This window comes from Sprattus sprattus (assembly GCF_963457725.1).
Source record: "Sprattus sprattus genome assembly, chromosome: 1".
In the NCBI taxonomy this organism is placed as follows: domain Eukaryota; kingdom Metazoa; phylum Chordata; class Actinopteri; order Clupeiformes; family Clupeidae; genus Sprattus; species Sprattus sprattus.
The window spans coordinates 54,609,628-54,681,381 of NC_137920.1; the positions used below are offsets into that span (position 1 = coordinate 54,609,628).

Consider the following 71,754-nt stretch of genomic DNA (forward strand, 5'->3'; position numbering starts at 1 on the left):
ATCTTCATAATTTGTAGAAATGTTTTGATATAATTTAAAAAGACCTTCTTACAAACATTTAACTGTATGAAAATATCAGTCCATACATGTATATGTAGGTGTGCATTTTTGTGTGGGTCAGTAACAAAGATTTCACATTTGTGTGAAGTTGTGTGTGACAGAGCGGTAGGTATTAGTGTATAAGTGCATCAAGGAGTAAGTAAGGGCATTTGTCGTAACATCCAAACACCTGAGAAGGGATTTTCTTTTTTTCAATACATTTTTTTTTTCTTTTATATTTGTTTAAAAAAAAAAAAAAAAACATTTTGATTTCTATCAATAAAAGCCCATCTGACTAAATCCGGCTTTTTCTCTGAGAAAAAGCAACAGATTTTAAGGTGCACTTCATCAGGCAACCATCACAAGTCCGTCATTAGCATTAGGCATGGTTGTGACTACTCTGATTACAGACATTTTCAAACCACCAAAATGACCTGCTTTATCATTTATAAAATCATATACCCTGTACATAGACATAAGGAATAAAAACCACAGGAAAATAAAAAAAATGAGTTCCATGCTCGTGCAGACTGACTGATAAACAAGGTCACTGGTCACACGACCTGTACTAACACAACAACCCTGAGCGGAGAGCTGACCATCCGAGAGCAGGTTTCGCCTGGAACTTGGCTCCCGTCTCCTTTGCACGAGGCCTGGCGTCTGGGGGCTCACTTGCTGTGGTGGTAGAACCTCTGACCTGTCTGGCTGTGGGAGATGTATGCGCTTCGAGGGCCAGGCTGAGGAGAGCTCTGAAAGGAAGCCTATTGGAGTGAATAAAAGCTAGGTCATCAAAAGGGCAACAAAGACAGGAAGGCCATTTTTTGGCCCTCTCATCACCATTGTCTACAAAGGATGTAATGACCTGTGCTGCTAAACTGAGCCATTCATTTCACTGGTTGGCGCATGTTAGTAAGATCAGAATCATTCCAGACCCCCCCCCCCCCCCCCCTTTCTACAGCTTCATCTTGGGCTATAATTTGAAGACACTGCAAAGACAGATCACATCAAGTGCATGATAAGTATTCATCCCACTGACTACCAACAGTCATGAACTTTTCAGAAGTGAAAACTTGTCAAAGGCAGCATGCTAGCACCCAGACTTATTTAACTTAAGGGAATTTCTCTTCATGATGCAGACATTCCTAAGTTTAAGAGCCAGTGTGTTGTAGATGGCAGGACTCACAGCATGGGTGGGCTGTGGGGGTGTCCCATGAGAGAAGGCTCCTGGGGAGGCTGGCCTCGGTGGATGGGCATACGGCAGTCCAGTCTGTCCAGACACGAAACCCACAACCCTCATTGACATGTTACAATGACGTCACAGCCCTCATTGAAATGTTACAATGACGTCACATCCCTCATTGATATGTTACAATGACGTCACATCCCTAATTGATATGTTACAATGACGTCACATCCTTCATTGACATGTTACAATGACGTCACATCCCTCATTGACATGTTACAATGACGTTGAATGAACACTGACACTGATCACATAGAAATATTGACGCAATGCTGCTGTTGTTGTTGTGATACACTATATGACCCTGGTGTCCACCAAACCCACATTTGTCCACCAGACTGCCAGACAGTGAACCGCATGATTGATCACTTCAGAGAGTGTGTTTCCACAGCTCCACAGGCCAGTTCTGTGCACCACTCCAGCCATCGCTTGGCATTGCACATGAGTGAAGTTGGGCTTGTGTGCAGCTTCATGAAGCTCCCGACACACAGTTCTTGAGCTGATGTTTTAGCCAGAGGCAGTTTGGAACTGTTGAGTGGAGCATAAGTGGCTTGTAAATGCTACGCGTTTCAGCACTCTGCAGCCGCCCTCTGCAAGTGTGTGTAGACTAACACTTCCTGGCAGGAAACCCACAACTCATTGACATGGTACAATGACACTGCATGAATCCTTACACTGATCACACACATAAAAAAATACTGACACTACGCTGATGTTGTTGTGATGCACTACACTATATATGCATACAGTATATGACCAAATGTATGTGGACACCTGACCATTACACCTACATGAGCTTATCAATCAACCAATTTTTATATGGCGCATTTCATACCAGGAGGTAACACAATGCTAGCCTGGTGACACCAGCCTACGTATTTCCGCCTGAATTGATTTCAAGCTCATACTCAGTCTGGCCCAACCCCATTGACAATCGTCTCCAGAACTCAAAATTTTGCAGGACCAATCAGCGAACAGTTCAGAGCTGTGACGCAAAACTTGCCTTGGAGGAAAAGACACGAAAAGCTATCGGAAAAGTTGTCTTAACTCTCGAGAACATCAGAAAATTAAAAGGAGAACAAGAGTTTTTTCTTGTAAGTTTTATGATTGGAAAGGACGCCGTAGCTCTTCTCCCAACTGGCTTTGGGAAGAGTTTAATCTACCGAATGCTTACTAAACGTTGCTGATTGGTTAAGGGAACTCCAATGATTTTAAACCTCAAGATAAGCACCCGCCCATCTCGGAAACCAAAATGCATTGGGTTGGCCCAGACTGAAAGACGGAATGAAATGGAGTCACAGGCTGGTAACGGCCAGGCTAACACAATGCCCCTATTGGACATCCCATTCCAAATTCATGGGCATTATTAAGCATTAACGTTTACATTAGGCATCCAGCACTGTGCATTCCGGTAGCTAGTGCTCCCCTGGCAACCACCAAACCCACATCATTGGTGGCATCCATGTTTTAAGTCACTAAGCTCTCCTGTACGACCCATTCAACTTCCAAGGTCTGTCTATGAAGATTGCATGGCTATGATTTAAGCTTGATTTTATGCACCTGTTAACAATAGGTGTGGCTGAAACACCTGAACTCAATAATTAGGAGGGGTGTCCACATACTTTTGGCCATAAATTGTATCTACACTAAGGTGCGGCAATGCAAACCTTGGCAGGGGGGATCTGGACTGCAATGGAAGGGGTAGGCAGCAAACCAGCAGCACTAGCGTGGAGAGCCTGAGGTGGCATTGTCCTCAGAGTGGTCTACAACACAAGTGCCCCCACGCGCGCGCGCACACACACACACACACACACACGCGCGCGCGCACACACATACACACGTGCACACACACGTGCACGCACACACACGTGCACGCACACACACAAACACACAGGCACACGTACAGGCACAGGCACACACACACATGCACACACTACAACATTATCATCATTAAAATATATATAACGGGGTAGAAAAGGCACAGTGTTCAAGATGTTTACTTACACTAAGAAGCAGACTAACATATTTAGTGAGTTGAATGACCATATTTGCTGCTGTAATGTCAACTCACAGAGTCAGTGAAACCAGACTGCTGGTTTGCGTGCTCCAGCTGTTTCTGTAAGGGGATAGCAGCGCTGGGGATGTAGCCTTTGGGGAAACAAGAGGAGACCGCATCACATTCCTGATCATTTAACCATTACCTTCCAGTCCTGTAAACAAAAATGTGACAGACCACAGACCAGGAGGAAGGAAGGGCAGACGGAAAGGGATGTGAAGTTGAATGCGTTAAGGTTATTTACCTGGTTGAGAAACAAAGTGGCTGTGTACTGCATAGCCTTGTTGCTGGTGAGGCAAGTAGGGCATGGCCGGAAATGCTGAAGCTCCTAAAAATACAGAGGAACATTGTTGCAACTCGCACTTAGGAGTATGAAAGGGTGCATGGGGGGGGGGGGGGGGAAGACACACGCAACATGTAATTTACATTCAAAGGGTAACATCATGCCATTCAAAGTATCATGTCAGCCTTGTTTTAACCTCATTACACCTACTTTTATAATTTCTTCTGAAATATACAGCCAAGAAACACAGAAATACACCATTAAACCAGCGGAATGTACCCCTGAGTTGGGAATTGCTGGCATAGCTGACAGGCACTGGTTGACTGGAGGTGAAGGGGGAAGTGTGCTGGGTCTGGGGGACACCGTAGGGTCCGTGGGCCGCCGGGCCTCCAGAGTACTGGCCATGCTCTGAGGTCCCTGCGCTGAAACCCTGTTGGGACTGGTAGTGACGACCCTGTGGAAGCGAGAACAGGGGATGAACTCTTCACATACACAGCACGGCCACACATAACGGGATAAATTCTTCACAAACACAGAACAACCACACAGAAACGGGCCACATCACCCATCAACCACATTGTGTTTTTTTTGTTCTCTCCACGTCATGAGGCGCATTAAACCGCAACTTCCTTTTTAATTCTGAATGGGTGCTGTTTCACTAATCATTTTTTAGTTTCTATGGGAACAGGTGATTTTAACGTCTTGCCCAGGACTCGAGCTTACAACACGGCCCATTCCATGCCCATTCCCTCCCCTTCCCCAGGCCGTCGAACTAGCAAGTCCCTACAAGCGACCAATGGTTGAGCACAGCTGAGGAAAGCTGAGCAGGGCTAAGCCAATCATTGAGCAATGTTGAGCAAGGCAAGGCCAATCAGGCTCAGGTTTTGTCCATGACGTCAAACTGAGCCGTCTGTATTTCAAACAAAGATGGCGGCTGCCGGTAAACGGTGAATCCAGCGATGTACATTTAATGCTCTAATTTCTATCAGGTAAGTTCAAATTTCGTAATTCTTGGCTCATTTTGTAGGTACTTCGGTAGTGCATGTAACTAGCTAGGTGAGAGTTTTGCTGCCTAGAAGAAAAAAAAAACGATCTTTTGTCTACATATGTATACCCGCGAATCCAGCGACAAATAATGCTCTTGTTTCTCTCAGGTAAGTTCAAATTTCTTAAATCTGGGCTCTTTTTAAAGGTAATTCAATGGTGCATTTAGCCAGCTAGGTGTCAGTTTTGAATTTCACCCTGAAAACTGGCAAAAACGCTATAGTCTACATATGCACGGCAAATTTAAATAAAAATGGCCGCCGTCAATTTGAATCCAGCGATATACATTTAATGCTCTGGTTTCTCTCATGTAAGTTCAAATTTCTTAAGTCTGGGCTCTTTTTAAAGGTAATTCGATGGTGTATGGAGCCAGCTAGGTGTCAGTTTTGCTGTGTTGAATGATTATCTGAAAACCGGCTCAAACGCCATTGTTTACACATGCAGATTTGACATGTTCCTCTGAATGGATCCTCTTGCCATTTAAATGTGATTTTGGATAGGGAGAAGTTAAACTGAAAACGTTCTATCTCTGTTTTCATGCTGTATAGGGTTTTTTGAAACATGGAGACCCCACATGGCTGAATCCTGAAACGGCAGAGGCAGAGGCAGAGGCAGAGGCAGAGGCAGAGGCAGAGGCAGAGGCAGAGGCAGAGGCAAAGAAAGAAGGGGAGATATGGACAGCCCAGTTTGTCTGAACATTTGGATAAACACACACTGTTACACACTGTCACACACGGTCTCACACACTGTCGCACACTGTCACACACTGACACACTCACTGACAAACACTGACACACACACACACAGACACAGACACACACACACAGACACTCTCGCTCTCAGACAGACACAGACACTCTCGCTCTCAGACAGACACACACACATACACACACACAGAAACTCACACTCGCTCTCAGACACCGACACAGACACTCTCGCTCTCAGACAGACAGACACACACACACACACACACACACACACACACTCTCAGACATGGACACAGACACTCTCGCTGTCAGACACAGACACTCTTGCTCTCAGACAGACACACACACACACACACACACACACACGCACGCGCACTCGCTCTCAGACACGGACACAGACACTCTCGCTCTCAGACACAGACACTCTCGCTCTCAGACAGACACACACACACACACACACACACACACACACACACACAAACTCGCTCTCAGACACGGACACACACACACTCGCTCTCAGACACGGACACACACACTCGCTCTCAGACACCTTAAATCCTTATTCCTTCAACTATCACTTACTAAATTAAAAAGAACCTGGACAAAGATAGTCAGAGGTTCCAAGTTCTGACCAAGGGGGGCTGCCTGAAAGGTAGCTGGCATTTCCACGTGCCTCAGGACCCGAACACTCTGCATCTTGTTCAAATTTACATTTACATTTACATTTAGTCATTTAGCGGACGCTAGAAGAGCGGAAATAAATAAGTATGTGTATGACTGTTATACAGTAAGGGTGAAATAAATCAGAACAATTATATTATATAATGTATACACATTTTTATATTTACACTAATGGCACACTGCAAATCAAGAGCAATTAAGGTTTCAGTGTCTTGCTCAAGGATGCTTCGACAGGGAATCGAACTGACGACCTACTGATTACTAACCGATTCCTCTAACTCCGGTACTACTGTCAACTATCGCGAGATCTCCAGGGAGATTAGATCATGATACCAGGATCAGCGATAGGGACTTGGGGGGGAGATGGCCCCTTCCCCAGGCCGTCGAACTAGCAAGTCCCTACAAGCGACCAATGGTTGAGCACAGCTGAGGAAAGCTGAGCAGGGCTAAGCCAATCATTGAGCAATGTTGAGCAAGGCAAGGCCAATCAGGCTCAGGTTTTGTCCATGACGTCAAACTGAGCCGTCTGTATTTCAAACAAAGATGGCGGCTGCCGGTAAACGGTGAATCCAGCGATGTACATTTAATGCTCTAATTTCTATCAGGTAAGTTCAAATTTCGTAATTCTTGGCTCATTTTGTAGGTACTTCGGTAGTGCATGTAACTAGCTAGGTGAGAGTTTTGCTGCCTAGAAGAAAAAAAAAACGATCTTTTGTCTACATATGTATACCCGCGAATCCAGCGACAAATAATGCTCTTGTTTCTCTCAGGTAAGTTCAAATTTCTTAAATCTGGGCTCTTTTTAAAGGTAATTCAATGGTGCATTTAGCCAGCTAGGTGTCAGTTTTGAATTTCACCCTGAAAACTGGCAAAAACGCTATAGTCTACATATGCACGGCAAATTTAAATAAAAATGGCCGCCGTCAATTTGAATCCAGCGATATACATTTAATGCTCTGGTTTCTCTCATGTAAGTTCAAATTTCTTAAGTCTGGGCTCTTTTTAAAGGTAATTCGATGGTGTATGGAGCCAGCTAGGTGTCAGTTTTGCTGTGTTGAATGATTATCTGAAAACCGGCTCAAACGCCATTGTTTACACATGCAGATTTGACATGTTCCTCTGAATGGATCCTCTTGCCATTTAAATGTGATTTTGGATAGGGAGAAGTTAAACTGAAAACGTTCTATCTCTGTTTTCATGCTGTATAGGGTTTTTTGAAACATGGAGACCCCACATGGCTGAATCCTGAAACGGCAGAGGCAGAGGCAGAGGCAGAGGCAGAGGCAGAGGCAGAGGCAGAGGCAGAGGCAGAGGCAGAGGCAGAGGCAGAGGCAGAGGCAAAGAAAGAAGGGGAGATATGGACAGCCCAGTTTGTCTGAACATTTGGATAAACACACACTGTTACACACTGTCACACACGGTCTCACACACTGTCGCACACTGTCACACACTGACACACTCACTGACAAACACTGACACACACACACACAGACACAGACACACACACACAGACACTCTCGCTCTCAGACAGACACAGACACTCTCGCTCTCAGACAGACACACACACATACACACACACAGAAACTCACACTCGCTCTCAGACACCGACACAGACACTCTCGCTCTCAGACAGACAGACACACACACACACACACACACACACACACTCTCAGACATGGACACAGACACTCTCGCTGTCAGACACAGACACTCTTGCTCTCAGACAGACACACACACACACACACGCACGCGCACTCGCTCTCAGACACGGACACAGACACTCTCGCTCTCAGACACAGACACTCTCGCTCTCAGACAGACACACACACACACACACACACACACACACACACAAACTCGCTCTCAGACACGGACACACACACACTCGCTCTCAGACACGGACACACACACTCGCTCTCAGACACCTTAAATCCTTATTCCTTCAACTATCACTTACTAAATTAAAAAGAACCTGGACAAAGATAGTCAGAGGTTCCAAGTTCTGACCAAGGGGGGCTGCCTGAAAGGTAGCTGGCATTTCCACGTGCCTCAGGACCCGAACACTCTGCATCTTGTTCAAATTTACATTTACATTTACATTTAGTCATTTAGCGGACGCTAGAAGAGCGGAAATAAATAAGTATGTGTATGACTGTTATACAGTAAGGGTGAAATAAATCAGAACAATTATATTATATAATGTATACACATTTTTATATTTACACTAATGGCACACTGCAAATCAAGAGCAATTAAGGTTTCAGTGTCTTGCTCAAGGATGCTTCGACAGGGAATCGAACTGACGACCTACTGATTACTAACCGATTCCTCTAACTCCGGTACTACTGTCAACTATCGCGAGATCTCCAGGGAGATTAGATCATGATACCAGGATCAGCGATAGGGACTTGGGGGGGAGATGGCCCTTCCCCAGGCCGTCGAACTAGCAAGTCCCTACAAGCGACCAATGGTTGAGCACAGCTGAGGAAAGCTGAGCAGGGCTAAGCCAATCATTGAGCAATGTTGAGCAAGGCAAGGCCAATCAGGCTCAGGTTTTGTCCATGACGTCAAACTGAGCCGTCTGTATTTCAAACAAAGATGGCGGCTGCCGGTAAACGGTGAATCCAGCGATGTACATTTAATGCTCTAATTTCTATCAGGTAAGTTCAAATTTCGTAATTCTTGGCTCATTTTGTAGGTACTTCGGTAGTGCATGTAACTAGCTAGGTGAGAGTTTTGCTGCCTAGAAGAAAAAAAAAACGATCTTTTGTCTACATATGTATACCCGCGAATCCAGCGACAAATAATGCTCTTGTTTCTCTCAGGTAAGTTCAAATTTCTTAAATCTGGGCTCTTTTTAAAGGTAATTCAATGGTGCATTTAGCCAGCTAGGTGTCAGTTTTGAATTTCACCCTGAAAACTGGCAAAAACGCTATAGTCTACATATGCACGGCAAATTTAAATAAAAATGGCCGCCGTCAATTTGAATCCAGCGATATACATTTAATGCTCTGGTTTCTCTCATGTAAGTTCAAATTTCTTAAGTCTGGGCTCTTTTTAAAGGTAATTCGATGGTGTATGGAGCCAGCTAGGTGTCAGTTTTGCTGTGTTGAATGATTATCTGAAAACCGGCTCAAACGCCATTGTTTACACATGCAGATTTGACATGTTCCTCTGAATGGATCCTCTTGCCATTTAAATGTGATTTTGGATAGGGAGAAGTTAAACTGAAAACGTTCTATCTCTGTTTTCATGCTGTATAGGGTTTTTTGAAACATGGAGACCCCACATGGCTGAATCCTGAAACGGCAGAGGCAGAGGCAGAGGCAGAGGCAGAGGCAGAGGCAGAGGCAGAGGCAGAGGCAGAGGCAAAGAAAGAAGGGGAGATATGGACAGCCCAGTTTGTCTGAACATTTGGATAAACACACACTGTTACACACTGTCACACACGGTCTCACACACTGTCGCACACTGTCACACACTGACACACTCACTGACAAACACTGACACACACACACACAGACACAGACACACACACACAGACACTCTCGCTCTCAGACAGACACAGACACTCTCGCTCTCAGACAGACACACACACATACACACACACAGAAACTCACACTCGCTCTCAGACACCGACACAGACACTCTCGCTCTCAGACAGACAGACACACACACACACACACACACACACACACACTCTCAGACATGGACACAGACACTCTCGCTGTCAGACACAGACACTCTTGCTCTCAGACAGACACACACACACACACACACACACACACGCACGCGCACTCGCTCTCAGACACGGACACAGACACTCTCGCTCTCAGACACAGACACTCTCGCTCTCAGACAGACACACACACACACACACACACACACACACACACACACAAACTCGCTCTCAGACACGGACACACACACACTCGCTCTCAGACACGGACACACACACTCGCTCTCAGACACCTTAAATCCTTATTCCTTCAACTATCACTTACTAAATTAAAAAGAACCTGGACAAAGATAGTCAGAGGTTCCAAGTTCTGACCAAGGGGGGCTGCCTGAAAGGTAGCTGGCATTTCCACGTGCCTCAGGACCCGAACACTCTGCATCTTGTTCAAATTTACATTTACATTTACATTTAGTCATTTAGCGGACGCTAGAAGAGCGGAAATAAATAAGTATGTGTATGACTGTTATACAGTAAGGGTGAAATAAATCAGAACAATTATATTATATAATGTATACACATTTTTATATTTACACTAATGGCACACTGCAAATCAAGAGCAATTAAGGTTTCAGTGTCTTGCTCAAGGATGCTTCGACAGGGAATCGAACTGACGACCTACTGATTACTAACCGATTCCTCTAACTCCGGTACTACTGTCAACTATCGCGAGATCTCCAGGGAGATTAGATCATGATACCAGGATCAGCGATAGGGACTTGGGGGGGAGATGGCCCCTTCCCCAGGCCGTCGAACTAGCAAGTCCCTACAAGCGACCAATGGTTGAGCACAGCTGAGGAAAGCTGAGCAGGGCTAAGCCAATCATTGAGCAATGTTGAGCAAGGCAAGGCCAATCAGGCTCAGGTTTTGTCCATGACGTCAAACTGAGCCGTCTGTATTTCAAACAAAGATGGCGGCTGCCGGTAAACGGTGAATCCAGCGATGTACATTTAATGCTCTAATTTCTATCAGGTAAGTTCAAATTTCGTAATTCTTGGCTCATTTTGTAGGTACTTCGGTAGTGCATGTAACTAGCTAGGTGAGAGTTTTGCTGCCTAGAAGAAAAAAAAAACGATCTTTTGTCTACATATGTATACCCGCGAATCCAGCGACAAATAATGCTCTTGTTTCTCTCAGGTAAGTTCAAATTTCTTAAATCTGGGCTCTTTTTAAAGGTAATTCAATGGTGCATTTAGCCAGCTAGGTGTCAGTTTTGAATTTCACCCTGAAAACTGGCAAAAACGCTATAGTCTACATATGCACGGCAAATTTAAATAAAAATGGCCGCCGTCAATTTGAATCCAGCGATATACATTTAATGCTCTGGTTTCTCTCATGTAAGTTCAAATTTCTTAAGTCTGGGCTCTTTTTAAAGGTAATTCGATGGTGTATGGAGCCAGCTAGGTGTCAGTTTTGCTGTGTTGAATGATTATCTGAAAACCGGCTCAAACGCCATTGTTTACACATGCAGATTTGACATGTTCCTCTGAATGGATCCTCTTGCCATTTAAATGTGATTTTGGATAGGGAGAAGTTAAACTGAAAACGTTCTATCTCTGTTTTCATGCTGTATAGGGTTTTTTGAAACATGGAGACCCCACATGGCTGAATCCTGAAACGGCAGAGGCAGAGGCAGAGGCAGAGGCAGAGGCAGAGGCAGAGGCAGAGGCAGAGGCAGAGGCAGAGGCAGAGGCAGAGGCAGAGGCAAAGAAAGAAGGGGAGATATGGACAGCCCAGTTTGTCTGAACATTTGGATAAACACACACTGTTACACACTGTCACACACGGTCTCACACACTGTCGCACACTGTCACACACTGACACACTCACTGACAAACACTGACACACACACACACAGACACAGACACACACACACAGACACTCTCGCTCTCAGACAGACACAGACACTCTCGCTCTCAGACAGACACACACACATACACACACACAGAAACTCACACTCGCTCTCAGACACCGACACAGACACTCTCGCTCTCAGACAGACAGACACACACACACACACACACACACACACACTCTCAGACATGGACACAGACACTCTCGCTGTCAGACACAGACACTCTTGCTCTCAGACAGACACACACACACACACACGCACGCGCACTCGCTCTCAGACACGGACACAGACACTCTCGCTCTCAGACACAGACACTCTCGCTCTCAGACAGACACACACACACACACACACACACACACACACACAAACTCGCTCTCAGACACGGACACACACACACTCGCTCTCAGACACGGACACACACACTCGCTCTCAGACACCTTAAATCCTTATTCCTTCAACTATCACTTACTAAATTAAAAAGAACCTGGACAAAGATAGTCAGAGGTTCCAAGTTCTGACCAAGGGGGGCTGCCTGAAAGGTAGCTGGCATTTCCACGTGCCTCAGGACCCGAACACTCTGCATCTTGTTCAAATTTACATTTACATTTACATTTAGTCATTTAGCGGACGCTAGAAGAGCGGAAATAAATAAGTATGTGTATGACTGTTATACAGTAAGGGTGAAATAAATCAGAACAATTATATTATATAATGTATACACATTTTTATATTTACACTAATGGCACACTGCAAATCAAGAGCAATTAAGGTTTCAGTGTCTTGCTCAAGGATGCTTCGACAGGGAATCGAACTGACGACCTACTGATTACTAACCGATTCCTCTAACTCCGGTACTACTGTCAACTATCGCGAGATCTCCAGGGAGATTAGATCATGATACCAGGATCAGCGATAGGGACTTGGGGGGGAGATGGCCCTTCCCCAGGCGGTCTCCCATCCAAGTACTAACCAGGTACGACACTGCTTAGCTTCAGAGATCGGGCGTGTGCAGTGTGGAATGGCTGTAAGCTCCATTGCTTAATTACAGAGAGACTACTCTTAGCTACCACGTTGGTTGCTCAACAATGCTTTTATTTTTAGTGAATGACCTGAGGTCTATGGGCTAAATGCTTTGCAATGCTTATGCTGGCAACCTTAACAATTGAATAGCCATCTAAAAAATAAAAATGCTCTGAGAACTTTCCTGGGCTCAATAATACGATTTCAACATACTCTGGCTATATTAACTAGCTGAGTCACCTCAAAAGCATTTGTTATGTTTCTTGGCACATTGAGGAGAGATGTGGTTGCCTATGTAGTTAGGTATACTCACAGGAATGACAGGAGTCTGGAAGAGCTGCTTACTCCTCTCTCCCATGAGTGCTCCAGGTCGACCATGACTCACTGAACTGGCTGAGTGTTTACACCACAGACAGAGTGATTACAAAGATATAAAAAGAATGAAATAAAAATCGTCATAGTATCCAAGAATGTTGTTGTTGACAGTAAACACACAAGATTCCAATCCAGATCTCAAGAGTTCGCCTACCTTGCATGCTCAACAGGTGCTGCCCAGAGTGGAGGGTCATGTTGGGCTGATAGGTGGCTGAAGTCAATGTCGTCATGTCACTATATAGAGGAAAATACACACATACACTTACAATATATGACTTCACTCTGAATTACAGGGAGAGTTAGGTCCAACAACATATACTCCAACAACATATAAATGTCAAGTTTGGTACCAAGTTACACAAGCTGGAATTTGAAAACCCAATGATTTCTCCATGCTCACTAATAGTTTATTTCTCTCTAATTCTATGTGTGTAATATTGTTCCATGCTCTGTTTATAGTTTTGTTTTGTACACTTCCAGAAAACATTGAAATGTATGATAACATTAAAACGACAACATTATAGCTAGTCAAATGGACCTACAGACTGACAGCCTAAAATAAAATAATATTGGACATTTTCTATGCCTAAAGATATGAAAAGATGTGGACAGAACCACCCTCTGACTGGCATTGCACATCAGAGCCTTTTCACCTCTCTCTTGCTACCGCTTCACTTTTCTGGGGTTGTAAGTACAAACAACAGCTAAACCCGCTGTCAACAATGTTCACACAGAATGTATTCCATTGTCACCTCTGCTCTTTTCTCCGTCTCTTTTCCTCTTCATGCAGGACCTTCTTGAGCTGTAGGAAGAGCTGGTGCTTCTCCTCCTGAAGACCCTGGAGTTTATCCCCCATCTTCATGATCTAAAACAACAGCAGACAATTTACAGAAAACGAGGGAAATACATTACACAGGGCCATTTGGAGGGCCAGGGTCATTTTGATTTGTCATTCAGTTGTGTTTTGATAGCCACCTGTTCTTTGGTCTCATCTAAGGACATTCGCTCTTCCATCTCTTTCTTACGCTTTCTCTCTTCCTCCTCTTTAAGTTTTTGTTCCATCATTTTGTCAACTTCTTCTTCCTCTGTGGATATTTAAAAAAAATAAACATCACAATCATTTCCAATTCCCATCACGTTCCCATTGTCCAGTTGACATAATTAGACGTGGGTAAAAACCTTTTTTGCTTCTTTGTTCTTGGATCCAGACATATCCTTGAATAGATTTGGAAACATGCATAGTGCAGTGTTTTTGATCATCTTATTACTCAATACGTTTATGTTTTACCCACACAAGCACAGACAAAATGAAACAATTTGTACACAATTTCTTTCTGATATTAAAACAGAACATACGGATGACTCCACTATTCAAACTGTAATGCACTCATAAAAAAAGGAAGATGCTGACCTTGACGTTTCCTGTCTCTCTCTCTCATGATGTGCTTGTGCAATGCCCGTGCCATTGCATTGGACAATTTGGGCCTCTCTAGAAGAGCTGGCATAATGGTTGGTATTGGAGGGGCCAGCTGGTGAGGGAATAGGAGGAGAAAATTACAACCGACGAGGCAAACTGGCTAAAACAAACCATGTCACGTTATCTTTAGTTAGCCAGTACATTGCATATATTGACCCACTTCGTTAAAAAAAAAAGCATGACTACACAATAGGGCGTCCGAAATACTAATAGAGACATTAAGATAACGTTAGCAAATTAAGTCCTTGCTCATTAGTTTGTCACAGCAACGGTCACCTAAATTCTAGACATTGCTATATCAGCCACATCCTTGACTTACCATGTCAAACTCTAACAACGACAGACTACCACTAAGACAAAAATATCAACTAATGTTACTGTCAAGAGACCTAGCATAGAATAGGTACGGCCAGCTAAAAGCCGTCGATAGTAGCCAATTCCCTGCTCTACGTACAGAACGAGCTAGCTGGCCAGGCTATTGCCCTGCTTAAGGAACCAGGCAATATTGCAGATTACTTGTTATTTAGAACAGTCCAAAAATAAAATACCAAATAGCTGTGATTGACTTGCCAATATAGCTAACGGTAAGTTAGCGTAGCCAACTAGCTCCATGAAATAACATATCTAACGTTAACAAGCCAACAACATAGTTCTGAAGCGAAATTCACAAAATCCTCTTCAACGCACTTTTATCGGTGTCTGAGAAAAAAAAACACTGTGTTTAGCTTGTCGGGTGTTATTTGTCACATTAACTGACAAAAATATAGTGGCCCTAACTCTCAGGCAGTCAGCTTACTGTAAAATAAATACACATTTGGCTGTCGCATTTCCGGTGATATGGCCCAGACGTCGCAAAAATAACACGTTTTTGCCTGCCAGCAAGGCAAACCTCAAATACGCAGCGAACAGCGACCTCTAGGGGGTATTGCAAGTACTACCCAACTCAGAGTAAGCAGTAAACCTAGTTCTCCTCATAGAAGAGCCCAATGGCCTAATTCTCCTAGCAGAATTCTCCTTTCTTTTACGAGGTTTACCAATTACTCCAAGTTTACATAGCCCCCCCCCCCCGTTCTTTCTCCTGCTTTAGACATGACCGATGCCTATTTTTAACTCAAATAATGTTAAATAAGATATTGTATTTTTTCTTCCCCTTTTGATTGTCTTGACCTTTAAAATGTAACTTACATTGTATGTTTGCCTTGTTATATGCCTTGTGTGTTTCGTGTAAACTCCTTTTGGTTGTTGTTTGTTTGTTGTTTTTATGTTGGTATGCATCCGTAAAAATATTAATCAAGGGTGTGTAAGCAACACTACTACTAAATCAGATCCACCCAAAAGATAGCAAAAGGCCTGATAATGTCAGTGTATTTTGTCTGAAATCATTCCTTCCATTCCACATATTCCCATGGCAGTGTGTGTAAAAACAATATGTCAGAACATGACAAAGATGTCAGAAATAAAACACTCATTTTTTTGGTCAGGTTTGTATTGGATAGTGATACAAGGGAACATTTAGCCTATGTTTGTCAACACTTATACGTATGACATCTAAACAAAATGTTAATTACCTCTATCCGAATTAAAATAGGCAACAGATAACGTGGGTGTAAAAAACAAACTAAGAGAAAATACTATAGTTATCACTGGTATTGGAGAACTCTCATCATACAACTTTTCCCTTCAAAATAAAATTCCACTTAGTATGACAGCCGAGTTTAAATAGATTCCTTATTAGTGTATGCGGATATAATCCTTCCAAAGCTAGCAAGGTCTGGGATGAACAATTGCGAGATTAATGTGTAACAGAAGACAGCAGACTGGAACACTCTAAAATGTGCAGGTGCCAAAGGCTGCAATTAAAATACCCAGCTATAGAACAAATATAAAGTAGATAGAGGCATTGGGAGATAATATTATGCATATACCCTACATATATGTATATGACTCATTGTGCATCTTTTTGATGTCCTTGTTTTTATTGGTTTGGTAGTTGATGATGCTGGCTTAGTTACATGTCTCTTGTATGGTCTCCTCCATAGACACTTTCATCACTGTATGCAATATAGAGGAAAAAGTCCTCTTCGTGATGCTCCTGAAACACAGAGAAGAGAGAATCACAGAAAGAAAAAAAGTAATGCTGCTATGTTGACAACAATACTCACTCATACATTCACACACAGTATAAAGCGAGCGCGAGGGAGGGAGAGAGAGAGAGAGAGAGAGAGGGGGAAAGAGAGAACGAAAGAAAGAAAGAAAATGTGTACCTGATAAAGTTGCCCCATGGTTGCGGATGTTGGAGGAATGACATTGTTGACGAAGAAGAAAAGGGCATCCTCAGCCCTAAGGTGAATTCTTTTCCTGATTAGGAAGTAGAACTGTCCCACTTCAAAGATGATTTAAAAAGATCATTATTAGACCATATTATACCAATCAGATTATTGAGAACAAAATTCATGGTGTTACATTTATATAATTGTATTTATCAATATAATTGTAATATTTATAAGTATATATATATTATTATAATAAAATGAGTGGTTCTTATGAGGTTCACATAGCTATTCTAAGAGATGGCATAAAGATAAGAGTATTGTAAGCTTATACAGCAGGTTATTAGGGCCTATACGATAAGGTATGAAACAAAAACATAATAACCTGTTAGGTCTGACGGTACAAGATACTTCTTTTTGTCAAGATCCCCGATCCTGGCCTTAGGAGCTTTCTCCACAATCACCTGGAAATAGACACAGGTTTAGTAGAACGAAGGAATTAGTTATGATATAGAAGTAATTTGAAACAGAATTGACCTACTCTTTACACTAATGACTGCACTTCTAACTATGACTCTGGTTCAGTTCTACACTGCCATAAAAGTGTCCATCATCACATCCTCCACCTCTGCTTGGCTCAGCTCTGCATCTTTGCACACAAAGCGTAGACTTCCCTCTCTTGAAGATGTTTACTCATGTAAGATGAGGAAGAGGGTAGGGATAATCGTGGCTCCTCACACACTGGACATTCTCTCTTCAAGCGCTTTCCATCTCAGCGGAGACCAAAAGTGAGAGCCGTAATGACTCGAACCAACTGCCATCTCCACTATTCTTTCTTCAGGCTTGTGTATTATCTATTTATTTTATCTTTTGATATAGGAGCCCATACCTCTTTTAATCTCTATTTTAATATTTCTCCTTTTTCTCACTTGACCTGATTGTATGTTATAATGACACCTACACCAAGAGAAATTCCTTGTACTCCCAGTACTTGGCTAATAAATATTAGCCTAACTTTGCAGAGATACATCTAATAGCAGCCTAATCATTACATGAGTACATTTGATGCTAACCTGTCAGCACTTTAAATGAGTTATAATATTATAGCTACAGCTTGTGACATAAATTAGCAAGCTTGCGAGATTTGATCAGTGCTTTAGTCGTTGTGTCTGACGTTACACAAGTTTGTTAGCTTGCTAGTTTTGGTTAAAATCTACGAGATGCGTTAATCAGGGGAAAAAAAAGTGTGTTCCCCATTAAATAGAGTTCATTGCAGTATCTGTCGTTTGCCATTAAAATGTGGTGAACAATACACGGCTAAGGCTTGTTTACTTGTCAATTCGCGTTAAATGGTAAGTCTGACCGATTTTTAAAATGGTTCTCACGGAAAATTGATATATTCTGTGTATTTATCACAAAGCATGTCGTTAATTTGATTCATTTTTATCGCTTGACACACCTACTTCCAAAATGTAAATAACGTTAGCTAGTTGGGCATAACCAAATAGGAAATGAAAGTAGCCTACTTACTGGCACTCTGTCTGGATACTTCTTCCTTATTTTTTCACCCTCCGATCGTCTCTTCTCAAAAGAGTGTTCTTCTTTATACATAAACTTCATTGTCAGCGACGGAAATACCTTAATCTCGATCTTGAAATTTAAATTCTTCTCCGTTAAAGGTTCACGACCAGCTAACTAGGCTTATGTTTACAGTCGTGAGCTGGATTTTGACTATGACGAATGCGGAAGAGTTCCAAATAACACGGAAGGTCAGCCAGATAAAAAAAAATGACTACTTGAGGATGACGTTAGGAAACAGAACCGTACCAATCGGTTATTGCACTAAACTCACAGACCATCGGTCTAGTAGGTTGTATGATAATTCAATTAGATAGACTATGATACAACCAGAGACCCTAACCTATTTTACTGTAGCCTAACCCCGCCCCGTTGTTTTCGCTAATCCAATGAGAACGCGTTCTGTAGGCACAGCTGTACCCTACAAATAAATGCACCCCCGTCCCGTGACCTGACCGTGGGGGTATAGGAAAATATATACTTCAAGAGTTTGTTTTACATTGCACAAATCCTATACATTAAATTCATGTTTCATTTAATTTCAGCGAAAACTTTAATCATGAGGCAGTAAACCTTTATTATAAATGACAGGTTTGCAGGCTTGGGGACTAACGGAATACATGGAACTACGTTAGGATACTAGCCTGGATACCAGCCTGAACTCCGCCCACAAAACTACTAGAATTATGAGTATGACATCGTCAGGCTATTAGGATACAGAAAAAGGTAACTGTATTCCAGTAGATACAGAAAAAAAATACGTATTTAGATTACAGATACTAAATAGATTTTAAAATGCAGAACATTATATGATGATCGTGTGTGGATAAAACACAAGCCCCTTACCGAAATATGTTGAAGTTTCAACGTAAAGTGTGAGTATTAACAAAGCAAGTTTGGCTACATGTAAGTTAAATTAAACAGTTACCGCGGCTATCACCTTTACATTACAACATTCAAACAGCATAGTTCAACTATACTACTATACTTTATTACTCTGTAGATCCGCCCTATATTTTAATTTCGAACCATCTTATTGATGTCTCATTTCTATTGTCTCTATTGCACATTTGGCATTGAGGTATTCCAAGTCACGAAAACTGATGAAGTAACATTACTTTAATATTGTGATACTTGGATTAGGTTACTGAATAACATTTTTAACAGGTAATCATTCATTGATTGGATTACATTTTTAAAGTAATCCTCCCAACCTTGAAGTTTTGTAATTTTGATCTCATCACTTAGTTTTGTATGAAGCAAACTAGATAACCAGTCTGACTCTGCAGTGTTTTTAATCAGTGAGGAAGCATCTCTACTCCATGATCTAGAGGCACCTCTATTCCAAACCTATTCAATGGTGTTGTACTGATCAAGGCAGCAATCCAATCAGGTAGACACCAAAATGTTTTCAGTCAATAAAGGTACAGTCTGCGATTCTAATCCCATACAATGTCAAAATCAGGTCCTCTAGCTGTGTGTGTGCTCAAGAAAATATCTGCACTACCCGCCAATCAACAGGTTGCCTCAAGAACAAGGCAGAGATGGATGTAATTTGATTGGCTGTTGAGCTCAAACATCAACAAGCTTTTTGCCAGAATTGAGGACCTTTAGGTCAAAATGTTGCCTACAGACATTTCACTCCCTTTTCCACCCACCACAGAAAACTGTGCCATCAAAAAAGAAAGGATAAATGTTGTATGGCAAACGCACAAAAGCGGGCCTGCAGTGACGTGCATTAGGGCTCAGATACACATACGCGTCTTTTTTCAGGCAGAAACGCTTCAGTAACGCCTTGGCAAAGTGCGGCGGCCAAAACAGAAGCGGTGCGCTTCCCTGCCTTGCGCTGGAAAGTTGAGAATAGTTCAACTTTTAAGCGCACCTAAAAAACGCTTCAAAGACGCAACGCGTGGTGGAGAAGGGGCGCACGCTTTAAACGCGCCGTACCATAGGAATCAATGCATTTGCTCGCGTCCCGTTTTTACAAAAACGCGTATGTGTATCTGAGCCCTTAAGTGGCTAGCTGACCCACATTGTAAATAGGTCAGCTGAAGGACAGACAGGTAAAAACAAGGCAGTCAAAATACTGGGTAGGGTGCAAGGCTGTGAATGACACTGATGAAAAAAAATCCTGCTTGCATTTTGGGTATGTTTACCTCAATTTAAGCATTTTCTTGGGTTTTCTTCAAGACAAACCCACGGATATGCATTTGACTGTTACTGCCTACTTGTCACAGTGCATAGATTTATTAAATACCTAATACCTAAATTTATTGTATTCTTTTATTTATTCATTTTTTGGTTGATTTCTGGGGAGAGAACAGAAATCCTTTACAACAGTAAAAATAGTCTTTATGGTTTCCCACTTACAAATTATTACAATTCTTCTTAGATTCTGCCCAAGCGAGTTCTCAATAAAAATCAATATCATAAGATAAATAGTTGATATTGCTCATAACACATCCATTGAGATTTGAACCACAGCTCATTGCTATGGACAAAAAGAAAATCAAAATTTAAAAATACTTAATGGTTCATCACTTTCCAGTGATGGGGACCAATGACATGACTTTACCTGAGCATGGCGGTCAGCGAGAGGCTGAGGACAGGAAAGGATCAGCACTGGGAAAGGTGTAAAACTTTGACTTATAAAGATCAGGGGTGAAATAAGTGCTGAACAGGTAAACCCGGATAGTGACAGGGGACCGACTAGCCACGGTTGTTTCTTCTGTATTAAAAAAAGAAACTAAAAAAATGCTGAAACACAAGCACTCTCGCACAAATACTCAACATGCACACTTAGAATCCCATGACTGTAAGGCAAAGTTTCCATTTTGGACAATAGAAAAAAAACTAAACATAAATGCAGGCCTCTATGCCTCAGTGGTAAGAGTCCATAAGTGTCTCTAAAAGTCGTTATCCTCCATCTTCCTCAAACTCTTTACAATCCACTACCTCAGCAGAAGTGGTACCGAGATGAAGGGCTGATGGCTTCAGTAGTGGATGGAGGGCTTAAGGGGCTAACGAATGGCAGCAAGAGGCATTTCACAAAACCGTTGGGGCTCGGAGAGAAGGCTGGCCCCAGTAGACGAAATCACCACTGTCGATGCTGGTGTAGGTTTCGACTGAGGACGGATCGGACATCCGATGTAAACCTGAAGAGAACAATATGTGGGAAATATGGTCAAATATTCGGAATGTATATTCTTTCCTCAAGAGGAATTTGGATATGCTTTCATGTCTCCCCGAGAAGAAAAATGACAGAAGTGTGCAAACATGTAAAGGATGAGATGATACTTACCGTAGCGCATCCAACATCGGCAACAAATTTAAAAGTGCGGTGTCACTAGGGTCACTGAACCATGATTTGATTGGTATTGCATTGTCTGCAAAGAGAAAGGTGATGCATTCAATATGGTGTTCAAAGAATCACATTCAAATCATTATGCTGCTCCACAGGGCGGTTATATAGTGTGTGTCAGTTTGGACGATATCGTATACTTAGACTTCACAAAACCACATGAAACTTGCCATGATTGTAGCCCCACATGGCCGATACAGAAGATAAGGTTTGTGTCCCTAGCTGGTGTGCCCCTTCTTTGTAGCGCCCCCTAGAGTAGGCTCAAAGCACTTTTTGGGCAATAGCTCAACAACTGTTTCACCAAAAATGACCAAAAATGTTGGCCTCTAGGAGGTGCATCACCCTAGCTCATTATGATTAATTGTGGAGTAGGGCACCCTAGTGAAAAATGTTCAATTGCAAAAATCTAGCGCTTCACTAGCTATGTTTTGAACTTTTGGGGATTTCCGTCCATAGGGGGCACTGCAAAGAACACATTTCAATATCTCAAGAACAGCTTAAGCTGTAGTTTTAAAAATGTGGTATCTTGGCAACGCCTCAGGGCATATATTTAGGGCTAACAAAATCAGGCTCCTACCTTAATTAATGGGGAGATAACTATAACTCCACATAGGATGGCCAACTGCTCAAACAAGGCTAAAAAAGACTTTTCCTATTGACTTGCTCACTGTGCAAACACCAAATTTATCAGCATGGCTATTGAAAAATATTATTCAATAAGGGTAGTTTACACATTGCTCTTGGAGCCTGACGATTGCTGCTTGTGGTATTTTTTTCATTTATGATAATATATAGCTCTGTCCTATGTGGTAATATAGTGTTTTATAGGATCAATTTAGTGACAAAAAGATTAACAAATATCCCATGATTTGCAAACAAACAAATACAAAGCACACCTCTAAAACACACACAACGTGCTTTGCAAATACAAGACATGTCTTATAAAAAGATTTGTGTTTTGCAAATACAAATGCTACTTCAGGTTCCACAAATATAAACATAACTTTTGCGTGTCTTTATAATCGTTTTTTACGAGCGGAAGAAGTGTCATTTGTGGATCAGATTATTTTGATCAGATGATTTAGTTTTTCTGCTTGTTTTAAGTGGACACACGTAGCTAACTATATTGCTAGCTACTTTGCCCTGGTTTGTACAGCACATCCAAATGCAGCACTTTTCTCTTCATTGTTCTATTTTTAATATCTGGATGCACAATTAAGTTTCAATTAGCAGAGCTCAGTCTCCGTATGCATTATTCATGTCTTTGCACAACAGTCTTAATTCTAGGACATCCCAAGGTTGACATCTCTGTCTTTCAAAATTGACATCTCTCAAGTCTTTCCACCCTTGAAAGGTGGCTGTGGTCCAAAATCTTAGATCAGCTGTTTATGATGATCAAACCACCCCTGTGTGGCATCAAAAATGTCACTGTCAAAGCCACTTATATCAATATCTTTCCTCATCTTGATGTTTACATTTTGTGAAACAACTTAACTTTGTGATTGTTGATGTTTTCCAATTTTTTCATTGAGTCTACCACTAACAACATACTAACACAATTGCGCTGCTATGTGTTGATCCAATGGATGACGGTGGAGGAGTCTGGCGCATGAGGTTATGTTGATAATGGAGACGTTTATAGTGAGATTGACAGATCAACAAACCAATCACGCTGTCCCCGTGCTGTTTACCTTGTGGGTAGTAGCATGCTAACATTAGTTAGCTGGCTCAGACACCTCGCAAATCCCCTCAGATGTACAGTACTGTGCAAAAGTTTTAGGCAGGTGTGAAAAAATGCTGTAAACTAAGAATGCTTTCAAAAATGGAAGTGTTAACAGTTTATTTTCATCAATTCTTCATAAATTAACAAAATGCAGTGAAGGAACAGAAGAAAATTCTAAATTAAATCAATAGTTGGTGTGACCACCCTTTGCCTTCAAAATAGCATCAATTCTTCCAGATACACTTGCGCAGTTTTTGAAGGAACACAGCTGGTAAATTGTTCCAAACATCTTAGAGAACTAACCACAGATCTTCTGTGGATGTAGGCTTCCTAAAATTCTTCTGTCTCTTCATGTAAACCCAGACAGACTCGATGATGTAGAGATTAGGGCTCTGTGGGGGTCATACCATCACTTGCAGGACTTTCTGTTCTTCTTTAAGCTGAAGATAGTTGTTAATGACATTGGCTGTATGTTTGGGGTTATGTTCCTGCTGCAGAATACATTTGGTGCCAATCATACGCCTCCCTGATGGTATTGCATGATGGATTAGTATCTGCCTGTATTTCTCAGCATTGAGGACACCATTCATCCTGACCAAATCTCCAACTCCACTTGCAGAAATGCAGCCCCAAACTGGAAAGGAACCTCTACCATGCTTCACTGTTGCCTGCAGACTCTCATTATTGTACCTCTCTCCAGCCTCCAGCAAACAAACTGCCTTCTTCTACAGCCAAATATTTCTAATTTTGACTCATCAGTCCAGAGCACCTTCTGCCATGTTTCTGCACCCTAGTTTCTATGTTTACGTGCTTAGTTCAGTCACTTGGCCTTGTTTCCTTGTCGGGGTAGAGCTTTTTGGCTGCAACTCTTCCATGAAGACCACTTCTGGCCAGACTTCCCCGGACAGTAAATGTCTGTACCTGGGTACCACTGGTTTCTGCCAGTTCTGAGCTGATGCCACTGCTTGAAATCTTCCGATTTCGAAGGTAAATAAGCTTGATGTGTTTTTCATCAGCTGCATTAAGTTTCCTTGGCTGAACACTGCGTCTACGATCCTCAACGTCTTCTTCAAAAGAGCTGGAACTGCACATTTTGAAACCCCTGTCTGCTTTGAAATCTTTGTCTGGGAGAGACCCTGCTGATGCAGTATAACTACGTTGTGTCTTGTTGCTGTGCTCAGTCTTACCATGTAAATGGATAAAAAATAAACATTTATTGTTTACATTTTTCAAAGCATTCTTAGTTCGTAGCATTTTTTCACACCTGCCTAAAACTTTTGCACAGTACTGTATTTCTCAGTTACAATAACAGGGTTTTTACATTATACAGTGTCTATCTCTCTGTAACTTTTTAAAAATCTAAGCAAAAAAAAGTCAAACAAACAACTTTTAGGTACAAATACGACCATCTACAGAGTTTGGTCAGTTTGACAACGGATTACGTCACCCCATTCAAAGTGAATGGGGATCCGTCAACGATAAAGGAACAACGCAACAATGTGAGCCAAGCATTGATAAGTTGACAAGAAGATAGACTATTTTGCCCTAACAGGTCGTTCAAACTGAACTGAAACTTTATTGTGTGAGTAGCATTTATTTGGCAAGACATATAGTATTTTTTGATAAACGTGTCTTGCATTTTCAAAACACATTGTGTTTATTTGAGAAGTCTTTTGTATTTGTAAAACCTGGTGTTCATATTTGCAAATCGTCGGACATTTATAAATCACATTCTGTTTGTTTGCCAAGCGTGGGTATCTGTAACTCTTTTTGTCACTAAATTGATCCCATAGGGATACTGCTTCACACCCTTTTAGTGTACAGTTGTCACAATCACAGCTGAACAATATAGCTCCTTAGACTTTTTGGAAACATGAGTATCTTTCCTGTCTAGTGCCGTTCAGTGAATAACCTTTATTGATTCAAAAGATTGGTTCTGTCTGAAATATATGGGGGTCAAAATTTGAGAAAGGTAAGTTACTGCACATAACTTTAAAACTTCACAGAATGATGAAATATGGCTTGACAAATACATCTTAAAGGTACAGTGTGTAAAATACGGGGGGATTTTTTTTTTTTTACAGAAATAAAATGTTTATTCATAATTATGTTTTCATTAGTGCATAATCACCTGTAATTACGAATTATTGTGTTTTCGTTAGCTTAGACTGAGCCCTTCATATCTATGCAGGGAGTGGTCCCTCTTCCACCAAGTCCACAATGTTGCACGGACATGTTTCTACAGGAGCAGACAAACCGTAACACTGGCTCTAAAGAGGGCCTTTCACAATTTTATAGCAACTGATGGCCAACGTAGGTTAACCTAAATGTTTGGAATGGGAGGGGTGATGGAGCAGTATTCAGTTGGTTATACAACCAAATATAAAACCTCTCTGCTAGATAGCACTAAATCCTACACAGTGCACCTTTCGGGTTGAAGTATTTTTCTAGCAAGTTCTAGGGACTAAAGGCTGGGTGGCCTTTTGACACGAAGCTATCCATATTGGCATCAGCCTCCTCATATTGGTTTTACCAATACTAGAGTTAATGTTTACCCAACACTTAACCCTATCACGCCTGTACAATATTTGCTTTATGTGTTTTTGAGACGTCTACCTCAATGCGATCAATACTTTCCTGAAAAATCTCTTGTATGCAATCTGACATTGTCTTCATGTCTTCTGCCCTCTGGTGGATTATCCATGCCCTGTAGCCTTTGCATGCTATATTCAAAATGGCTGCAGTCATGTAGTAACTCACAAGTATTTGGTAGGGAAATGTTGGCAATTTTGAAGAAGTTACTGTAAGAATAACATTTATTTATATTGTTACTAATAATTAAATAAAAAATAAGTTATTGAAGCAACTAATAATTACTTTCTCATTTTATATTTTATGATTTTTTTTTATGTATGTATCAAAGGTATTTAAGGTAAATATATCAAGTATGAAATATGATGCAACAAGTATTTAAGGTAATTTATCTGTAAATCCCTCCATTGTCTTTTTATTGCAATTCATGATGCTAACAGAAAGATCAACTCTAATGACATGAAACTTGGTATACAGACTCAGGATCCCTTACTGAGGTGGTGCAAAAAATGTTGCATCATTTGACCACTGGAGGCGCTGTAATAAGCAAAAACATTTTGTTTGTTTGTTTATGCCTACAGGGCAAATTTGGAATAAAAAGAACCAACCCACATTAAATATTCTAAATGCAATGGACAATATTTTTTTTTGTTTCTAAAACATATTTTGTTGTGATCAATACATTGCCTTAAAGGCCTGATGTATCATATATGATACAAAACAAAGGTCCACTTCAACTTATTTTTTTTTAAATTTTCTGGCCCACGTTCAGTGTGACAGTCTTTACAGGGGTTAATTACACACACACACACACACACATATATATAAATATAGGCCTGTATTATTCTGTCTCAAAATATTTTTCAATACGGTTTTTATTTCATAGTTTCACTTAATTCTTTCACATTCTCTCACTTTATGTGGCAGTCATCATACGCACCCCTATGCGGTGCGTCTAGTTTAACTTTTTTTTTTCATTCAACAGAGACACTCACCTGGGTGGCTGCGATATGCTCCAGGAGAGTTATCCAGTATCACTATACTGGATAGGTCATTATGCACCACTGACAGGTCCTTAATATAGCCAACTAGATCCAAAGTGCAGTGCTAAAAAGGTAGAAGACAAAGTAAGGTCAACAAGAGTTAAAACATTGAACAAGTGTACACAATAGAATGAGATATACTAGATAAAATGATTGATGTCTTTTTAATTGTTCTTACTTATTATAAAATTCTAGACCTTGCAATAATGCAATAATGGTGAGTATACCTGTCTGTAGTATCTTCGCCTCAGAATGCCCTTATTATTATCCAATTTATCAGATACTGCTGATCCGTAGATTTCCATACTAGCTGTGAACACGACCAACTCATACCATTGGCTGACCTAAGGACAGAGAATCAAGTACTTGAAGTTAACCCTCAATAAGGAGCTGGCTTGAAAGGAGTGGTGGTGCATTTTATTTAGTTTGGTTAGGAATGGTGAAATCCAAGACATTATCCTACGAGAGAACAACCTACATAACAACATACATAAGGAACTACTGATTCCTAAAAATAAGTTGATTATAACTCAAAAGACATTATGGCTAAGACATTAGTGCCTAAATACCACAAACATCCATCCATATAAACCCCCCACAACCAAATTTGCACATAAGCCAGGACATAAATACATTGAAAAGATACTTACCACTTCTAAAAAGAAGTCCACATGTGGTCTTTTATGCACAAAAAACCTCACTGGATGTTTGTCTATTACCACCTGAGAGCAAGAAATAAGAGGTGAAAAGCAGATTTAGAGACTATTCAGAACATTTGTGTGAGCACTTGTGTTCTTATGTGCCAGCTTCTGTTATGTTATGCATGAACTTTTGGCATAATGCAAAGAAGATTACTCTATTACAAGAGGTCGTAACATCAGCTGGGCTGTTTGGGAACTGATGATGTATTTATCAAATCTTCCCAAATGAAATCTAAAACTTGCTTAAACCAAGGATGTACTGGTTCTTGGACTTACACACTGCATATACAAAGGCACAATGTGTGAACCGTATATATCCTGTCAAAACAAAAACATGAGATGAAGAATGAATCCTACTGTGGTATACATATCTCCCAGCACATAAAACAAATGGTCAGCACACACACACATAGCTATATTCCTACAATCTGTTAATAAATGTGAATAGATAGAAAATCAAGAATAAACGTAAATGTTTATCAAATTCAGTGCATTGCTCCTCACAGTCCTGTAGCTGCCTCTTCAGTGTTTGCAGTTAACAAAACAAAAAAACTCTGGTGTTTGTAAACAGACCTGTCCCTGTAAATAAATAAGCCATAAACAATCCTAGCCAGTCAACACAAGTGCTTCAGGAGCACAGAAGGTTGGGGTGCAATATGATTGGCTGTTAAGCTCAAATATCAACAACCTTTTCAGAAAACTAAATTGTGGACTGCAACATTACAGAGCTTCTTTCAGTTATTATACCGTTAGACTATGCCACCTTGCATGCTGCCTGTGCCATGTGATATGGAAGTGGGATCAGGAAGATAAGGTCTTGACGTTTATTGGTCCCTTAAATAGGATTTTGTCAATGTACTAAAATACTCCAACCTTGCAAATATAGCTATGAAAGAACTACTAATGGGCAGTGTGTACTAGTGGATTTGGTGAGTCTATATTACAAGTGGCACAGTGCAGAACAGCATGCCCTACCTTGAGAATAAAGTCTGGAGGCGTGCCAGGTCGGACCGTGGGTCTCAAAACCCCATCGTGATGGGAGTGGATCAGCGTCTCATCTAGGTCCAGCACCAGAATCTTACGTTTCACAGCATCTGAAGAAACAGCACCAGGCACCAATGGTTGTACACGCAAGGCCAGTATTACAGTATTATGTAGTGATATGCATGTCTAATGATTCTTAAGCATTTAGTGACACTAAAAGCTTTTACTCACTCAGTCTGTTTCTAGACACAGGTGATAGAGGTAATATGTCATAGCGCACTGTTTGATACTGAATTATCTGTGTGAAATAAATAACAAAGAGAACATAACGTGAATAGATGAATCACAAATTGTATGAGCTCACAATTACAGATGTTAGTTATTTACTTAAAAAAAAAAATATATCAGGTCCACCCAACAACAAGCCCTCCTAAGCTCTCCTGACCCGCATTTCCATGTGTGTGCATCTCAAATGGCTATGCCATGTTCACAATTTGCCTGTCTGTATTTTAGCTCCTGTTGACCTCAGGAAGTGTGAACATTTGGCCATATTACTGTTCATTTCAGGACTTTTCATCCTTTTATTCTCTATCTTTATCAGTGTTAGGTATCAGTGCCAAGTAAAGAATGAAGTACTGTGTGCAAAGGACATCTTTATCCCGCCCCCCAACCACCATCCCTAACTGACACTATTTATAGCCCCTCCCACAGCTGTCAGCTGTCATAAGATATCAAATATGGAGCTGTAGATCAGGGTGACTTCAGTTTAGTCATGAGTATCCTGTGGGGCCTCTTCACACTTGCTGACATACACAAATAATCATAAAACACACCTTCACATGGCCATAGGTATGCTCTCCTTAAAACATGCCTACAACAAATAACCCAACCACATTTGTTATGAGCTGTAAACTAAATCAGCTCCACAGTTCCTATAGGAAATGTGACACTTCTGCACACAAGCCTCCAATTACAACATTTTCCGGTCAATGTTATGTTTCAGCCTCTTGGACAGCCCACACAACAAATCAATTAGTAGGGATTAGAGTGTTTACACTTGGCAGAACTACAAGATATCCCCACAGTTCATGTCATTACATAAAAAGAACAACATTTGAAGGTCATAATGGACTGTTTGTCCCACCAGACCTATAAAAATAAATCATGCACAGCATGAGGTCTATGTCAGCTAACTATGCTGATAAATGAACATGGCCCAAAATATATTTCATGCATAAACCCTAACTGGGGTACTTTAACTAATAACTATCTGGAGGTTTAGCACACAAAATTAGCTGAAGCTCTAAAACCAATAACTGTAAAAACAAGAGTAAACTTTAACACTTCCAAGGCTTTCATATGTTTTCATTTACCTCTAATGGCCATACAAAACAACTGCACATACTCTTTTTCAATCTGAACTTGGCATTATCAGGTCAAAAGTCTAGGGTTCAACGAAGTGAGACACTGTATAAGCATCATAAACATTTGCATTGCTTAACTGTTTCTCTTAACCATGTGACTAACAAATTACATCTACTCCAATGACTGCAAACTGTGGCTCTGGCTAAGTTTGTACAAAGTAATTAAGAACACTTTTAGGAGCTAGACAGAAGTCTATGGAGTAATGCTTACTTTGTAGGTAAGTACTGATGTATAGGGTTCTATTAAAATGGCATAAAATCACTCTCATGTCTTCTGCAATTCTTTCTATTAGATTCAGAAACACAATTCAGAAAGTTCATAAGTATACTAGAACACATAAGGTAGAGTATAGGCTAAACACCATAATGTTACTTGTGCAAATACAGGCAATTTGTTACTGTAACAAAGTAACGGATACTAACCGTTCTTAAGTGCTTCCTGAGTATGTACAAAATGAATCCCCATATTCTGGACGCCACTCCAAGAAAAGTCCTTATCCCAAGTAAACACTGACGTGTTTTCAGCATGTTGATACGTAAAGATCGACGCAGTACGTCTCCAAACGTATATTACAATAATGTGAAATTGGTCCACAAACTTGGAAGTCCAGATGCAAACGACTTTGATAAAACTGAGTGCAGCTTCAGCTAGCTACAATAGTAGCCAGCTAAAAGCTAGCAACTTCCCTCCAGAACCCTACTCGTAAGTCGGCTCTTTATATCGCTATATATAACAGTTATAACCCAGTTATTGGGTCAACCTGTATTCACCTTGGAGTCCTCTTACTACAACAATTAACGTTACACCTAAGACAAAATAAAAGCCCCGACTAAACGGGCAAAAGCTCTAAGCTGGTTTTGTCAAGAAGACATTTCTTAGCGTTCACGAATAACCTGTAGCAAAACTATCTTCTAGAGTCTGACGTGAAAGGTTTCGGATAATAACTAGCTAAGTTGCTATTTCAATTCAAACCTGTAGTAAGCATTGCCAAGTCCACTTATTATTGTACCCTTGAATATCAGAATATGTGAGACCATTTACAAAACACGCAGAAAGTCACTGTGGACGCCATCAAAATAGCTCCCGAGCAAATCCGGAACCGTAATGAGGGCCGCCATCAGTATACTAAGTCGTCACTTCCGTGAAAGTCCCGATGAGACCGATCCCTGTCCTCACCGCAGTGGATTTGAAAAATAGAATAGATGTACAGTGGTAAGTACAGAGGCATTATAGCAAGATACAAAGACGGTTTTAGAAAGTAAAGTTTGCAACATATATTGTCTAAAAAGGTATTCAAAAAATGTGACAAAACAAGACCCATCTGTCAAAGTTCCCATTAAGGCTATGAATGAGGAAATACACCAGAAATTCCCTATTCTAGACATTTTGTCACATCATGTTTGTCTGCAGCATGAGGCTTTTCGTTTTGTTGTTGGTAGATATATGTATATAATTAGTTGGATACTGGTATAACAAAACCTACCATATTAAACATATTTGCCGCTTAAACAAGATTGTAATAGTGACAACACGTGGTCGCTGGCGACTACACACAGTGTGACGTCAGCAGGATTTCCACGCCTCTAACTTCTCATAGTCGCGCGCTGTCCAAAGTGTAGCTAGATGATTAGCCAGGTTAGGAAGTTTGGTGAAACGTGAAGAGATTGATGACTAGTTTCTTCTTTTCAAAATTGCATGTACTTCAGCTATTTCCGCTGTTTTTGCTCGCAAATAGCTCTTCGAATGTTGAGTTAACGTTAAAGTAGCTAGTGACAACTTGGATAGTTGGCTAACGTTACTCTTTATCGTTTTCTACTTCACACATGCTAGTTTTGAAGGAATCGCGTTCAGTTGGCTTTCCAAGAACAGTCGAAGATAATTGAGACCCAGGCATTGGACAGGTTTTCAGAGAATTTCACTTAATTTGGTTGGGATGAAGATTTATTGACCGTAGCGGGACTTTTTGTGGACATTTGTGACAGTCAACAGATCTTTGAACATGCATGGGATAATGGCTGGTCATCAAGGTAACAAAACGTCGAATATACAAATAATGATGAAGTATTATTCTTTGCTAATGTTTCTATAACGTTACCTTTTGACTATTCGTCGAGCCATTGCCCGACTGTTGCCTCGGTAGCCAATTTTACGAAGGCAAAACAGGGTTCAAATGTGCATCTTCCCTCGGCTAATGTTGCTATCGATAGCTAGCTAGATTGTATCCAAAATAAAAGTAACGTTAACTAAAACGTAACGTTACGTCAAAGTCTGACATGCTGTGTTCCGGATCTTTTGGTAAAGATGTTCTATAACTGGCCATATTACAATAATGTAATGTTGTGGCAATAGCTCCGTATGCTCTGCTGGCTGTGGCTAGTTTGTTATCGATAGCTAACTGTAACCGTTAATCAGCGAACATGTATAACGTTAACGTTGTTGGTCTAGAAAAATTGACTGACTTAGGTGGCAAAATGGCTTGTAAATTGTCTTGCAACAGCCTCCTTATAATCAAGATATAGCATTAAGAGCTTAAAAACCTTTTAAAATAACATTAGCTTGTTTTGTTCTGTAAGTTCACTTTATTTGATTTTGAAGAGGTAAGTTACCCAGGTAACGTTGACAATAATTACTCGAGAAATTGTAGTTTTCCCGTATTCGTTGAAGAATTGTTTCAGCGACCACCACTGTGATGACATAGGCGTGTCTGACAGGTGAAAAGCTGTATTGTTAAACGTATGTTTAAGTTGTATTGTTTTCTCACCGTTAGGTGCAGCCCAGAACTGCAAATCCGAGTCCATCGTGGTGAGTTGATGGCCAAGCAACAAATATTCTGTAAACTGGATGTCTGGCTAACCCATTATGTCATTGTTGACACCTTCTAAACTATTGAGGTGTGCTGTTGATGGCATACCAACATTAAAAAAATCTCAATATTTGACTAATTGTATGATCAAGCTGACAGGAATAAAATATAAATTAATTGGAAACTGTATTTCCCCATCAGACTCCAGAGAGAAGAAAAAGGACTGTTGAAGACTTCAACAAATTCTGCAGTTTCGTTCTTGCCTATGCTGGATATATGCCCTCACCTACAGAAGTGCGTTTCACACATGTTAGCTTTGACTTTGCACATTCACTACATGAATTCACTCGACATACTGTGGCCAGTATGTTCTAACATGTTAAGCAAAGGTTCACAGGCATACAATAACATTGAGAAAAGGTTTACAGGTTTCTGTTGTAGCAATTGATTATTGAGTCTTGAATGCGTATATTTTGCACTAAACATGTTTAAAGTTATGCTTGGTTTTGTTTCAGGAAAGGCCTTGGTTTTCTAACTCAAAATCTTCCAGCTCAAATCTTCCAGGAGAGAAGGACCATACAGACATGCACACAATCCATACTTTCATCCAGAAGTCTCAAAGCAAAAGGGCTAAGAACAGCTTTTATCAGCACTCTGATGGCGTTTCAGCGAAAAAGATGCACCTGGATGACCGCAAAGAAAATACTGAACAGAAGAGGGACCGAAAACAGATTTCATCGGATACTTGCAAAAATGCAGACAATGATTCTGGTGTTGTGTTTGAAAAAAGGGCACGCATCAAGCACAGCAAGAAATATAAAGAGGCCAAAGCGAGCCTGAAGATCAACGGATCAGTTAAAGTTGAAGGAGACTCCTTTCAGATGGACAATGCCACTGTGTCAGGTGGCCTGCAAGAGCAAGACTGTGGTGGTTCCAATGGAATGGAACTCAAGGACGAGCAGCAGAGGGAGGCAGATATGAGTTCAAGTGAGGGCGAAACGTGGGTTGCAGATGAGGACATCATGGTGGAGACGGGTAAGTGTCTGTCATGTAAAATTGTCGAAGTAATTAAACCTTCGAAAAAAACAATGGCATCGGTGCTAGATGTATTTTTATCTTTAATCTACCTTTACAAATCACTGTTGACGTTCCCTACAAAATACAGAAAATGGTATATTTTTGGGTGGGATTCATTGCAGTTAACTAATTGTTTTTCAAATTGCAGGTGATGACTCGTGGGCCTTGATCACCTGCTACTGTGGGAAGCCCTTTGCGGGCAGGCCGATGATCGAGTGCAACCAGTGTGGTGTGTGGGTGCACCTGTCATGTGCCAAGATAAAGAAATCCAATGTACCGGACATATTCTACTGCCACAAGTGCAGGAACTACCCACATGATAGAAAATCCATACCCAAGATGGATCAGTGAAGACAGCATTGACTAAGTAGCATTGACTGATCTTTTGTTTGATTTTACTGCACAGTCCCTCAGCAGGAGAGAAGGACTGTAACATGAGTTCCTGGGTTTAATTTTTTTAAGGATTGGCCACAATTTTGTGTTACTAAATTCCACTGTGTACCAGTGCATCAAGAATGATTTGGAATATTACCAACGGTGGCAGAACTCTCACTCTTAGCAACATTGAGGACATTTTCTTCCTCAGTAAATCCTGCCATGTACAGTGTGATCTCAGCACTGCATGTTTCTCAGTCAAACAGTCGATTGCTCTGGAGTGTACTTTATTCTTTTTTTTTCTGAGTGAATTGTGTGTTTTTAGTTTTGCATTTCAGTATACTGCTTTAGAGAATGTACTTCAGGTATATCTGTTCTGTGGCCCTATGGAGCTATCGGTCTTATTGAGACAGACATTATATTGTTTTCCCATCCAAGGGATGCATATGTCACAAGAGACAAGTATAGTGATACATTGATGTTTTGAATATTTGACCTGGTATGGCAAATCAATGGACAGGGAAGAAACTTTTAAGAAGTGGCAGAAAGGCCAACTTCTTGGTTGGTTCCTCATTAGAATGTTGACATGCAAATGTCCATTAGATGATACATTCTTTTAAATGGATAGATTGCCTTTGTCATTTCTAGTTTCAGTCTGTAAATAAAACTTAGTGGATGTTAAAATCATTTTGTTTGACAGTATAGCCAGACCAAAGTGAATAAAAATACCTTGTGAATAGCTTTACAGTTGTAAAAGTCCCCTTCCCCACTGAAAATGTCTTTTAAATTCAATATTGCAGTAATAAAGCAAAGGAAAAAACAAATGAATTGGCGCAATGGATGGTTTACAGAAAGATTAGGCCCTACCTGGAAAGGTCCATCGCTCCTTGTCCAGGAACAGGTCCTCTTGGCAGCTCCACAGGGCTGTGTGCTCCATCTGCACCTGAACACCCTGCTGACTCACGCCTGCAGAGCATCGTCCAGCTCCAACCTAATCAGGTTTGCTGATGACACTACAGTGGTAGGCTTCGATGATGTATCGCGGGGGTGGACCAACAGGCTAAAAGTAGGGAAAACTAAGAGGGTCATCATCGGCTTCAGAAAGATCAGCACCAAACACGCCTCACTGACTCAATGCTGCAGACGCGGGGAGAGTCAACAGTGCTTAGTTCCCGGGAATGACATCACAGAGGACCTGGCATGTCGCTGCGCTCTCCAGAAAGGTCCAGCCGTGTCTCCACTAACTGCGGTGCCTGAAGAAGGTGAGTCCCCCCGCACCCATCCTCACTACATCCTACAGATGCGCCATAGAGAGTATGCTGACCAACTATATCACTGTCTGGCATGGGAACTGCAAGGCATCTGACCACAAGTCCCTTTAGCGTGTACTGAACACAGCATGGAAAGATCACAGGAACTGTTCTGCCACCCGTCCAGACCATCAACGTCCCACGCTGGACCCGGGAGGCCCACTTCACCCTTCCCACATCCACCTTACCCTCTGGCAGAAATTACTAGAGCATTCGTGCTGCCACCACTAGACTGCCACCCTTTGGTTGTGAGGTTCCTCAACAGCCTAAACACAAAGACCATCCACACACGCACTACGTTGGACCTTCCTCCTTTAACTTGATAAGCGTCAATTTAAACAAAACATCACATTGAATAAATTGCAAACATTCAAACATAATTATTCAACAGCACAATAAAATCATGGTTAAAAGAAGAATAGTCCTGCAAAGGGACAGCTCTACCAATGTCTCCACAACTGGGATAGGTAGTGTGTAATAAACCTTCTGTTTCATAATCCCCAAATTATTTCATTTCCAGATTCATTAAGCCGGCAAATTAATTTATTCATAAAACAGTGTGTACAGTGTTGACTAGTATCGGACTGTAATGCAGGAAATGTCACTGAAGTGGGCTACAGGCTGGCCAACCGGTGTCCTGTGGGCGACCTCTGGTGGTGATTCTGAGTGTTGCGTGCAGATTTTCAGTTTGCCAGAGGGCAAGTGAACATAAAATATTTGATGGTCAGTGTAGTCAGACTCTTGAAAGCTTGTCACTTTAGTGCCAGAGTTAATGGTTTGTTTTCAGAATTTCAATTTACAGATGCATCCGCTGAGAAGAGGTTTGACTCGCCATGGTAACCTCACAAGAACTAAAACTCATAATTGACAAACTTACCCTCAAAGCATTTTCAAAGTATACCTAAATATTTACACAACACATATACATCAGCATGTTACGGAGTTATATCATAGAAACTACTGATAATTTAGAACATCAGGAGAGATCAGAGAAACCTCTGATAAACTACTACTCTAAGGGCAGCAAGCATACATTAAGCACTACTTTGTGACGTACATGCCTACATCACTCATCCTACCTGTTGTAATTTGCAGGTGGCCACATGATTTGGTCCGGTCTACATTTTTATGAAGTTTCAAACTGTACAAACCTACTTTACTAAACTGTTTAGTTTTATTTATATTCATAGTTCTTCCTTTTTATAGAATGTAAACTCAAATATTCTTTCTTATGGTCATTCAGCTTTTCCACTATTACCTGAAAATCTGTTCTGTCATTCTGTGTTCAGGGACTTTGTTCAGTGCTATATGATATGAATAAGTTCAGTGTTATATGAAGATAAGTTCAGCGTTGTCCGGTGGCACCGTGTAACGGCACTCTCTTTGGGCTCACTCTTCTTTGAGTTAAAATATGACACTACACTCCTGATTAAGTATGTTCTTGACTTTACTGGTATTACTCAGGTTTATTTCAGACTTTGGATAATTCTTCCTATATCTCTTTAAGTCTCATGACTGCCCGCCAGTGAAAAACTCACTTCCGATAATGAAAAGACAGGATACTCTACTTAAGCCCACACCTCTTAGGCCATAAGAGCATGCGCAGTGAAGCAAGCCCAGTTTTATGAGCCATCTGCTGTTTTGTACTTTAGTCAAACATCGTCAAGAGAACACTTCACTAACTCCCGGTGGTTGTTCTCCAGTACAAGTAAGTAATCCAAACATTGTATTTTATGTATTGTATGCCTGATGGGTGTAAATGCCTTATGGGTGTCCTGTTTTCAAGCTTACTTTAATATTAAGAAATCGCTTACAAATTGTAGAAAACCTAACCTCAGCAAATTATTTTTAAAGAACTTTAAAAACACACACCACCAGCCTAATTTTATGTCTGATTAATGATTCACTCAGCTGTAAAGCGGAGTTGATGGTTCCTGCTCAGACCATCTTTCTGGGGTATTTTCCCCACAGAGAACCTCAAAGCCCAAATGATTTGCTTTCAAGTGAAGCTCTTGCAGTCGTTTGTCTCCATATTCCTGACTAGAGTGATGAGGGGAGAGCAGGGCATGTTGTTACACTGTTCAGTTTTTCTCACAATGACTGCAAAGGATTCATCATTATGCTGAAAATGTTGTACCAAATGAAAGACACAAGTCTTTGGCATTCTCCTTTTATTTATATCCGAAACTGAACTCGAACACTTTAAGTAAACATAAAAGTAATCAACCATTTCTTAACAACTATGCCAAATGATGCCCATCATTCAAAATAATGATGGCAGACTAAATCAAGTCAAGAGACCTGTGATCTGCCAGCATTATTCAAAGTCTCCGTTCTGCCAAAACATAAATAGACTCTCCTGAAGTGGCCCATCACCATGGTCCATTTGCTGATTCTCAGGCAAGTCTCCTTTGGCCGGCTGTTTGAGAGTAGTTCCACACAGACAAGGCAGAAACCCTTGTTCTCAACTGATGAGTCGTTTGTACGTTTTAATAAAATGAAATAGTTAACGTGATTATTTGTTGCCCTCCTTTTCTTTCCTGAACTCAACTAGGTCACTCTCTTCCCTTTCTGCACTGGCCTTTTTCTTTCTCTGCGCATATAGGAGGGTTTTTTAAATGATGCACCACTTTCTAATAAACCAAAGTAAATGTCCGCTGACCCAGTGATGTACCCTACCAGTTGCATTTCCAATTCAGGGGAGAAAACCTGCCAGAGCACTGACTATTACTAAATTAGGGCTAAATCTCAAGGCTAGTTCATTCTCAGACTGTGGTAAAATTATCTAAACACAAAACACCTCTTATCACAGAAAAGTTGAAAATGTAAATAGTCAAAACTGTTTTATTACATGAAATATGGTATGCTAGAGCTTTACTTTGGATGGGAAAAAAGTGGGAAAATTGTGCTATGCTCAGGTTCAGGTGATCCTTAGCCTGACGATGTCATACTCATAATTCTAGTCAGAATATGAGTCTGAGACCGGACCACTGGGCTGTGATTATGGGGCGTGTTTCAACGAACCAGGAAAGAAAATTCCTCTTCGCTGAATTGGATACCTAGAACCAATCAGAGCAACGTAGTATTATTACCATCTGATAGATTAAACTTTTACCTGATCCCGTAGGAAGGACGGCAAAAACATCTTTTCAATCGACAAATGCCTTGATCGCGTTTCTCTGTTCCTCTTTCAAAATGAATGCGCTGTCAATATCTGTTGAGACGTTACTTAATTAGCACTCAAGGCTAGAAGCTACCATTAGTTCTAATGTTCTTTTTGTCTACGCTGTTAGCATAACCTTTCAATAATGGTCTAGAGTGCATAAGTTAAGACCTACAATCCTAGGCAACATTGGTGTTGCGTATACACAACTAACCGAGTCAATGTAGACATAAAAAAAGTCGTGTAGATACCTTAAATCATATCAAATATGTCCCACTAAGCTCCCGAGACGGCGCCATCTTTGTTCGATGTATACCGGTAATCTATCTATGCCTGTCCATCAACGTATAAAGCCCGCCCTTACAATTTGAATGGTCAGATCCCTTTTCGGGGCCGTTTAAACCCTCCCAACTAGCTCGACTCCAGACTGAATCTCCCGGACCAAAAATTTTGTGGGCGGAGTTCAGGCTGGTATCCAGGCTAGGTGATCCTGACTAAAGGTAAACAAAATGTTGACTCTTGGATATGTGTCACACAATGTAGTTTTGAACTTGTTCCCCTAGTTTTGGAGAAATCTACATTGTGAGAACGAACCCCGCTCTCCCCTAATGACATGTTTCCATTTCCAACCATTCATTATTTGCATGCATTTGTTTTTCATTTGCATAATTACATAATCTTTTTTTCCCCTGCATGTCGTAGGTTCATTGCCATCACAGATCAATCTGTACAATTTCCAGAACTAAACATGGACTATAGCCCAGTAGGAGTACCCCCAGGCTTAGAGTATCTTGTACAGGTCAGTGTTATTGCCAGTCTATCATTATGGAAAATCCTACTCCACTTCCCATGTGGACTGTGGCAGTGAATAGATTGCTACTATGGTATGATAATGTATTACTAGGGAGTCTTACTGGTGTGGTTCACAAATACTCATCTTGAGAAGCACTAGAATCGGGTGACACATTTGAGCAACTTTTTAATCAGATAACAATCATGACTCTCCTTGTATATTGTTTGACAAGAGGCCCAAGTACAAGACTATCTACTCCTAACACACCTACTGTTTCCGAGTGAATTATGACTAAGATATGTATACACAGTTTTACTAGAGTTTCTATTACAGATTGACCAGATCTTGATACACCAGCAAGTGGAGCTCTTGGAGGGTGTGTACTTTCCTCTGGCCTTTGTAACATGTGTGTGTGTATATATATATATATACAGCCGCGGAAAAAATTAAGAGACCACTTCAAAATTATCAGTTTCTCTGGTTTTACTATTTATTGGTATGTGTTAAAGTAAAATGTACATTTTAGTTTTATTCTATAACCTACTGGCAACATTCCTACCAAATTTCAAATAAAAATATTGTCATTAAGATCATTTATTTGCAGAAAAATGACAATTGGTCAAAATAGCAAAAAAGATGCAGTGTCTTCAGATCTCGAATAATGCAAAGAAAACAAGCTCATATTCATTTTTAAACTACACAATACTAATGCTTTAACTTAGGAAGAGTTCAGAAATCAATATTTGGTGGAATAACCTTGATTTAAAATCACAACTTTCATGTGTCTTGGCATGCTCTCCACCAGTCTTTCACATTGCCGTTGGGTGACTTTATGCTACTCCTGGCGCAAGAATTCAAGCAGCTCGGCTTCTTTTCATGGCTTGTGACCATCCATCTTCCTCTTGATCACATTTCAGAGTTTTTTTTATGGGATTCAGGTCTCGAAATTGGGCTGGCCATGACAGGGTCCTGATCTGGTGATACTCCATCCACACCTTTACTGGCCTGGCTGTGTGGCATGGAGCATTGCCCTGCTGGAAAAAACACTTCTCAGAGTTGGGGAACATTGTCAGAGCAAAAGGAAGCAAGTCATTCTTCCGGGACAACGTTGTATTTTGCCTGGCTGAGGTTTGTAAAAGACCATAAGGATTGAACCAAAGCCGACTGGAGGGTCTCCTAGTTCGTCTTCTCTGATGAGTCCAATTTCACAGTAGGTGCAAGACTCTGTGGCTTGTAGGCCTCTCCAGGTCTCCGTCTAACCATCAGACGACCATGTGTTGGGCAAAGCTGAAAATTGGACTCATCAGAGAAGACGAACTAGGAGACCTTCCAGTCCGCTTTGGTTCAATCCTTATGGTCTTTTACAAACCTCAGCCAGGCAAAGTACAACGTTGTCCCGGAAGAAAAACTTGCTTCCTTTTGCTCTGACAATGTTCCCCAACTCTGAGAAGTGTTTTTTCCAGCAGGGCAATGCTCCATGCCACACAGCCAGGCCAGTAAAGGTGTGGATGGAGTATCACCACATCAGGACCCTGTCATGGCCAGCCCAATTTCGAGACCTGAGTCCATAAAAAAAACTCTGAAATGTGATCAAGAGGAAGATGGATGGTCACAAGCCATGAAAAGAAGCCGAGCTGCTTGAATTCTTGCGCCAGGAGTAGCATAAAGTCACCCAACGGCAATGTGAAAGACTGGTGGAGAGCATGCCAAGACACATGAAAGTTGTGATTTTAAATCAAGGTTATTCCACCAAATATTGATTTCTGAACTCTTCCTAAGTTAAAGCATTAGTATTGTGTAGTTTAAAAATGAATATGAGCCTGTTTTCTTTGCATTATTCGAGATCTGAAGACACTGCATCTTTTTTGCTATTTTGACCAATTGTCATTTTTCTGCAAATAAATGATCTTAATGACAATATTTTTATTTGAAATTTGGTAGGAATGTTGCCAGTAGGTTATAGAATAAAACAAAAATGTACATTTTACTTTAACACATACCAATAAATAGTAAAACCAGAGAAACTGATAATTTTGAAGTGGTCTCTTAATTTTTTCCGCGGCTGTATATATATATATATATAAAAATGTCAACAGGCAGCTGTTTGAAAGCACAGAAGTATTTGGCTTACCGGTACCTTTTATTGGTAACCTAACTGTTACGGTTTATTGTTTTTGAAATAAGAGGCCTGACTTCTATGTTCACAGCAAACTTGAAAAAAGCAAATATTAAGCCATGGTTTAACTGCACTATAGGCTGAGTCCTTGTTTATCTTAAATATGCACTTTATAATTTTATTTTGTACCGCCCTGTTTGGCAATGTTGTTTTTCAATAAAATAAAACATTGCTTAAAGCAGGCCAATCCACTTTTCCATGTTGATAAGAGCATTAAAATAAAATAAAAATGATGGAAAAAAATAATTGAAGGGACATTTAGAATAGATGCAAATTGGCGACTGCGATTAATTTTGATTAATTTAATCGCGATTTATTTTGAGTTAACTATGACAAAAATGCGATTAATCGCGATTAAATATTTTAATCGTTTGACAGCACTAATATATATATATATATATATATATATATATATATATATATATATATATAACACACATCATCATTCTGTATTTGCGGCATGTCTGTTTCTCTTTTTATTGTGACTGTATCAACTATCACAACATTTTGGCTTCTCCAGCTTTTACTGGCTTTGAGACCAAAAACCGGTATGAGATCAAGAACAGCTTGGGCCAGAAGATCTATAGTGCGAAGGAGGACAGTAACTGCTGCACCAGGAACTGCTGTGGCCCGCTGCGAAACTTTGACCTTCAGATCAAAGATCACAATGACCAGGAAGTGATTCGTTTGGTCAAACCCCTCCGGTGTACTTCCTGCTGCTGCCCCTGCTGTCTTCAAGAGGTGGGTCATGACACATTTATTAATTTTGCGTTTATCCAAGACGTCTTGTACCATTGTTACGCCACAATCTTTGGCGGCCCTAGGCTATGGGGCGAACAACCCTCTACCACTGACCCAAATTAACTAAAAATTAACCTTTTAAAAAGCACCAAATCCAAGGGATTTATTTATATGAACAAAAACACAACAACTACAAGACAACCATATCAAAACATAACTACACAACAAAATCCCAGGCTGAGAGGCAGCAAGGCCAGCAGTCCCCAAGCTAGAAGCCTCCTCTGCAGCAGGATACTGGAGTCTTTAACTGCTGCTTAATCACCTGGCCAGGTGCATCTCATCCGGCAATCAGGGTTAGCACAACCTGGGCAAAGCTAGCAAAAGGGAAGCAAGGGGTAAACAAAGAACACAGAACACATGTGGCCGCAACAATCATTCACCTTCAAGTGTAGTGCAGATGGTATTTTACCTCAGTATTTGAATGGTATCAAACCCATTTTGGCACCTTGTTGCACTCAGTTAAGCATGGCATTGTGAGAACCTTGCGCTACCAGTTAAGATACTGGAGTATGATGACATTGTCATAATGATACTATACCGGGCAGTCTAATTAGAGAATTCATGTGTTTTCAGTTGCTAATTAACCTATGATATTTTAACATGCAATTCGAACCACCTCATATTTGCATATTTGTAATATACATTCATTGATTGGCAATGAGCAGAGACAGCATTTTATAGAGAGTAAGTCCACACATAATCATTTTCTCCTAACATCAAGATGGAGGTTCAGTCCCCACCAGGAGTTACCATTGGCTATGTGGTCCAGCAGTGGCACGCATTCTTACCAAAGTTATCGATCTTGGGCGCTGCAAAGGAAAATCTGCTGAAAGTAGATGGGCCATGCTGTGCCGTTAGCTGCTGTGGGGATGTAGACTTTGTGGTACGTTTGAGTCAAAAAATGGTACACAGAATACATTTAACATATTATAGTCATAAAAGTTTTGGAATATATATACAATTTACATCAACAAATTTGTTCCTCAAAGTGGACATCACACATGAATATCTGTGCATGTTTATGATATTCTCTTATCATTGTAGCTAAAAGGTAAGGATGATCAAGCCATTGGGAGAATCACTAAGCAATGGAGTGGCGTGGTGAAGGAGCTCTTCACTGACACAGATAACTTTGGAATTGAGTTTCCCATTGACCTGGATGTAAAGGTGAAGGCTGTGTTGCTTGGGGCCTGTTTTCTAATCGTAAGTGCCTGTAACTTGATCTCTTGTTTTTGTTGGAGTTGAGAAATAGATATACAAAACAGTTTCAAACTTTTAAAGTGATGTTTTGAGGAAAGGATGCTGGTAGTGGTGGTGAAAAATAAGTAATATTTACATTCACATATTTCACAGTTTCAATTCAAAAATGAATTTCACTCTGAATTGATAATTCTCTAATTACATCACACGTATAACCCACCTGTTGTCACCTAATCTCTGATGTCAATAAGCCATCACAGGGATAATATATTCTGTATGTCAGGACCATCAAATATTCATTGAATAAAAAATATATGGTTGTATGGAGAGAAGAAATATCTGTTATGGCACGTACCATGACAATTACAAATGTACAAATGACATTTCACAGCAAATGCACAAGTATGCTTACAAATTACAAAGGATCGATTTAGAAATAGACATAACATTCTACAATTCCTAGCACGTTTCCAATTTAAATTATGGATCATGGTATGTGCATTTACAAATAATTATGAGGCATTTGGTTGTATATACTAAAACGGATGGTTGTATCTGTCAGTGATGGTCAATGTTCTCTCTTATCTTGAAAGGATTTTATGTTTTTCGAGAGAACTGGGGACAGTGGAAACCGATGCAGTGTCTTTGGATGAAGACACACAGAAGAAACCATCATTCGTTGTGCACTGGTGAAAATGTTGTTGCCAAAATATATGATACAAGTTTATAATTTCTTTGGTATACATATTTAAAAAGTACAAAGTTTGTTTTGATGGTATTCATATCAAGGTCTGAAAAAAATCAGTACCAGTTTGTAAAATCTTGGTAGATCTAATGAGTAATGCTTGTATATTTGACTGACCTCTTTACCAATGACTTTTTCCACTGGTAAGCCGTTCATATCAGCTAATTAATTATGTAAGGGATAATGTATTGTCCAGTATGGAAAATTCAATAAATAAATACATCATCAATAATTATTTAAATGTGTCATTAATTAATTTAAATTGGAATTAAATACTTAAATGTGTCATTCATTTATTTAATACAATTCATTTTATGTTAAAAAAACCGTATTTAATTATTTCACTATTTAATTAATTATGTCATGGTCCTGTGTTGCAGTGCATCAATAATTTATTTTATCTGTCAAACTCACCCATCAAAGTCAGTGGGCGGATTCCTAATACCTGATTGGTTACCCTGCACATCAAGTCAAGGCTTATGGATTCCAGAAATGTGGATTGACGACGCAGGCCTCATTCCTAAACACTGGGTGTCAAACTAAACTTTTTCTTAGACGCTAAAAATCCAGAGCGTGCAAGGTTTCGATTTCTACTTCAAGTTCAACCTCAACTTAACACGTACGACCTCCTGTAAAGGTAAATGCTATCTTCTGCTATCTTATGTTTTGCAGTTAACTTAGAACTGTTGTTACATAGGCAAAGTGTAGGGCTAGCCTACTGTTATTAGCGACGGTTGGCCTAAAACGTAATGCCATTTGCTACGGTTGATTGACAGGGACGGGAATGTATTTGTTTTCTCCTCTTTTACCCGGACGCATTTAGGTCTCGAAAAGAGGAAATGTCCGTGTAAAAGAGGACGTCTGCCTTAGTGCCTTGTCTTGTGTTTCAGTTGCTTGATGTTTGACTGTGTTATGAATGTTGTTGACTTGCTAGTTTGTCATAAACAGCTGCTAGCAAGTAGCCGCTAGCAAGACATGTTATTGTGATAGCCATGTTGGCTAGGTTGCAAACAACTTCCCTAACAAAGTCAAACATCACAAAGTTCATTGTCAACATTAAAATCGCTATACATGCTAAATAACCTACAATTTCACTTATGTGGGCCTATATGATCATGAGGTCAGAATGCACACAAAAGTGTACCAAATAATACACACTTGATGCAATAGGCTACATGCTGTTGGAGCCTGAGGGTGGATCTTGAGCTAATTCTTTTACTTTTAGTGAAGGAAAAATAACATGAATGTGAATGAATTTTACATCTGTCAAATATGTAATTCGTACTTATGGAAATAACTATGTAGTCATATCATGTCAGATACGGACACTAGGTCTACATAGCCCTGTATAATCAATGCAATGATGTCACCAAGTAGTTTTAAATAATATCTTGCTGTAGGCTAATACTGATTCGAATGCCATTTGTTAAGTGTTCAAAAAGCTGGAACAAGCTGGTAAAAAAGGGAACCTTACAGATGTTTTTTAAATTACTATCATAGATAAATATACCAGTAGCCTATCGCATCGTATTTGTGGTATTGTATTGTGGTATCGTATTGTAAGTATAGGGTTTGGTGATATTTTGGCAGGTATAGTATCAAAGTCATAATTTTGGTATCGTGACAACCCTAGTGTCAACCATATACTTCATCAGTTTCAGTGACATTGCGTTTTTGGTATGGTGCAGATTGGCATTTTGTCTGTGTTTCTTTTTTCCTTCAGGTTTACCTACAGAGAGGCAAAACTGGGAACCATAGCAACATCCATACATCCATCATCCAACATACATTTGTAGTTCCACGTTGGTGGTATGAACTGCCTAGCACTACCAGAGCAGGGGTTCAGATGTCATGCCTTATTTGAAAAAAAGGATGTTCTGTAAGGCACTGCCGTTGTAACACAGCTCTGCACCATGAACTTCATGGCATCTCTTACTTAAATACATTTTACATAAGGAATAGAAAAAAAAGTGCAGAAATGTAACTACTGTAAGTGCAAGTTAAGTAGTACACTAGTAAATGTGATCCATGGACCCACACCTGGCAAACTAAGCACCGGAGCAGCCAACCCAAAGCAGATCAGGACATGCCATGCCCCCCACTTTACGCCGCTCTTCCCCCTCACTATGGCTCCCTTGAAGTATCCCTTAGAACAGGCATGCAATTGTTAATATATTTACTACACATTTGTTTACATATCCACTACAAACATCCAACCTAAACTGACATGTTAAAGAAGGGATCCTTGGAACTGGGGTACTCTTTTTCATTTATTTATTTGAGCTGAACAACTGGTCAGGAGCTACCATGCTTAATGTTTCAGCCATAGTGAGGTTACGGCTGCGATATAAATGGTACACTGCTTTACGGTGTCCTCGACATCGCCCACACTGAGGAGTGTAAGTGGCAGAGACTAGGCTGCTGAGATAAATGTCCCTATGATCCTGATTTTCATTAGAATATTATGTCTGGTCCACTGTTTTAATATTGTCGTCTCCCAAAACTATGACACACCATGCATGCTCTACCTCCAAATGATGATACTGATCTCACTTCTATTGAATACTAAGATATTAATTTATATTCATTGATGTTTGCATTATCATTCATGAAGAATGACCTGTTGTATTTCATTTGATAGCTATATGAATGTTCAGAAAGGGTATGGGGTGGTAGTAGAGTAGTTCAGTAAGAGGATGACGGTAGTGCCAAGGATTATTGTTGTTTCATATTGACTGACCTCAGCATACAGAGACCCTCCACCTGAAGACTGGCACCTATCTTCCTGCAATCACCCCAATGTCTTACATTGAAATAAAAGATAAAACAACCCTGTACACTGTCATTGTTCTGCAATGTTTCTATGTGTATCTGTTAAACGTAATTTCAGCCAAGTTGCATTGAAACCGAGGTGGTGAGTTTTAGGTTTTAGGCAGGTGTGAAAAAATGCGGTAAATCATAGACTGCCTGGAATTACATGATGAAACAGAAAGATTTGAGAAAGCCTGCATCGACAGAACATCTGTGGTTAGTTCTCCAAGATGCTTGGGACAACCTGCCAGCGGAGTTCCTTTTAAAAACTGCAAGTGTACCTAGAATCATTGATGCTGTTTTGAAGGCAAAGGGTGGTCACTCCAAATATTGATTTGATTTGATTTAGATGTATCTTCTGTCCATTCACTGTATGCTAATTGATGGAAATTAACTGTTAACACCTCCATTTTAAAAGTATTCTTAGGTTACAGCATTTTTTTCCCACCTGCCTACAACTTTTGCACAGTAGCCTACTGTATAACAGAGACAGTTTAATTATCAAAAATGTATTTGAATAAAATGATATTGGAGAAAGTATTGAAAGCAAACGTGCTGTAATAATCAGAGGTAATAGTTGGCCAAGCGTTACATTCACTCACGTAAAAACACGTTAGTAACATTTTCTTAATCTACCAACCGATGTATTTATCAAGTGAGTTATTAGCTACCGCTGTATTCAAAATCAGGTTTGGTTAAAGGTATAAGTCTTGTAGCTACAGACTTCAGTCGCTAAATATCGTGAATATGTCTCTCCAGGCACTTCAGACTAAAGCAATGGATCAGACTAGATCAGCGTTAGCCCCGCCCACTAACTTTGATGGGTGAGTTTGACAGATAAAATAAATTATTGATGCGCTGCAACACAGGACCATGACATAATTAATTAAATAGTGAAATAATTAAATATGTTTTTTTACACAAAATGAATTGCTATTTAATTAATGAATGACACATTTAATAAAACATTTATGTATTTAATTCCCATTTTAATTAATTAATGACACATTTAAATAATTATTGATGGTGTATTTATTTATTGAATTGTGGCACTTTCAGTCCTCCATAGTCCGGAGGTCATTCTACAAAAATAATTCCCGACGGGCGAACAACACCCCGACGCGCAGCATCATTACTCAGTTGTGGCAAAGTTCCATTTACAAATCCAAAAGGTATGCTATGGTGTTTTTAGTTTTTTTACATAGGCTACATGTTTTTGAATGAATCCAATGATTGATCATATCGTTGGCACTTTCTCAGAGGTGGTTTTTAGTGTGGTGACATAAAATGTTTTCAGATAGAAAAAATCTCAATACAGAGATTATTATAGGGTTACTTGCCAAAAACGATAGAAGACATTCCTCCAACATACCTCTTTTTAATGATTTAGTTGCCGTTTCATGAGTCCCGTTTAGAAATAAATAGTTATTCAAGCAAATAGAACTTTGAAGTTTCAGGTGTTGCATAGCAACCCATTACTTGCTGACTTCAAATTACTGTCTACTGTTGCGTTAAAATGACTGGACTTCTGGCGGAATGATATGAAAGATGTGAATTAGAAGTACAAACCCCGTTGCCAATGACAGCGGTGATTATCTTTCGCAGAGGTCTGCTAGCAGGAAATAATGTGACCTATGACGTAGGGATGGCCCATTCAAATCAACGGTACTTTTTGGAACATTCTGAAGAGCCGTATAATAAGATAACATAACAAGTGGTTAAAGTCCGTCTTTATGATACCACTTTAATCTTTTATTGTAAGTCAATTACTGTTTCAGGGTCAGACCTGAAAATCCAGGGCCAGACCTTTGTTGTCTGATTAATCTTAGTTATAACAGGTTTAGAAACAATACTTATTTGTTTAAATAGCCTACTCCTCAGAAATGCTCATAACTGCATATTTTGTGAAAGTCTACCAAAGCAAGCAGTGTTTTATTTTTTCACACACACAACTGGATGCTTGGCTACTAGGTCTCCGTGACCACGAAGGGCAACATAAACACCATGGCCATTTAATGATTTAATGATGTCTTCTAAACGATGTTCGCGAGGAGACAGATGTGGTCACAGCTGAAACTCACCCCACATTCGCATTCTCCAACTTCACGCCTTGGCCAGCTTGATGTATGATCAGTTTTTTTTTTTTTTAAATGTTTGATTTTTCGGTGGAGTTGTACCCTTGGTAGTCATATTCGTGTAGCCTACTCTGCCATCTTTAAACATAACAAGTCTACATTGTTACGCAAAAACTGGATTCAAAGTATATTTATTAGTTTGGTTGGTTAGAGGCTGGATGATTCTCGCTAGATAGGCCTACAATTTGACTCTTTTTAAATGGTTAGCAAAGTTTTGGCTGACTTGAAGTGAAAGATATGTATAATTCTAATTACCTGTAACCTTACCTTACAAACGTAACAAAAGAAAATACAACATGCCTGAGCCAAACCATCCCTAACCTAGCTGTGATTTTATATCTTACCTGTAGGCTAGTATCCTATCTATTTTGTGTTTCAAGACATGATTTATAGATCAGAAACCAAATTATTTAAGGCCTACTCCAGGATTTTGTGATCTTGCGTTTTCACAAATTCGAGCAAATTCAAGGATTTTCTGCAATTGCGGGTTGCAATTTTGTCTTATCACTGCACCAGCATGTCTAGTGTGGACGAGCGAGGCAGATGCGAGGACCAGCCACCGACGTTATGGGGCACCCAGACTTACATCTGCCCCTGGTCCTATGGGTGTACTGGACGGCCGTTCAAGAGTCCACGAAATGCACCCCCTGCATGTTCGGATCCGAGCTCCGGACTCCTGTGGTTTTAGTGTTCGTGCCTCCCACAGAGCCAGAGGTGGGGGTTGGGTATGGCTACAACCTGCGTGAACGGCAGGTGCATGAACTGACTATTGCGGGAGTTTGTGCTTAATGCTTGGGTTGTTGGGGACAACTGTCCTGCGGGGGCTGTATAATGTGCAAGGGATTGGTGAAGTTTCCACATTGACTCTGGGCCAAAGTGCACAGCGAATTATCTAAAGCTAAACGCAAACATGGGTGGGTCGGTACAATGGCTGTGTCCGCGCACTGACGTGGGAGTTCCATGTGTAAATGAGTTCCTTCAAAGCAACACCTTTTCCATGAAACCTGATGTAGGGCAGAGTTTCTGCACAAGAAACCTCGCCTGCTCTCGTGTTTAACTGAGGTAGCCTATGTGTGAAAGCTAGGGTAAGGTACCATCGAAAAATCGCAATTGGCCGATAAATAATGACTTCATTGCCACATTCACTAATTACTCAACCAATTTGAGCTTGATTGTGCTTTGCTCCGTGACAGTGAAATTTGCAAATATCCCCGCCTTTTCTCACTGCGGGGTTGCTGATGCGCGAAACCTGTTTGCGGTGCTTGTTGCGCTTTCGAATAAGGGCCCTCCGAGTGATCGCAGCATGCTATAGGCCTATGATAAAATAGTCATTACAGAATTTGAAAATGTTCTCAATTACAATTCTGTGTTTCATGCCTCCCTTTTGTATCCAATGTTAGCATGTGTGAACACGATCTGTGCTGTCTTTCTCATGTAATGCCTGAGTTTAGCCCCCTATTTTTTTTTTAATGTTATTGTCTAATGTATTTGTCTGTCTTCCATCTTCCCTGCTCAGTGTAAGTGTTTCCTCCCTGTATGCTGTCCGAAATAAAAGACCTGCAGCCAAATCACATGATGCCTGCAATTGGTTTTCTTCAAAATAACTCACTGACACAGTTTCTTTTTGACCAGTGTTTTGTTAAACTATATTTAAATAAAAATGGATTGCAAAGAATGGTAGCAATTTTTACTGTCTCTGGAAATTTCAGACACTGAGATGGTTATTTTGGTAATCCTCACATCCGGTGGAATTCATTCATGGAGATATTAGATATGAGTACAATATCAAATTCTTGGTTTTAGATGATACAGTGAAATATATTACATTCCCAACAGTGCTACTTTTACTTTGGACATGCCTATCAAGCACAAAATAAAACAAGGGGGGATGGTTACAGTTTTTCACTAATATGCAGCCACTCTCCCCAGAACTCCGTTTCCTCAGTGACCATCTGTGCTCAGGGTGAATGTAGATGTCTGGGAGATAAACTGGGGCTGTTCTCTGCTGTCTCCCTGTCCCTTCTCACGACCAACACACGGCCCATAATGGCCAGTCTCATGTGTGAGAGTGTGTTTCTTCAGGTGCACTTCTGCTTTTAAGCCTCACATGTTAGTCTGAATGGTAAATGTATCTAAGGTATAATTTGTTTTCAAAAGTATATTTCGCTTGGTAAAATGTATGTGTGTGTTTTGTCAGTATTGACAGCGATCATGCATATTTTGGCGTAAGGGGCATAGTCCAATTGCCATTTTAAAAAGACTGTCCAACTACAATCAGAATTGAGTGTGACAAGGAATATGTTTTTATTTAGAAATTATACAGAATTATAATAAAAGTAAACATGGAATTACATCCCTGTGATTTCACCCTTCATCATACTCACTTCACAACTTAATTGGGGAGATTTCGGATGTTTAATAGCTTTAAGTATTTGAGTCTTGTAGTAAAGTGAAGCTTGTAGAGGCTGCAGTACCATCTATATCTTCAATGAATACATTTGGGCATTGCAGCCTTTACAGGTGTCTGAAACTCACTCTGTAGAATCACTGTTTTGAACTGGGATCGCTTTTCTATAATGAAACAGCAGACTATTTTGAGATAAAATACCTGATTCAGAGTTAATGGCACCCTAAACGTAGCCAGGGTCAAGATCATGTGACCTGCTTTGTCATATTAGGCAATAATTACCTCCATAAAAACAGCAGTACCCTCATCAGACAAAGCACTCCACTTCTAAATTGAAACATTCCAATTTAACCCACAAATTGCTGAAGGAAGGTTTGAAAAAGACCTCATACATTTTTCTACTTAATTACCCTTCTAAGCTGACTCATTCAATAATCCTCTGTTGAATTTCTATGTGTGACCACAAGGTGGACCGCCAGTTCTGTCTGATTGAATGTTTCAGCGTAACTTTCAACCAAGGGGATTGACTAGACCTCATGCCTACATCATCAGCTATGCAGTCCTTAACTAAATTTGTTTATCACCTTTTTAATGTTTGGAATTTTTAACATTTAAATGAATATATTCACTCTGGCAATAAATTCATGTACAGGTGCACAATTCAAAGCACAATAAAAACTGATTTTCTCTTACGTAGGCGTGCTGGAGGCCCTGATATCTAATAATTTGATAGAATTAGGTATAAATTATCAATGACTAATTTACTTAACTGGATTTTCAATGTTTAAATGAATACACTTTCTCTGGCAATGAACAAGTTCAACAAGTGAGCCTGAATTCAGTACAAAAGGAAAAAAAGTTTATTTTTAAATAGGTCTGCTAGAACCCCTGATATCTAATAGCTTCAGAACATATAAGTATTACCATCAGAAATGGCTTATTTACTAAACAGAATTTTTTCTATTTAACCGAACATATTTACCCTGGCAATAAACAAGATTAACAAGCGAACCAGCATACAATTCAGCACACAATGAAAACAGATTTCTCTTTATAAAGGCGTGCTGGAAGATAACAGTATAACCATTATCAATGGCTCAAAACCAGTGCCAAAAAAGAAGTGCCACAGTAAAACTAATCATAATGTAATGCAAACAGTATTGCACACAGATCTTCTCCGAACTGTATGACTATTGGCCCCTGAACTGCCACAAAACTGCTCAGCAATATATCAGAGGTCTTTGTGTATGGAATGTAAGTTGGGCAGAATGTGAGCTGAACTATTTGAAATGATTGTGTAAAAGCTGGAGCTCCGGTCAAGATGGCATTGTTATTGCAAGGGCCACGTTAAAGAACCGAGTGCAAGTGTCTGGAGTGGAAATGCCTATCCTCTCGTCATCTTTCAAAGTAGCAAAAATGTTGTTATCCGTTTTTCATGGTAAAACATAGGGGAAGTCAACTCCTTATACATCATCGTATTTCCTTTTGGGATTCTTTTCCAGTGACCATCCCGCCTGTCGTCGCCCGTTCTCATTCCTTCCTTGGCCTTACCACAGGAATCAACCGTTCTAATCTGTTTGGTGCTGATTTTCCTCTTTCAATTGTGCAATTTTTTCCAATTCCCGGTTTTTCTCGCCACCATGTAGGTGGCCCAAAACTTTGCTCGCTTCCTCATTGGAGCCATTCCACCTCCCCCATCTCCCAGCGCTCTCCCCCTGCATAGCCCCCTGCCCCCAGCAGCAGCTCAGTTTGCGTGGCAGGGTGATTGTGCTACTGGGGGGGGGGGGGGTGCTGGGGTTGGGGGGCTCGTAAAGGGCCTGCCTGCGACGCTCAAGCCAGTGATGGATGGCTGGGAGAGCCCAGGACCCATTTACATGAGAAGAGCGGCCAGAGCAGGACTGAATAGAGGGGCTATTCAATCTACTTGTCATTGAAAAGCTTAAGAACTTTCTCCTCTCCAACCAACAACCCCCCACCTCTCTCTCTCCCGCTCGGTTTCCCCCCCTCCCTCCTTCCCTCTCTCCCTCGCTCGCTCGTTCACTCTTTCTCCCTGTTTTTTTGCTCTCTCTCAACTCTCCTCCGTCCCTTCCCCTCCCTCTGTTCATCGTGCTTTATATTCCTCCAACCTCCTCACTTCATTTTCCTTTTCTTTTATCCCCACCATCCAATCTGTCATTCTCAATCCGCTTGTCTCTTATGGCTATGATGTTAGGCTCTTTCATACTCACTCCTTTTTCTCCCTTTACTCAGCAGCCCCACTTAAATTTTGATTTGATTGTCGACACAACGCCAGGAGACATCAATGTGTTTCCTCTCTTTATTCTTTAGCTTTTGCTCATAATGAGACTGATCCCATACATGAGAATGACCCATATACAATAGCAATGGCACACTCCATATTCAGGCCCTATACGAACTAAGGTTAATTGCATAATAAGTGTGTAACAATGAGTCACACTGAGGAATGAGCCAATATTGACACAGTACAGTCGAACTGTAATGTTATTCTTACAACTAATGCATGACCTTTAGATGGGTCTGCTGACTTCAGATCAGTGTTCCCCTCACTCATTTCTAATAAAACCTTTATGATATACAGATTTGTCTTTTTATTTCAGCCAATTTGCCTGATACAGGACAGTATAAGTTATTGCTGAATTTTAAGAAATCGAAATGTTTCTAGATTTCAGCTATTTGTGTTTTTCCCCTTAATATTATTGATTTCTTATAAATATGGAAGTATGATACCCCATGGTCCTATGTTCCACATACTCTTGTGAATTAAATAAGTGATTTTTTAATTTGTGTAGCTGAATTAAGAAGCATGTCTTTAGCCTTCTCAAAACACTGGCCTGGAAAATGTCACCCCCGAAAGACTTTGGTTGGCACCAATGCCAGACACTAACTTGGGCACTAGTTTGTTAAAACCTTGTCTAATCCTCAGAGAGTAGCCCCAGCATTAGTGAAGGGCTTATTTGACGTTTCTCTGTGTTTCTCATGTTAGCTAAGACTCTAAACATGCCTCATCTTTCACTCCTGACAGCCTGTAATGAGCCGAGGTGTACTTAAGACTCATTCAGATTGTATAGTTTAATACAGTGTGCTGCAAAAGTATTGTGTTAAAAGGGCTGCTTTAAAATATGGAGATGTTGGCTGGGCTCACCGGGAGGGCTGGGCTCACGGATGGGCGGCCGTTGCCTCTGCTGTGCATGCAGACACCTTTGCCACAATAGACGTGTGAAGTGACGACCATAGATACTAATGGGTCTCACTCGACTGGGTGCTAAGGAGGGGCTGTTCACACCTGCGCTCATTACAGTAGCAGAGCTCAGGGGGAGGGAGAGGACGCCACTCTCACCCACCACAACATGCAGCCTCTTTCTCTGTGGACTTGCATCTTATGTTTTTCGTCTTTAACCCCCCACCTCCCTCCCCTCTATTCTGTCAAGTCTTATATATGAATAGTAATGGGCAAACTTTTATTATGGTTTAAGCATGGCTGACCAGATGACTTGCGTTTGCCCATGAATCACAATAAAAAAAAAAAAAATAAACATATTCACAGTGATTGAACCTGTGTTCTTTACAAGTGACACAGACAAACACAAACACACACGCACACGCACACACACAGATACAAACACACCATGTTGGGGCTCTGTGAGGCTTTTGTTTATCGTGTTAACTTGAACAACTGTTGACATTAGAAAAAAATGCATCTCCCATAAAATAAATAGCTATCCATAGCAGCTATTATAACCTATACCAGCTCTGATTTTTATTTAGGCATCTCTTTGAGTGTAATGATATTTGTGTGTCACGTCACGTCACTGTGCATATCTGTTTGTCACTGGTTTGTAACTAACTTCTTACAACTTACAACTGTATCTTATATAGTTCATCTCTATCTGTATCCTATATCTAGTTAAAACTCCCCTTGTTCCAAAAGAGGGAGACATCTTGATGTTAGAATTGACTTAAGGATATTTCTTTTTCATAAAAATACACAAATTGACCTGACCTCAGCTTTGATGTGAATCAGAGTTTGGATCTTGATGACATTAAGGGGATATAAAGAGTTTAAAATGATAAACAATTTTATAATGACAATTTTGTTAAGTGTATGTTTGCTCTAAATGTGCTTATTTACAAGGGACGGAAACTTTATCCCCCTTCCACCCTAGGCCCTCTGATTCGCTGAAGGGCTTTCTAATTCACCGCACCCCTTCTTTAGTCATGCAAATGAATTTGCTGGCAAGGAGGCAGTTAGGAGCGGATGGGTCTGTGATGACACACTAGTATCCGAGCACCTTTGAGAAGAGTTGGCAGTGAGAATCTGGCTACTGAGACGTTGTGTTAACTTAAAGCAAACTGTGTGGAGGATTAACTTTAACTCATCCTAAATTCAGGATGTATGGTAGATAAAGAGTTTTCTCAGAGTAGTTAGTGCACAAGATTAGAGGCATACAGATCTTCCGGGCTTGCAGTTGAAACATTTTTCTGTCTTAGTTTGGAGTTGGAAGACATTGCCTTCTCTTTAAAGGTCGCCATGTACAGCATGATGGAACATGACCTGAAATCCCACCAGAGTGGCCAAGGGATGCCACCTGTGAATGGGTCCATGCACGGGGGGAGCAAACAGGCAGTGGCCAACCAGGCCATCGTAGACCCCATGGACAAAATCAAGCGGCCCATGAACGCCTTCATGGTCTGGTCCCGGGGTCAGAGGCGGAAGATGGCCCAGGAGAACCCCAAGATGCACAACTCCGAGATCAGCAAGCGGTTGGGAGTCGAGTGGAAGTCACTGACCGACGCTGAGAAGAGGCCGTTCATCGACGAGGCCAAGCGTCTGCGTGCGATGCACATGAAGGATTACCCCGACTACAAGTACAAACCTCGTCGCAAGACCAAGCCTGTGCTAAAGAAGGACAACCCTGCCGCCAAGTACCCCATGTCGGCCGGCAACCTGCTGGCCGCAGCTGCGGTCCAAGGACAAGGAGGGAGTCCAAGGATGGACAGCTATGGCTGGGGGCACGCAGGAGGGTACGCAGGTATGCAGAGCGATGCGCTTGGGTACAGCCAGCAGCCTTATCGCTATGACCTCTCAGCCTTGCAGTATCCCTCAGCGATGACTACTGCTCAATCATACATGAACGCCAACTCCTACAGGTAATTTTCTTTCAGGCCTTACCACCTTATCCTCTTAAGCAGAACTGAGATAAACGAAAGGGCAAGTGTGATTTAAAGTTAACAAATTAAAAATATCATATCACTAACTCATTCAAAATGTTAATTCAATAGCTCTAAAGTTATATTGATGCTAATATCACTACATTGTTGTCCCTATAACTTTTTTGAACTCAACTGTTGTTTTGGTAGATGTACAGAAAAACTTAAAAAAAGTTTTGTTTGTTTTGGTGTGGCAGACAGGGTTAACATGGATGCAGATTTTTTTTACAACTAATATAAGGGTCCAGAAACTACTTTATCATCATTCCCAGAACAGTCAGGTGGCATTTTAGTAAATCTTAGCTTCCAGCTTATAGGTCAGTTTACAGCTATAGGTTAGATTCTAATTCACAAGCAAGGCTTTATTCAACATTGAAGCGCAGGGAGATTCATATCCACATTTACTGTATTTAGCCATGATTACTGGCTCACAACAGAACCGCAATAAATGCAACTTAGTGTGTAATCTAATACTCCACTCCAGTGTCAATATGTGTGAACTTTGAATAACAGTCGCCTCTCCTTTGTCTTCCCCAGCCCAATGTCCTATGGCAGCAGTCCCCAGCAGCACAGTCCAGTGATGCCTATGGTGAAGGCTGACCCAGTGTCACATTCCCCAACTGGGGCCCCAAACCACCAGCGGGGGCCCCTTCAAGGGGACTTGAGGGACATGATCAGCATGTATATCCCAAACGGGGACACCAGTGACACAGCCGTCCAGAGGGGCTATGCCAACATGCAGCAACACTACGTGGGAGGAACGGCACCCCTCACCCACATCTGACCCTTGAGGCGATAGCAGGTATCCTCTCCCCCAAAATGAGAGAGGCCTCCACAGCACGGACTGGTCATGTGACTTGTGTGATTTGTCATGTGGTTTCTGATGAGGCCCTTTCCTGTCCCGGTCAGGGCCTGAGAAAACCGGTGGTCGGTTTCCGCCTTCAGGCAGTTTTGGGAAACAAGCACTCACGCCTTTGTTGTCACTGTAAGACAAAAGAGAAGTGTGTTCTGCAAGGCTGTGATGTTAGGCCCCAAATGCTGTGGATGTTTTATCCATGTGTGTTATAATATTGTTAGGTCATTCTGACAAAGTCACTGTTAATCCTTACAGGTGACTTGACCTGATACTGTATATTGGATGGCATAGCTAAGAATGATGTTATTCTTAGTTGCTGAAAAGAAGCTGTGCTCACTCACCATCACATTCCCAAATTGTTTTTATTAATGTTTTGAGTAATGTGAATTGTGACTGAGGAGATTTCCATATTTTGTCTCTCTGTCTAAGATAGAGAAATAGTGGGGAACGCTCCCAACCCTCCTCGGTAGTGAGGAACTTTGATTGAGGATTGAGGAAAGTTCTTCAGGGGGAATTATTGTTTATATATTATTTAGACTGTTATTAGATTGGCATTCAGTGAGATTGAGAAACAGAATTACTGAATCAAGTTTATTTACTTGTATTGCAATGTGTCTTCCCATGTTAGGGCCTACAGTTTGCGCTTTGTATTCAAACTTAAATCCAGTGTATTATGAAATTTAAAAGATGTTGGCAATATAGTGCAAGATTCTTTCAATAATGTAAATATTTTTTTCATAGTGCGTTTAAATGTGTTGCTGAAGACCCCGTGTGAATGAGATTGTACTGTGTATAATTTTGATTTACTCACCCTTATACTAAGGGTAACTATTGCATTGTGTAACTTCAAACTGTTAAATGGGGAAAACAAAGTAATAAAGAATTTTATTATTTTTGTAATACTTTGTCTACTTGTATTCAATTTCTTTTCAACTTTGCAAATAGATGACAACCCTGTAGTTTCCACAACAAAGCATGTTAATTAACATATCATAGAGTAAAGACAAATCTTATAGACCTAGAGGAGAGTATAAATTAGTTTAAAAAAAGAATCTGAAAACAACCTTGCTGCTTTTAAATGTTCTATAGGCCTACTGGGTATGAAAAAATGGACTGTGGATATTTGCACTCATACACCTCTTACTTGAATGTGTGTCAGTCTCCATACACTGCCAAAACAGTTGTATTCAAGAGAAAAGTCGACTGTAATTGCCCTTTAAGTAAGAATGGACAGTTTTCCTCACTACGTTTCCACTGCATTTAGGGAGTGAAACGTAGGCCTAACCGTGAGGAAGTTTCGGGATTGTGGCTTGGACATGCGACCCCTTCTCACCTAGCGATTAAAAGCTGATGGAAAGTTAGGAAGATCAAAACACAGAAGTCGTATACTTCTCTGTTTTGTCTACGCCGGGTTTTTTTCTTGAAGAGAGAGCGAGTGCCTGTCCAGATAGTAATTGGCCGTTTCGAAGACGCATTGTCCTGTGCTTTTGAGCACGCAGGTGCACATAGTAAAACCGCGTAGTTCTCAGCGCCTCTTATGGTCGCCTTTGTTCTCTTTTCTTTCGGAGTCCCGCTGGGCAGAAAATTAGCGTTGCATAGAGTGCCTCGTCTCCCCACTCTCTTCAGTCCGGGCTTAACCCTTTCTCTGCCCCCTGCTATTCTCATGGAAATTGTCCAGTGAGGACCGGCTAATCGAGGGGCAAGAGGAGGGGAGGGGATGGGAAGAAAGTAAGGAGCTTTGAAAGGGGGAAGGGAGTTATAAACACAAGCATTCATATAAGGTAGGCTATATGACCATAAATATAGCCTACAGAGCTAATCCGTTAATTATAGCCCTATTGCAGGAAACTACTGCCTTAATAAAGATGTCGGCTAGTCTACAATTTAAGTTATAGGCCTAGAGTTAACGTGTGGTTATTCAATGATCAAGAGTAGCCTATATTTATTCTACAGGTTTTACAAGTAATGACACAAAATGCACTTGATATATAAACAACGGCCAGATATCAGTTAACACATATTAATTGTAAAATTGTAGGCTCTCAGTGATTTAAAAAGTCACATAGGCCTACCAAAAACTATATTGTGAGGATTTAAAATGATTTTGTTTAAACTTTAACCATAAGTTACTATCAAATGTGTTGACTACCTCACATATTATCCACAGATTTTTTTCTTTTCCCCTCTTTTTTTCGAGGGGTGTCTGTGTGGAGGAGGGGGTCAGATTTTTGCGCTGAAAGTATCAACTCTCTTAGCAACAAGCCTAGGCCTCCACAGGTTGTTACCTTGGAAACAAACCCCCAGCTAACTCCAAATTGAGAAGAGTATGCACTGCTGAAAGTCTTTTTTTTTTAAAGGATACAAATTAAATCCGGAAAAACTTTAGATGTTAGCTGTAAAAAAGAAGAATTCATTATACTCTTAGATGTAATTATTTGATGCCTATGCTAAACAATCATGATATATAACCTTCATTTCATATTTCAATAGATATCACAAATATAACATATAACAAATATGTAAATAAAAAGGGACAAAGATTAAAAACTTGTTTGATAAATACTGTAATCTCCTTTCTGTATTTAATAAAATGTTCAGGTTTTGGGCCTTGAATATCTTTAATTTCGGAGTCTTAAGGAGAACAGGCCTTTTCTATCAAATATCTAACCATGACTTGACATGACATTAGCTAAAGTGAAAAGTTGAAACATGACACTACCATGCCATAGTCACTTCCATTCTCAACTTTATCCTATATGTGTGTGTGTGTGTGTGTGTGTGTGTATGTGTGTGAGTGTGTGTGTGTGTGTGTGTAGGCCTATGTGTGTGAGTGTGTGTGTGTGAATCTGTCCGTGTGAATGTGTGTGTGTGGGGATGTCTACAGCAGCAAGCTGAGTGATGTATGGGAAGGAGTGGGCGGTCTGTGCTTCTAGAAAGCCTGCCACGCTCCAGTGCAATGTCACAACTGGGGGCTGCATACCTCAGCACAGCTGTCCAGCAGGCTAGCACAATGGATCTGGGCAGAGCAGAGCATCAGGGATGACAGACAGGCTTCCATTTACATTGTGTGTGTGTGTATGTGTGTGTGTGTGTGTGTGTGTGTTTGTGTGTGAGAGAGAGAGGTGAACGTGAGTTTAAAAAGGACATTTTTTGTTTTAACCGCAAGGTTTAAGATGCAGGGTACAAGAATATAAAGCGTACAAACTGTAAGGTGCCTTAGGAATGTCTAGAACACCTTATATAAACACAGCTATGACAATAACAGCTTTTAAAAACCTTTTCCGTGCTAGTATCTGTACACCTGTCACATATTGGTTTTGTAAAATACGTTGTGGTTGGTGTTGTCAATTTGGGTTTGAACAGGGATGTAACAGTCCTTGAGGAAACAGGCCCTCGGTAAAACTGTTTCACAATCAATTTTAAGGCTACAGACACCAATGTCTCAACTGATTTTTCAGAATAAAGGCTTTCACCATAATTTTGTCACAGCTTTCCCATGGGAGGCCTCTTGAGGTCGACCTAAACAGCTCAAGCCTGTTGCGAGGCACACCACCGCACAGTACAATTGCTCATAACCCATCACTAACAAACTCACCACACACTCACACTCACAAGAATAATGTGAGTTTGTCTTCTAGTCCTCCAAAGGCTTACCAGCTCAGTCACACTCACACACACACATTGTGTCCTCAAAACCCTGTGTGGGGGGAAAAGAAAACTGAAGCTAAAATTAACACCAACAACAAAATGACAATGGCACTGAATGAAGTAAAGAAAAATAATTCAGTGAAAGAGAATGACAATGGAGGTAAAAATCACTTCTACTTATGTATATACTTTGCAGGGCTTTGCGAGGAACTGTATCATTGATCACGTGCACGAGTTTAGGACAGGGTCTTCACAGCAGGTCAGTGGCAGATCTTGGGGGCAGACCAGGATTATGTTATTGATTGCCAGCAGATGTTGCTCTAAGATCAGAGGGCTCCTGCCTGCTCCTGTGAAGTCCTGAGGTCTGTCAGTGCAGAGAATGAGAGCAAGTCGTGTGCAGACACACAGATGGGTGAGAAAATCATGGATCATGGACCACTTCAGAGCTGCATCATGTAGAAGTGCATTGAAACGCCATAAACAAGGACTCTTGCTTGTCTGCTTCTACACAGAGAATGTGGCGGGACGTGAGAGAGTGGAAAGAGTGAGACAGACATCAGATAAGGTTGGGCTAGATAGATAAGGACACACAAACACACACACATTGCTACTCAAGCATTTCAGGTAATCTACCCAGCTGCGGATATAAACCTTGACATCAAGGTGAGACCTCCCAGGGTGAGGTTGTAGCAACACAGAGGAAAAGACTACACATCCTCCTGTTTTTCCATTCAGTACATAACATCATCGCTGTCGGTTCAAAACATCATCGCTGTCGGTTCAAAACATCATCACTGTCGGTTCAAAATAGAGTGGGCAGTACCAGGCCACATGCCATATAACCAACGTACAGTGCTCTGTTCTTAACTAGCAAATAACCATGAGGTAATGTTATCCTTTAAAAAAATACTGTTAAGAAAATGACCATACATAAATATTCAATCAATTTTACATTCAATTTATTAGCATTTCTTAGTAAAACAGCCTGTGATAGGAGAAAGAGATAATTTTGTAAACTATATAATGTCATACAAATAATACAAGTACAAAATGTTAAGGCATGATGTAACAAACAAATGGACTGAAGGCCACATAGAAGACTCAATACATTGTAGAGAAGCGCTGGTCCCATGCATGGCTAGACATTCGTAAGACATGTGGGCTGTTACAAAGCCACAGACTCTGCACACAAAAATTGAGACATACAAAACACTCCTGACAAAAACACATTTCTCTGCTAATGAACTTTTCAAGATGTGGATTCATCATATGATGAACCACTTCTGCCCTCTAGGGGTTGGTTAAGAGAAGAACATGCAGTGGGATGTCCTGTCTGCTAATGTATTTTTTTTCTCATGATTATAAAAACAGAACATAGTTTTCCTTGTGTTTTACTTCTGAATATCCACCAGTAACCCTTTCTTCCCTTTAACACTTTTACACCTATAAACTTACAGTTTTTTCAGTCGAAAACTAGATCATCCCTGAGTAGATGCAATGTAATCTGCATTAAAATTGCAAAACTCTTCCTTTCTAATCATTTTTATCATAGATAACGTTGGACTGCTGATGTTGTCTGGAGGGTTGGTCTGAATAAAAGTGCAGATTCACATTATTTTTTTCATGGCTTTAACCTCACCAAGTAATGCCATAGTTACACTGCTACTGGGAAAGTCCTTTGGAATGCAGTACGAGCAGTGTTTGGGTTGGACTGAGGTAGGAGGGTTGAATGACTTCTGCCATCATGGAGGTACCAGTAACATCTACTCAGCTTTGTCTTTTCCAGGGCGGGAGGCATTCCGGTAATGAAACATCTGTGCCACCAAGACTCCGCTGCATAAACATGCCAGAGTATGGGTCAGAGTAGAGAGCGAGTGTCCTGTTTCCTACAGAGAGAGAGAGAGAGAGAGAGAGAGAGAGAGAGAAATAAGTAAATAAATAAATAAATAATCAGGTGCGTGTGTGCGAGTGTAAGAGAGCATTAACTTCATCACAACTTTTACCAACTTGCATCAAACCATGCTTTGTCTGAGGGGAACTTAGTAACGCATTTAGGATGACTACTCTGTTTGTCAGGGACTGTTTACTGCAAAACAGATAAAACTCAGAGCTGACTCACCTCTGTCATGAGTTATCTTTAGAATCCAAGAGCGCAAAGGCACTCCTATGTGTTTTCCACAAATTACATGAGTCTGATAGACCTCCTATTGATTCCCATGAATGAAACATCTCCTGAACTAGAAATCAATAATCAAAATGGAGGAGTGTCTCTAGGGAGGGGCCGCATCCCACGCAGGGAGCAGCAGGGGTCACGAGAGGTCAAGCAGTACATACCTGAACAGAGACAAATATGCGTCCCAGGGACCCAACGAACACCAGGAAGAGGGAAACGGCTGAGAGCTGTCCTGTGTGTTTGTTCAGGTAATTACAGCCTATCTGGATGAGCTGGACACATGGACACACAAAAATGAAAAAAAAAAAATATCACAGAACTAGTCAGTCACACACTTCACTGACGTGCGAACATTAACTCTGTTTGTAAACTACAAAAGTTCTTTCTTAGACCGGGAACTCTTTGTGAGGACGTACCCTGCTTGCTATGACGGCTAGTACACCGGACTCCCACATCAGAGAGATGGCTTTCCTGGGGGTCAATGGTGAGGTCAGGAGATACATAAGGGTACAATATACCACAACGAACAGCAACCCTACAGGTAGAGAGCTTGGCATGAAAACAAGTTTCACATCATTACTGGTTTTTGTTATTTACCGATTACCTCGGAGTACATGGAGAATGTGATGAGACAAACATTTTCAAAGAGATTTGAGCAAAAAAACACAGAATTCCTTTTGGCTTTTTGGCATGAAAACACACAAATGCTAAACAGTTTCTGTTTTTTTTAAAGAGCCACATCATGTCGTGTTCCAACAAACACACACACACACACAGAGGGAGAAGAAAAACAAATCATACCTCTCACAGTTCGTCCATTATAGTGAAGAATGAGGAAATTGAGGAACATGACCTGGGTTGCAATAAACAGGCTCTCTCCCCAGGCTCTATGTAAACAAAGAATATAAATCTTCAAAATGGCCTCCTTCAAAAAACACACCATTGCACAATATTTCTGGAGCAAGATTTCAACACTTTGTCTCATTAATGTGTCTTTTACCCAATAGGAAAGCCTTGGGCTATACAGTATGCTAAATAGCCAGAGATGGAATAGAGACTGAGGAGAGTGGAGGCCAAACTCAGTCCCTCAGCACTCCCTGCCCTCACAATCGTCCAGATTTGGGGCAGCTGAGCTGGAGAGAGGGGAGAAACGTGACATGAGTGGGTGGGCGAAAATAGGTTGTGGGAGAGAGCAAGAGAAAGAAAGCCAGGGGGAAAGAGAGATATCTTACCAAGAACAGTTCCAACCATGATCCAAAGCCCCATTACTTTGCTCAGGGCTATCTTCAAACATGGCACTAGAGAGATACAAAACAGGGATTTAATTCCGTCAAATACACATACACACAAACCTGTGACGAGTATAGTTTAGTTTAATGCTGTACTCAAAACAGATTATGGAAGGTCATTATTGTCGGTTAACGTTTTCTAATGAGCTGTGGGGTGCCTCAATGACGGCGACACGGGCTATTCAGAGCTTTAGTAATCTGCTCTTTTCACTTCTGTATCTGGCAAGAAGCTTAGAGGACAATACATCCCACATATCCTCATCCATTCAAATGATGTCAGGATGATAACAGCTATGACTGTTGTGCATTCCTTGGCAAGAGACATTACTATTTCATAGCACGATGTCGCAGCGCTAGAAAACAAAAACACCACAATGTTATGGTGCTGACCTCACCGTGAGCGAAGTTGAAGTGAAGAAAAAACTCGTCGTAACACTTTTCTGGCATAAAGAAATTGAGGAGGAAATCTTTCACGAAAGGTATCTGCTCTGTCTCCGCCATGACTTTCCTAGGAAAGAAGTTCTGTTCAATAGTGCATTCTTTCACGTCAGTCGTGCGAAGGCAAGTCCATGCCTCTAAGCAATGTGGCGGGCTGTTTTGGACAGGGTTTTGACTGCTCGGGCAATGCTCTTTGTTTGCACTTTCATGCAACTATAGTAGCCACAACCAGTTTTTATTAGGCTAAATATCTAATGAAGAAGAGATGAAAACGACATGCATTGTCAACAATCGCATGTGCCATTTTCCGATGGCACGGTAGTGACTTCAGCATTAACGGTGCATTTCCATGCAGAGACCTACCTGTGTTTCACTGCAAAACTAGCAGTCGTTCTCAGTCCACGTAGGCCTACTCAGGAAGAAGGTGGGCGTCGTCATTGCTATACCCAACCCCAAATACCCTTTATGATACCATATAGAAACCCGGTGTATTTGTGGCATTCACTAAGCAAAGCATAGCCTTAATATTTTTCCCTATGAATTTCTCAGAATGTACACAGCTATGGTATTTATTCATAGAAATATTGTGGCCTCTACACAACCATTAACTCTAAATTTAGGCCAGAGTAAACCACGTGTGTGATTCACAGCCTTCCAAATCGTTTTACATGTGAAAAGTAGGTTACTTGATGATAAATTCCTTTTTTTGTAAATTCCTGAACCTAATCTTTGGATTTATCTTTAATAGACTTATTAACTTTCATTGACAACTCAGTTAAATCAGAAACAAATCCAGGGTACTATTCGCCGACACTCGCTAAGTGGTTTAGCGAGCTAAACTCCAGGCTAAAAAAAGACAACACCGCTTTAGCGGATTCGCCGAAGCAACTTTTGCTCAATTTCCATGGTAATTAATCGCTTAGCCCTAGCCTGCTCCAGGGCAGGCTAAGCAAAGTTTAGCTGGCTAAACTTGCCACACCCACGCCAAAAGTAGGGATCCCATTGACAAGGAGTCATAGTTTGATTAGCGTAGGAAGAGTTCTTTGCGATCGCCAAGAAGATCCATTTTTCCATCATGATGAGTTCTTGTATGAGCGCTACCGATCCACCCGACAAGGAATAATTAATTTAGAAGACCTTCTCGAGTCATTTATTGCACCACCGACAGTGGTAGCCTAAAGTAGAGTTGAGACATTGGTACAGTTGATAAACCCGAAATAACTTTCATAATGCAGCCTGAGACGTGATTTTTAGTTTGCACATGAATACTAACGTTTTCTTTGATCCCACACTGTAAAACCTGATAAGTTAACTTTACTTAAAAAAATTGTGGAAACCGATTACCTTGAAAAAATTGAGTAAAAGAACTTATTTTTTTAAGTTAAACTGAGTGTTTTGTTCACTTAAAATAAACTAGCACACGGTGAGTAGGCAATACTCAGTTCACTTCAGTTGTGAAAATAAGAGAAAACTAAGTTTAGTGTACTTGGCACACTGAAGTAAAGTGAACTTAACACAAATAAAGGCATTTACCAAAGAAACTAAGTTCTCATAACTCAAGTACATGAGTAAAAAGCAATCAGCAATACTACATTATTTTAAGTAAATTGAACTCAAAAACCCTGCAATTGTAAGTTCTGTGAACTTGGATAAAATGAGGAAACCGATTACCTGGAAATACGTAAGTTTATTGAACTTCTGAAGAGTAAGCAGCAGGCACACAAATGGAAAATACTCTTGTGGAAAAGCATCACAAACACTATATTCTCAATAAAAAAACAGAAACATCTTGTTTCCACTGTATGGAATGGAAAAAAATTGTCCAAAATTTAACTTGACTTAAAAACATAATAATTATAAATAATAATCTCTGATCAGACTAATCCATTGACCTTATGACATCACTGAAATGTTTACTATATACTAAAAACCATAGTTTACAATCTTACAATTGGAGTCTTTTGGCTTCCAGTTCTATGCTCCCTATGAAAATATAGTAAACAACAGAACTTCATTCCTAAATACACAGGATAAGGTGTTACACAGGTCTTGTATTTAAGAATGTACTGAGTACTGATGTTAACTATATACTCCAAACACTGAATATTCCTATTTCCTCTGAATAGAACTGGAAGCCAAAAGACTCTGATTGTACGATTGTAAACTATGGTTTTTCACATCTGATAAATGTATTGGTCTGATCAGACAAAACCAAAGCATTACACATTTTTTTCCACATGTCTTTTAACAATGAATTCAACTCAGTTATAAAACAACACCTTCAAAACAACAGTGTGTTGTAATGTTATAAAACGGCATAAGAACAGTACATAAATGCCCATTGATCTCATACATGCTCTCCAATATTACTTCTTGTCGGGACACTTTTGACTGATGATCGGGAACAGGACCATCACTGGCAACACAGAACAAACTAAAAGCCAACCTGCTCCTTCTGTCTTTGTGTGTTTCGGGGGGACTGTGTGTGTTGTTTGATGGGGGGTGGTGGGGTGCTGTTCTCTCTCTTTTACTTACACACACACGCACACACTTGAACACATGCGCGCGCGCGCACACACACACACACACACACACACACACACACACACACACACACACACACACAAATGTGCAGGACTTACAAGGCCAATGCATTCCTCTCTTCCATCTGATTCGGCAACAAAAGAAAGACAGAATGACTCATTAGGATACAGCACTATGATTAGGCTTCAACAGTGATTTTTTTTTTCAACACAACATGGAGGCAAAGGTGACTTCATGACATGCCGAAAATTTCAGCAAAATTACTTAACTAGTAAAACTAGGCTGACATCAAGTAAAATGCCGATTTTGTAGCCAAAATCTGCATTTGTATAAAAGAGCAGCTTATCTATAGCGTCTTAGTCTTCCCTCTGTAAAGTTACAGAGGAACTTATTATGATTAAGCCTGCTATCTGCCTTGAGAAAAGCTATCTAAGCTAGCTAGATAGCTAACCGTTCAAATTCGAAAATCATTGACACTTGAGTTAATATAACCCATTTTACCTAGACACAGTTTAGCAATACAGTGTATTTATGTGTATAGCATATAGATGCAAGTTGCTGGTTAGAAAAACATTATTAATCGAACAATTGGTTTAGTACAAATTTGCAAATGCGCGGCAACTGAAGGAACCAGCCCTAAAATCGAAGCTAGCAGGCTAGCTGGTCCGTATCAAGCAATAAACTAGCATTTGAGGGGACAAACATTGAAATGTCAGCTCTACATCTATTATATTAAGGAGCATGTTACTTACCAGCAGAAGTTGTAAATGAGTGCACCGTCCGAGTCGCCGTTCTACTCCAATAACCGAAATGCCAGAGATGCTCTGTTTTGTGGCTTGCTTCGTCGATCTAACGTTCGTCGCAAGAATGCACCAGTAATGCCTATCTTCTGGGCTGACGTCACCAACAGCCTTAAAAGCCCCGACTGCTCTGGGAATGCACACTGTACACTGTACTTTCCCAACTTTGTTAGGAGGAGCATTTTTAGAGAGTTTATCTAAACGCTAAATAAGGTTTGCTTAGGATTTCCTAAGGACAATGATGTCACTAAAAAGGACTTCATAATTAGCCTTACTTAGGCTACTTCGTTTCATCTGGAAATTCTACATTCACTAATAATAATAATAATAATAGGCTACATTTTATTTATAGGGCGCCTTTCAAGAGAATGCTAATCTATGCTAATCCCTGGAAAGGAAACCATTGTTTTTATCTTTTATTGGGGAATTTAATACTTACATGAGCTCACTTGAGTTTTCTTGTGATTCTTTGGGCCCTGGACCCCTGTATGCATTGTGCTTTCTAGGCTATGGGCTTTTATAAAGTGATCTCTTGCTTTGTATTTTGTTTGGCTGCATGTAATAATAGACTCTTGCATATAGTCAAGTATTTTTTCGGTCCTGTAAGGTTAAGACAAACTGGTCAGTGTAAAGACAATATTGCAAGTCTTCAAGATAGCCTTTTTGATCTCAAAATTAGGCACAATAATAGCAGCCTATTTATTCAGTATAGCACAAACTTATGCAAATCAAGTAGCATTGGCTAGGCTTACAGTTTACTTGAATTGGTTGATTAAAGTAGGCTTTATCTAAAATTCAATAGGCTACTTAGTTCAGACAAGTTAGGAGGACAAGAAATAAAATGTGAGTTAATTTTACTCAATATGCAGGTATCATATATATAATGGCAGAGCTTGTAGCACAGGGTTAAGCAGTTTAAGTGCAGTTTACTTTATTGTAATGGTTATTTTAACTTGTAGCTTAAGCTTGTACCACAAACTTAAGCAAACTTAAGCTGTTTAAGTGTAGTTTACTAGATTGCAGTGAGTTTGTTAACTTTTTTACCAAAAAATTGAATAACACTCAGTTTAGACAAGTAAACTCAACAAAAAACAAAAACTGAGTCCAATTAATTGTATGTTTTCAGTAAGGACAGTTGTTACGTTTTACAGTGCAGGAAATTTGAGCACATAACCCAAATAGATATTGGCTAAAGTTGTTTTACCTACTTTAACTTACATCATTGCAAACGTTTAGTTTTGCAAACGTGTCTAGTGTTTGTGCGGTAGTGAATGGTGGATGGTGGAGGTGGATGGTAAGGTGGGTGCATGATAAGAAGAGAGAAAGAAACACAATTTATTTGGATTGCTTCAATTTATTGAATTTCTTATTAATACATTTTCATTTAGTCATTTAGCAGACGGTTTTATTCAAAGCGATTTAAAACTACAATTCTTACGAAGGTCAAGGGAATCAAACCGGCGACTTACTGCATGCAAGCCCTACGCTCTGCCCGCTGTACCAAAGTCACATGTTAGGGTCAAGAAAAGATATCACTAATTAGACAGCCTATGGACAGTTTCTTTAATGCTGTTGCACTCGCGACAGTGATGAATTTTGACATGATTATGGTCTTGAATTCTTCATAACGCGTTCATGGTCATATCCCGCCTTAGCGGAGAAAACAATGAGTCTTTTTCTTTGAGTTTAGACTATAATGCCGTTCAAAAAATCCTGGTTTTGGTTATCGACCTTTCTTGCCTTTTAAAGCAGGACGTGCACGCGCAATTTAGCTGACGAGATAAATTAACTTGAGGTTAAAATAAATTAGCGCCCGTCGCCAGACCGGCTTGGCCTGTTCTCATTTAGCGAGCTAGTTAATCTCCAGTTGCGAGCTAAATTAATTATCTTAGCTTCAGTTGTACGCCGAACAGGGCCCAGGAACCAATGTATTCCTATTATTATTATTATTCCTACTATTTATAGGTTTTCTTTCTGGTGTTTTACATTTACTCAATCCATATTTGTCTATGAGAGCAGGGAGTACTTACTTATCCATGCAGCTGTGTGAGCCAACAGATAATTTTAAGATTTTCAAATTTTGAAAACAAGCTAATTGTTATTAAATGACACATGGCAGCTTCAGTTTTACTCATAGTAGTAGCACAAATATTCTCTAAAAAAGCACTTCCTACATCAGGGCCCTTGTATAGTTGCGCACATTGCACACCCTAACCACCAGATTATACATGAATACGGCGTTCACTCTGACCAGCAGAATACAGGGCACTGAAAGTACCAGGATGGTGCACTGCAGAAGGTAAAAAAAAGCAGTGTAAAACAATTGACACTACTTGCCCTAAGTGGGCGCATCTTGCCTCGCAAATCACTTCAACCATTATTGCTGGTTAAAATAACTGTGTTATCTGATAGTAGTACATTGTCTATTTTCCGGTAACTTAAAAAAAAAATCTAAGCAAGAAAACGGCAAAAAGATGTACATTTACATGTACATGTACATTACTTCAGGAGGAGCCCCAGCACTGCCCCCCCTCACAATACTCAACATTACTGTTTTGGCTGTGGAATCCTTCAGGTTTCTGGGATCCACAAAACACAGACACAAAAACAGTTTCTTCCCCCTCGCCGTCTCACTACTGAACAGCTAACCCACTGTAGCATATATATTTATCCCTGCACTTCTTGCACTCTCAACTTCTTCTTTGCACTATTTTTGTGTAACAATTAACAGCTCCTGTATACAGCCATTCCGCCTTGTATACTTTCTTAAACTTCTAAGGCCGTCGCA

The 71,754-nt window shown here is 40.5% G+C and overlaps 7 protein-coding genes across 10 annotated transcripts; 3 read left to right on the forward strand and 4 right to left on the reverse strand.

The window, feature by feature from the left end:
- Positions 1–577: 577 nt before the first annotated feature.
- Positions 578–15,345, reverse strand: gps2 (G protein pathway suppressor 2). Of its 4 annotated transcripts, none has more exons than XM_080832041.1 (12): positions 15,313–15,345; positions 14,451–14,568; positions 14,219–14,254; positions 14,015–14,124; positions 13,792–13,904; positions 13,194–13,273; positions 12,978–13,057; positions 3,901–4,075; positions 3,583–3,666; positions 3,354–3,430; positions 1,223–1,306; positions 578–800 (listed from the first exon to the last, which is right to left on the reverse strand). In XM_080832041.1, exons 1-12 carry the CDS (start codon positions 15,328–15,330, stop codon positions 708–710), a joined length of 1,068 nt encoding a protein of 355 aa, XP_080688167.1. In that variant the 5' UTR covers positions 15,331–15,345; the 3' UTR covers positions 578–707. The 4 variants fall into 4 exon arrangements, with proteins under 4 accessions (XP_080688167.1, XP_080688168.1, XP_080688169.1 ...); XM_080832042.1 differs by lacking the exon at positions 15,313–15,345 and adding an exon at positions 14,836–15,285; XM_080832043.1 differs by lacking the exon at positions 14,219–14,254.
- Positions 15,346–15,999: 654 nt separating this feature from the next.
- Positions 16,000–18,707, reverse strand: LOC308364033 (gamma-aminobutyric acid receptor-associated protein). Its single transcript, XM_080836977.1, has 4 exons — positions 18,317–18,707; positions 17,172–17,250; positions 16,781–16,899; positions 16,000–16,608 (listed from the first exon to the last, which is right to left on the reverse strand). The coding sequence occupies exons 1-4, from the start codon at positions 18,404–18,406 to the stop codon at positions 16,525–16,527; spliced, it is 372 nt and encodes a 123-aa protein (XP_080693103.1). The 5' UTR covers positions 18,407–18,707; the 3' UTR covers positions 16,000–16,524.
- A 1,974-nt stretch (positions 18,708–20,681) lies between these two features.
- On the reverse strand, positions 20,682–31,248 carry LOC308361394 (CTD nuclear envelope phosphatase 1A-like). The gene is made up of 8 exons (XM_080833735.1): positions 30,616–31,248; positions 29,000–29,066; positions 28,760–28,878; positions 27,734–27,805; positions 27,311–27,427; positions 27,036–27,147; positions 21,666–21,750; positions 20,682–21,519 (listed from the first exon to the last, which is right to left on the reverse strand). Exons 1-8 carry the CDS (start codon positions 30,718–30,720, stop codon positions 21,459–21,461), a joined length of 738 nt encoding a protein of 245 aa, XP_080689861.1. The 5' UTR covers positions 30,721–31,248; the 3' UTR covers positions 20,682–21,458.
- A 674-nt stretch (positions 31,249–31,922) lies between these two features.
- Positions 31,923–35,201, forward strand: LOC308377813 (PHD finger protein 23B-like). The gene is made up of 5 exons (XM_080854561.1): positions 31,923–32,220; positions 32,961–32,995; positions 33,198–33,290; positions 33,512–34,031; positions 34,222–35,201. Exons 1-5 carry the CDS (start codon positions 32,193–32,195, stop codon positions 34,422–34,424), a joined length of 879 nt encoding a protein of 292 aa, XP_080710687.1. The 5' UTR covers positions 31,923–32,192; the 3' UTR covers positions 34,425–35,201.
- Positions 35,202–35,633: 432 nt separating this feature from the next.
- On the forward strand, positions 35,634–44,544 carry plscr3a (phospholipid scramblase 3a; the record flags this gene model as incomplete). Its single annotated transcript, XM_080854493.1, has 7 exons — positions 35,634–35,710; positions 39,624–39,720; positions 40,048–40,090; positions 42,411–42,631; positions 43,413–43,574; positions 43,736–43,894; positions 44,485–44,544. Exons 2-7 carry the CDS (start codon positions 39,670–39,672, stop codon positions 44,542–44,544), a joined length of 696 nt encoding a protein of 231 aa, XP_080710619.1. The 5' UTR covers positions 35,634–35,710; positions 39,624–39,669.
- An 11,994-nt stretch (positions 44,545–56,538) lies between these two features.
- On the forward strand, positions 56,539–58,002 carry LOC308374240 (transcription factor Sox-19a-like; the record flags this gene model as incomplete). Its single annotated transcript, XM_080849970.1, has 2 exons — positions 56,539–57,158; positions 57,756–58,002. The coding sequence occupies 2 exons, from the start codon at positions 56,539–56,541 to the stop codon at positions 58,000–58,002; spliced, it is 867 nt and encodes a 288-aa protein (XP_080706096.1).
- Positions 58,003–63,418: 5,416 nt separating this feature from the next.
- LOC308360803 (mannose-P-dolichol utilization defect 1 protein-like) lies at positions 63,419–65,685 on the reverse strand (the record flags this gene model as incomplete). The annotated part of the gene is made up of 7 exons (XM_080832943.1): positions 63,419–63,608; positions 64,057–64,167; positions 64,312–64,430; positions 64,697–64,782; positions 64,896–65,028; positions 65,128–65,193; positions 65,580–65,685. The coding sequence occupies 7 exons, from the start codon at positions 65,683–65,685 to the stop codon at positions 63,486–63,488; spliced, it is 744 nt and encodes a 247-aa protein (XP_080689069.1). The 3' UTR covers positions 63,419–63,485.
- Positions 65,686–71,754: the final 6,069 nt, after the last annotated feature.

Coding starts and splice junctions, on each gene's coding strand:
- LOC308377813 (XM_080854561.1), top strand. CDS start 32,193: ATGCATGGGATAATGGCTGGTCATCAAG. Junction 32,221..32,960: donor GATAATGGCTGGTCATCAAG/GTAACAAAACGT, acceptor TCTCACCGTTAG/GTGCAGCCCAGAACTGCAAA. Junction 33,291..33,511: donor ATATGCCCTCACCTACAGAA/GTGCGTTTCACA, acceptor GTTTTGTTTCAG/GAAAGGCCTTGGTTTTCTAA.
- LOC308361394 (XM_080833735.1), bottom strand. CDS start 30,720: ATGCTGAAAACACGTCAGTGTTTACTTGGGATAAGGACTTTTCTTGGA. Junction 29,067..30,615: donor TCAGGAAGCACTTAAGAACG/GTTAGTATCCGT, acceptor TATTTCACACAG/ATAATTCAGTATCAAACAGT. Junction 27,428..27,733: donor TGGACTTCTTTTTAGAAGTG/GTAAGTATCTTT, acceptor CTCTGTCCTTAG/GTCAGCCAATGGTATGAGTT.
- gps2 (XM_080832041.1), bottom strand. Junction 13,905..14,014: donor TAGATGAGACCAAAGAACAG/GTGGCTATCAAA, acceptor CTGTTGTTTTAG/ATCATGAAGATGGGGGATAA. Junction 3,431..3,582: donor CCACTTTGTTTCTCAACCAG/GTAAATAACCTT, acceptor GTTTCCCCAAAG/GCTACATCCCCAGCGCTGCT.
- LOC308364033 (XM_080836977.1), bottom strand. CDS start 18,406: ATGAAGTTTATGTATAAAGAAGAACACTCTTTTGAGAAGAGACGATCG. Junction 17,251..18,316: donor AGTATCCAGACAGAGTGCCA/GTAAGTAGGCTA, acceptor GTCTATTTCCAG/GTGATTGTGGAGAAAGCTCC. Junction 16,900..17,171: donor TGTACCGTCAGACCTAACAG/GTTATTATGTTT, acceptor TCATCTTTGAAG/TGGGACAGTTCTACTTCCTA.